The sequence below is a fragment of the Eleginops maclovinus genome, chromosome 19 (assembly GCF_036324505.1).
Source record: "Eleginops maclovinus isolate JMC-PN-2008 ecotype Puerto Natales chromosome 19, JC_Emac_rtc_rv5, whole genome shotgun sequence".
NCBI classification, from domain to species: domain Eukaryota; kingdom Metazoa; phylum Chordata; class Actinopteri; order Perciformes; family Eleginopidae; genus Eleginops; species Eleginops maclovinus.
Window position 1 is genome coordinate 13,626,164 of NC_086367.1, and position 71,201 is coordinate 13,697,364.

The window sequence follows — 71,201 nt, forward strand, 5'->3', positions numbered from 1 at the left end:
ATTTTGTGGACTTTGAAACACCAAATGTGGCACTTTTTTAAAGTGTCTATTAGATGTCGTTATCATATTGTAAATCTGGAAATGGACCAGAAAGGGGGAGAGAGTGGAAGATAGCTAGAAAGGCTAAAGGATTGGATTTGAAACATGTTCATATAACCCAAGTCATCACTAAATCTGAATTGTGATCCCAGAGACCTGGAGTTTTATAAAGTTTGCCAAAGAAAAAACATAGCTGTTTTGTTGCCTAAACAGGTTCTGCATTGCAGGGGCTTTCAAGGATCATTGATGTTGCTGGACATATGTGGGAAAACGCATGAAAAAAGACTTTCCTGTGTTTAAAATGTGTGTGCACATATTTCAATGTCTTGAACCTAATCAGCCTCCTATTCTGTACATCTGTTGTGAGCCTCATAACCACATCTGTAACATGACCTGAGATCTGTTACGGTATGACTGCCAATAAAACTGTTTGAATTTGAAAAGGTACAAGAGATACGATGACTTCATAGAGCATAGTTTTGCAATTTTGTCTCATTTGCTCTGTCAAAGTCACATAAACAGAGAACTCTAATGACTTGTTCAGTGTGTTTCCTAAGAGATGCTAAGCCTTTGTTTTTCTCTCAGGGTCTAGCTGTTTCTTGTAATGAGTGATTATAGGCAGTAAATCATGAATGGACTCTCTCACATTGAAACCTACCAAAACTAAGTTCCCTCAGAAGAAAATGAGATAAAAGCAGTTTGACTTTGCTCTATGATTAGCCAATCATTTGTTACATATTCCTATCAATTAGAAATAAAAGAAAAATTGAACTTATGGGTAACTATCAATAAAATATGTAACTGTATGGTGTTGAATGCCATTCAGCACTGGATAAATCGTGTTTTAGTTCTCAATTTATGTTTCAAAACAACCAACAGGTCAACTTATCATATCAAAGTAACAGTGATTCCCTGTCAGGCCATAACGAGATTACATTATACTAATATAGTGTTTGAATAGCTTTGAGTCAGCAGTCAAGGCGATGCCTTAATAATATGCCAAAAAGTCAAAAGTAATCCCAAGCTAAATTTAAGCTAATTTAAATACTGGTGACATTTTTTTGTTGTCACAACTTCTTTTTAGTCCTCTGAGCTTGGCAATCTAATTCAAGAGATGTTGTGTTCTTGTGGTGGAGCTACTGGCCCATAGCTAAAAAAAACCCACTCTTGTCCACAACATGATCCCCGCTGGTTATCACACCGTCTCGGTAGCCTGCGGGGATTAGGGTGTTGAGGAAATAGTGATCTCACACTCCTGAGATTCAGGTGTCATAAAAGACAGATGGTGACAAATCCATTCCTAACACCAACCAACAGCAAAGAAGAAAACGTTCTGAAATGCTGATCAATTTCTCAGAAAGAGTTTCACAGATGTGAGGGGTTCGTACAGGGGCACGTAAAAACTGCAGCCAAATTTCAAACCAGCAGCTTTACTGATCACAAACTTCACTTCCAGCTCCGAGTGGCCCACTTTAACACAGCGTGCCTCAGATAAAGTAGACTGCAGGCTGATAATGATGGAGCTGAAGAATAATGAGAGAGAAAACGAGGTGACGCAGGAAGACTGCTGAGTGCTGTGTAACTTGAGTGTTTTGTTTAAGCTGTACTCACCAAAGGGCCCTTTACTGATGCTCTTTGGTAATAAAGAAGCGGTCCATCTTGCCCTGTAAAATGAGTCTAAATAGGAAAAAATACGGGTATAAAACACAGTGATTTACTGGTGTGCTTACAGCCTAATGGAAGAAAGAAAATGAAATAGCAGGTTTATTTTATATTTTGCATTTTTGAATAAATACATTAAATTACTTTGTGTGTTTTTGTGAAACAATAATTCATATACGGAGAAGATGTTTAAACAAATGTGGATGTTTTAAAACAACCTGATCATGGTTTTAAACTTGTTAGCTTCTCCTCACTGTTGTTGAGTATTCTGGTTGTGGCTTAGATTTAATTTGATATTAAGCTCCTGCTTTAGCCTCAACAGACCTTAAACTAGTATCTCCTGTTTACCAGACTGACACACTGACAAACTGCTTAATGTTCAATAGAAACCCCTATGTTCGCAGACAGCCCTTGAACTAATTGCTCTAATTAAAACAGGACAAATAAGCTCACTGACCTGTTAGTCTCTGCAATTTGCAAAGACAGCTCAATTAAAACATCAATTGAAAGCCATGCAGGCGCTTCACTGCCTCAATTAGGGTTGTGACCACACCAGTGTGGCTTAAGCTGAGCCAAAATACATAATACATTTGAATTTAAAAGGAGAATTTTATTTGTATTTTTATGTGCAATACTTTGTTTTCTGACTAAAACATGTGAAACTAATGACATCATCTTCACCCTCATGTACGTTGGTTTTAGTGCTGATTGGAAAATGTTGACATGGTAATGCTTAATTAAAACTTTGAGCATGTTAGCATGCTGACGTTAGCATTTAGCTCTAAGCGCCGCTGTACCTAAGTAGGCTAAAGCATGGCGTGTAGCTTGTGCGTAATGATGAACATTTGTAAGAACTGTGAAAACATTTAAGTAACAATTAGTCAAATACAACAACCCCAAAAGGGAGACATGGAAAGAGTGGTTTTAGGTCACACCGAGTGAGCATTTCTACAAGAGCATCACATTAAAGCATATCTTTTTTTAAGAATATAGAACGGCCACAAGGCCTGCAAACAGAGGGACAGTTTAGCATTTGTGCTCTGGTGTGATGCAACAGACTCTAAATACCACAGAAAATATGTAGGCTAACATCAATACCCAACCCGCCGCATCATAAAAACATCAGGAAGATTATTTTGTGGCATTGTGTACGTGATGTTTACTTATGGGACACTTGTGATTTATCAATGGTCATAAAACTGAAGTCAGTCATGAGTCTTAACGACTGACATCAAACCGATTAAAGTAAAAAAGAATGTTTCACACTGCGTAAAGCTGAGAGGATGGTTTGTGTTTGAAAACAGACTGCACAGTTGAAATATGTCCAAGGAATAAGACTTTGTACGGCAAACAACGTCTATTTGTATGTCCCTCTTATGTACGTTATCATGTTTAGTCATTGATACAAGCCAGACTGTTCCTTGTAAAGTTGTAGTGAAGTCCTATTGACGGCATCATGGGATCGTTGAGACAGAATTCACTATTGGATGGCAAACAAATTCTATGCAAATAAGGGAGTCACCCACATCTATATGACAAAAGGAAAGTCGGTGGGATGTCAGATTTAGGCAATATGTAAACTAAACTGAACTTTCAAAATGAAATGCTATGGTACCCTGAAAGTCAATGGGACAAAATAAATAACAAAAGGCTGTTAATGACCAAATGACTATGTGACCGCAGAGTAATCCCTTTCACGTTCTCATTCATACAGTCTAAAATCATGTTGTGCTCCTGAACACGCTACCAAGGCTTCGTAGCTCCTCACACAAAACAGAGTACTTAAGGACTGGCCGTTTGAACCGGACAATCCCTCGTTGTTTGTTAAATGTGTGAGTTAAAGTATACTTTCAGCAACAAGGGAGCCAAAAGAGTGCAGTGTACCTAATTCAGAAATGCTGACCGTCTGTTTTCTATGCATTAAAGAAAATGACGAGGTGATGAAAATGATAACGACAGCTCTGTAAAAAAAGGAAGAAAGAGTGACCTGTTTGTCCTTCAACTCGCCCACTTCTCACTCCTCTCCGGGGTTTGGCTCTTGAACAGATCAGAAGCAGCAAAATCTTTTCAAAGACACTGCTGTTTCTCCTGAGTCAACACAAACTTTACTGTGTGTGTGTGTGTGTGTGTGTGTGTGTGTGTGTGTGTGTGTGTGTGTGTGTGTGTGTGTGTGTGTGTGTGTGTGTGTGTGTGTGTGTGTGTGTGTGTGTGTGTGTGTGTGTGTGTGTTGTTCTATTTTATGCTTTCAGGAGCTGTTTTGAAGTGGTCTTTTTATGAAATTACAAAAGTACACATGTTGGTCATGTGAGATCAAACTGTCTTCAATATAGTTTATTCCATTGTTTTTCCTTCCTTAATCTCTTATTACATCCACCAGTGTTAAATCAGGAGTAGTCATTTTTTTATTAAACTGGATTTTTGCTTCACAGGTTTCTCCTCCATTGCTGTTTTTCTTTTTCCATAATTTTCCGAAAGCTAAAGAGCTGCATACACAGGGTTTGCTTTAATAACCACATGTCACAGAAATATTGTAATTCCAAGTCAAACGCTCATAAACAGCCAGGAGCGGGGATTACTACTCACTGAACTGGGTGTTTTTCAACTTAAAAGTGATCTTTGAAGTAAACAAAGCATAAACAGAAAGGAAATTGTTCAATAAAAGCATTTTCAAAGGAGGAAAACATTGTAAGTATAACCCCATAGCTTTGGAGAGAGCTTCATCAAGTTCCACCAGCTCTTTTAAAGTGATCTTTCAATAAGGTCTTACTGAAAACTGTTCATCTATACTAACAGATTATATAATAGATTTTTTTCTTGTTGACACATTTTCCCCAATGTTTAAATGCAACAGATGTTACAACTTTTAATATAAGGTGTCTTAGTAGTGTCACAATAACCGGCACCAAATTAGCATCACTCACAACAACTTGTATTCTCTTTCTGTGTTACATTGTCAGTGTTGTGCAAGTTTCATTCATCTTTTAAAATGTCTTTAATCTCTTTACTAACAACTCAAGGCAAAAGTTATTAGCTATGACTGATTACCCTACTTAAATAAATCAGCTCACAGGTGTCTTTTAACAACTCAAAAGTCACAAGCGTCACATTTTATGTTTGCATCTAATAAATGAAAACTAGACCATATGGTTTAAGCAGCATTTTTGGAGGAGTTTGCTAACAATGAACATTCAGTCATGCAGAAGTCCCCCCTAAAAATTGAAATTATAGGAGACCCACCAGATGATTTCCTAAAAGGTAGCTAATACTAACATACATCTGAAAGATTTACATGGACTCACATATCAAGCATTATCTAAATTTGCCTGTATTTAGTAAAAATGATTCTAACTTATATATACACTAAAACCTGTTTTGCAAATGATTACCTGACCTTCTCTGAAAGTTAGCTTTCGTATACAGAAATCATCCTATGAAATCGATATAAATGTAATTCTGCTGAGAGTTGAATTGTGTGTCCCCCTTGCCAAAAAGACATCAGTTCATCACAGTGGTCCATGGAATTTGTTAATTTTGGCATCCTGGACCTGGAACACATGCAGATCGGAAGTTGGACATTTCAACTGGGAAATACCGATATCCGAGTTGTCTGGAACATAGCAGGAATACACGTGGGGATTGATATCAACCCTGCATGTTACTCAACCAAACCAAGCCAACCTACAACCATCAAAGTGACAGCGTGTTACAGGGATTAATACGTTTAAGGTAATCACTCGATAGAGCCACTTGAAGGAATTGATCATTTGACCTTTTCTTAACTGCTAGCTTTGTCGAGGATTTTGCATTTAGTCATACGCAAAGTACGCAGAATACAAAGACCAGAATTGATTTATTAAACATAAAGCTAGATAAAAAAAAAAGTAAACACAGAACTGAGGGAGCAGGCCAAATTCATACCAATAGACAAAGGAAAAGCAGGAAATAAAACATATTTGCACGAGAAACACTGGCATAAAATTCACGAGGTAACCGGCCAAATGACCCACACCAGGAAACATGGGTGACAAACCGAACAGTTGGAAACACAGGTTTAAATGCATATAGATACAAGACACAGCTAAAGCAGGTATAGGCAAAACACAACGGCAGCAGGATGATTAGACACAGGTGGAGCAAATCAGGGCGGTGCAAACAATCACAAAAAAAGGCGGGAAAACACACAAAGACAGGAAGTGAAACAAGACATTACACAAGGAGGGTGTTCTTACCAAATTGAACAGGAAACAGAAAGAACCTTACCCATGATCATGACTTGTTTCAGCCATTAACTTAATATCACACCTTTGTTTAAAATTGGGCTTTCTCCAAAAGTGCTGGAGTCTGTACTTAACACACAATAACTTAAAAAGTGTTCTGTTCTCCATGTTCACAGTATTTGCATCACCATACATAGGAGAGGGAAAAAATTCCTGGGAATGTATACTGTGCCTACTATGGCTGGTTAATCCGCCAGAACAAGCCATAGAAACATCCAGCAACGAAAAGCCATGGCTCGCTGCGTCAGCTTCATGTCAGGAGGTAGGGGGAGGAAAACAGAGGATTTCAGTCCACGAGGAAACAAAGAATTTCACCAGCTCCTCTTGGCACATGGTTGCACTCAAAGGGGATACATTAGAAGAATGTCGACCACATTTTTTACATAGGCCAGACAGTAATACTACAGCTAGGTTTAATAATGACTGTGCAACTCTCTTTTATCAGTGTTCCAATGTCTAATGTGTGTCGGAGGATGATGGATGAACACGGTGATAAATAAGCACAGTGCAGTTCTTCTTCAGGTCCATCGCTCCACTCAGAGTCTGGAGATCACTTGCTTAGAGGTTATTTATGATCCCTTTGCATCTGGCAAAACAAACAATGAAGAATGTGAAAGCAATATGAGACATTACTGTTGAGAGGAGCTCAAGCCAAACATTTTTGCACCTGCATTTATCAGTATCTCCTCTTTTCCTTAAATGACCCAGTGATTATTATTTGAAACTCAAGTCCAATTTAGTTCCATGGGCCGATAATAAATATCTGTGGGCTAGGCCGAATACAATGTTAAAGGGAATATTTAAAGAGATACATTTGGAAAAACTGTTCAACAAATTCCAATATTACACCAAACTTCGATATTGGCTGTGTGAGGCTGTTTGCTTGCAAATACAGTATATGCTAACGAAACTTGCTAACAGGCCAAGAACTATTTGTTGAGATAAATAAATATGAACTTCATGGTTGTGCTAGTGTTTGAGGGAGCTAGTAGGATTCTTCATCTGGAAAACATGAATGTCTTTACATATTTTCATGGGCATCCATCAGATAGTTATTGAGCTATTTCAATAAAACCAAAGTGGTGTACCAAATATCTGACATTCAACGGTCTGTTATCGTTTTTCATTCTGTTTACCACATTCCCTTCACAACATACACACAGTTCAGAGTTATGACTGAAGTCAAGAGCATTTTACTGAGAAAACTGTGACAGTTATCTATAGGGATGGAAATGAAACGGTCCTCATAGCCAGGAACGTCATGGATGTTTGCACGTATGGAATGTCAACACACACACACACACACACACACACACACACACACACACACACACACACACACACACACACACACACACACACACACACACACACACACACACACACACAGACACACACACAGTCACCATTGCTAATGTGGCTGGACCTGCCAGCTGGATGTGAATGTGTAACAGAGAAAAAGCCGAGGCAGAAAAGGATGACTGCCTTTATGAAACACATGAAAATGTTCTGAAATCAAATTATGATAATGGATCCCATCACACCAAATGAGTTGAACAGCTGGATCGGGGCAGGGAAGTTCAATGCCAGATTTCCCTGCTGCAGCCGAGCTGGAGAGCCGATCGCAGCATAAACATAATGCCTTTTTGTGTGTTTTGTTATACGTCGATACATATGCTAACCAAATGTGTTAAAATAAAGCCGATGGATGAAAAACCCTTCAGAATGGATGGTTTTCATTGGCAGAAATGTCTTAAAGTAGTACGTTTAAAGAAGAACTTCATCAATCACAAATCCCAAAATCACAATTGCAAATGTTCTTCTCTTACTGTAGTGCTATTAATAATAATTTTTCATCAATACATAGAAATCATGAACTGGTTACTTAACTGGTTACACACAAACACACACACACACACACACACACACACACACACACACACACACACACACACACACACACACACACACACACACACACACAGCCCAGGGCTTGATTGGGTCATTAACTGTGTCGATTAAATCCTTCAAAATTATCATCCTGCACATCGTGTACACAATCAATATATGTCTGTTGTGTGTGTGTGTGTGTGTGTGTGTGTGTGTGTGTGTGTGTGTGTGTGTGTGTGTGTGTGTGTGTGTGTGTGTGTGTGTGTGTGTGTGTGTGTGTGTGTATGTGTCACATCACACTTAGGGTCTTTAATGGTGCTTAACACAAAGCTCTTATTTAAAGTGAACATTTAGTATTGATGGTTTTAATGTGTTTATAAGCACACATGCACGCAGGCATGCACACACACACACACACACACACACACACACACACACGCTATGCACTAATTAACGAGTGTGTGTGTTAACTCCTGTTTGTAGGTTAATGGCTCTAATAGAAAAAGCCTCACTTACATTTCCAGGGCATTTCTTTTCTTTTCTCTGTCTAAAAACCTCAGGGGAAAGGTCACAGCAGCTGCAACAACTTATTGTGGACCATTTGTCCGTGTTGTTTCATAGTATGCTCGCTGTCTGTTTCACATTTGAAAGAAAAAGACACATCAAAGTACAGTAACTAGCAACATTATGCAACAACAAAGCCAAACCACCCAAGCGTATCATTCATGAAACGGGGATCTGTTAATTTGTAATTTGTGTTGGCATCAAGATCGAAAGTGCCTACTTTTTGTTTTTCTGTTGCTTTTGCTGAGAAGTAATTTATAGTGAAGTAAAAACAAATACATGTTAATGCAGCAAAATCCCTCGGCTGATATTAAGCAGCTGTGTAAACATGAGAATGTATGGCATTCAGTTTATCTGTGTGTGAATTGAGTTGTCCTGCAGCCTTTAAAGGGTTCACAAAACTTCATGTACGCAGGCATATTGAATCCAAGCTAGACTCTGTCAAGACACTATCATAAACCGTGCAGAGTTATGAGTGTATTCAGAGATGAATCCACACGCTGCATGGATGAATTTAATTTAAGAGAATAAAATAAAAGCATTTGAGGTGTTACAGAGGTTACACAAGGACAAATGACTGTCATTGTTTCAGGCTGCCGCTCAATCTGCACTTATTTAATGCTGTCAAAAATGTAATAACTGATCAAAGGATTACAATGTTATGTAAAGCTGCAATAATCATTGTTTTTTTATTACCAATTGATCAAATGACAAGAAAATTCAGTGTTTAATTATGCTGCGTTAGCTGCCAGTTCTAGCTTATGAACTCCACGCGTTCCAAGTCTAGACGGCAAACTTAAACAAGAACGTAAAACTGATGTTTCTTTACTGTGTCCACACAGATCCTTTTAGCAGGGCAGCCTTCATATATTTATTTTTTTTTTGGGGGGGGGGGGGGGAAATTCTTTAACATTTTCATTAATAACTTTTGCAAAGAGTAGATAACTTAAAACGTTTTTGTTTTTTTTACACTAACAGCTTCCTAATTACATTAGCTTAAATGCATACTGGTTATATATGATAGTATGTATTTTTTTAAATTAAATACAGGCAAATAAACCTTAAATTGCCAGTCAAGTAGGGAGGTGCACATTTCAAGTTGTCTGGATTGCAGCCTTACAACCACACAGTTCACCATACAGATCCATCACAGTTTACTGCCCCCAAATTCAACTTTTACCTAGTGTTCGTTTTTGTAGATGTTTTGTTGTTCTATTATTTGTTTAAAGTTTTTGATGCCTCAGAATTTATCTCAAAATGTTCTTGCCAGGGTGCATTCATAACATGCTATTGCAAGCATGCTATGAATTGGTTATTTACACATCAGGGAGGCATGAATCAATATGAAGATTTATAAGTTGTGTTTGTGTCCTCATCATAATGTAAGATCAGTTTGATGCTGGGCAGTGAAATGGGATTATTTTTATGGGTTTGCCTCTAAAGGTATAGTTGCAGGTGCACATGTGCAACACACAAAGGTGCACTATTTCCAGCACACGCTGACAGATACATATTTGGGTTCATAATCTGTACCTGACAAATAAGAAACACTGAAGTTACATAACCCCAAACTTAAATCCAGAGTGCTCTGTGAAATACTTCTGTATTTTATCTCTCTGCTTCTTCAACTGTTAGATACACAAACACACATACACACCTATACACACACACACACACACACACACACACACACACAAACACACACACACACACACACACACACACACACACACACACACACACACACACACACACACACACACACACACACACACACACACACACACACACACACACACACACACACACACACACAGATAGAGAAAGCTAAAGTGGAGAATTCCCACTTGGTCTTCAGCAAAAAAAAGAAAACGTATTTCTTTTCAAATGAGTTTCTCTTCAATCGACACATCTTTGGCCTGGCTCAGGAGGTTAACCCTCTTGTTATCTAGGCTTTTAATATTTAATACTCCACAAACTACAGAGAAAGATGAGACAGTGGACAAGAAAGAAAGAGATGCAAGAAGCAAACCTGACTCAAACACGTTGTGGCAGCGAGAATGTGCTGTGTGAACATGGACCCAGCAGATACAGACACTGGTAATCATTTTGTGTGGTTTGTTTTACACTTTTTAATGACTCGCCCAGGGAGAACAGGCATTTCCGAAGTCTGACACACACATAGGCTCTGCTACACGAGTTTCTCAACATTAAGATTAATGTATTCAGTGTCTTCTTTTTCTTTTTCAAGCTCTGAAATCAGCGAGGCATGGTGGTAGGCAATAATCTATACTCATTTATAAATCTTTGGTGTGTTACGCATCACACATACAAATCAACGTGCATCAGCAGAGTCAAATGATGGCATGCTGGGCTGAGTATTGATGCACATAACACCCCCTGTTGTGTTAATAACTGTGCAATACATATCTGGCTGCTAAACTTTTATTTTTGTGTATTTTGTAAATTGTGAGACTGTTGTATATATATTCTTTGGGTATATTGGGTGTAAAATTAAGCTGTCTTTGACTCTTTCTGCTGTAGTAATGAAAATGTCCCCTCTGTGGGACGATTAAAGGTATTCTGATTCTGATACCCCTTTCACACCAGCTGCTTTGTGAAAACATTAGCATTTCCAGCCGCTTTGCCCCTTACTCTCTCTCTCTCTCTTCATGTTTTTTATTTCTGCAATGAGAGCTGCTGTGGCCTGAAGGCAGGCTTTGTTTGCGGGACATCGTGAGAGCAACATGTCCCCCCTCTAATATAATCAGTTTCAGTGAATTACAACAGCGCCTAATGACATTAGGACCTGGTGACACTCATTTAGTCCATTAAGTCCCCACATGTCTCTAACTTTGGAAAGTGGGAGCCAAGAAAATGACAGCTGTCCAAACAGCATCTCTTCCTGGTGAGACAGGAGAATTACATTCAGGATTTCTAAGGACTTCTGAGCATAAAAAAACTGTCAAATTCTTCAAAGAGTATCCCTTATCTGGACTTGAGGCACTGACAGGATCTTAAAATAGGATAATCTGTCTCATGGGTGTTTTTAAGGAGTTGAGTTCAACTTTGCCATATTCAAATTTAACATATTTGTCCGATATGCAAATCCTAAAGCTCGGAGAAAGATGAATGTTTGTTAAACATCTGAGCCAAAAAGTTTAAGAGAACTAAAAAGAGATTTTGTGGCGGTCTGACAAAATCAGAAGCAGAAGCCAAATCAATTGCTGTCATTTATTCATACCTGTGTCTCGCCTCTTCTGATAACATACAATGTTTGCTTTCAATGTAGTGCCTCGGCCTCCATACCTTTGAAAATGTTCTACATTAGATGCTTTAGCTAAGGATATGGAGCAGCTCTCCACAGCAGTTAGAGCTGAAATCTCCTTCAAAGCTCACTTGTTGTGACATCAATAGCTTGAAAACACTAAAGGGTGTTGTATTTTATTAATACACACACATACTTATTCCATTTGTGCAGCTGAGGCATAAAAATGGACAACACAGTGATTATATAACAATGGCACACTGTCTTCATCTAATAACTCTTAGGCAGGGGCTCTTCAATTCAAATATGTGCTTTTTATTCTCACAGAAACCTCATTAGCCACGTCCTGCAGGAATGAACATCAGACGCTCTTAGCACTGCAATCACTTCAAACCACTGTTGTCTTTGACACTTCATATCCATGGTTCCAAACTTCTCTGGGAGCCGCACTGCTGTACTACATTTTTTATGGTACAACTCCTCTCATATTTTACAAATGAAAGGACTTGATGAAAGGACAGCAGCAGAATGAGGCATCAAATGACAATCATCAGTTTTCTATTCACGGTTTGTACGTCTTGTTTAGGAATCGTATGCACATTATCATTTATTATAATTATTGGTGCTTTAATGTGTGGATCGCATGGTTGCAGATGATAAAGATGGAGTTAATTACTTTATAAAGAACCTATAATAAATGATGCATCATACATTCTACAATTCATTTGAATCCGCGAATGAATTTGTACGTAATTTATCGCGTCCAAGTTTTAGCGTAAAAGCAAAAAAGTAGCCGATGGAAATGGAAATACTAAAGTACAAGTTGCTGCAAATTATACAGCTTTTGAGTATTCGGCCCGTACTTGAAATTACATAAAATATAATCAATCTGATGTAAGTAAACTGTTTCACTGTAACAGGAGATATGGGTCAAACAGACACTTGTAGATCAGTATAATGATACCTTCACACTATTAGTTGTTTTACTCATTTGTAAACTGTTTTGATTTAGGTTTGACTTTTCCATCCAGTTATTGTCTCTGATTTTGGTTCCTTAGGAGAATTTTGATGCAAGATTTTATCACAGGAGTAATTACCCAGGGTGTTGATGCCTTCCTGCTGTGGCAAATAAATAAAAAGAAAGCACCCACTATTTGCTAACTATTCATCACCTTTATTTAAAGGTATAACCTCAGAGGTATTCGTTTAAGTGGATCCAGATTATTTTTCTTTTTAAGTGGCTGAGTAAAGCACCAGCAGCGGGTGTTGAAATACTGTTCTCCAGTATTCCACCTTCTATGGTAAATCTCCTAAAAAGTTTTATTTTCATGCAGGAGATTGATCGAGACTCCTTGGTCATGCTCGCTGCTGGAGGCACGACTTTTGTGGGAAACATCTGAGGGTAATATGGAGGTGGGAATGAGAGGACAATCATTTAAAAATGTGTTGTTTTTTTTCCAAAAACGTCAAACTTTTCCAGGCAAAACACCCAATAACTTTTTTAATTTCTCCTTCATTAAATGTGCACCAAACTAAGGCCTCTCTCGAACAATCAAATGCGAAACAGAAATGATATAAGATCCCACTTCACTGTTCTGACAGCAACTGTAAGTCAAACATAAAGTCATTTCAAAGTTCACTGAAAAGTTTGTTTGTTTTTTCCAGGAGAAAAATATCAGAGGAGGCATACAAATACAGATTAATGTCTCTTCCTTTATCAAATCAAATGTGTGTACTCATGGTATTCAAATGAAGAGGTTCATAGAGAAATCTATGTAATCGTCTTAGAAAAAACTATGCTTACCAATAAATTAACCATTAAAGCTATCAAATACATGTTTTATCCAAGCAAAAAAGCAGCTCTAGTTTTGAATGCAGTAGATTTTATAATTGAGAGTATAGCTTTCCTGTAGATTCTCTATTTAACTTTTAAATCACATTGGGTAATTTGATTATTAAAGGATGTTCCTTACTTTTGTAATGGAACAATGCTATGGGTTTCCCCATGAATGAGAGCAAATGCAGGCCAGATGTGAAACCCACAGGAGAAGCCCTTGTTTTCACCAGCTAATCACATGCCAAGGAATTTCAATAGACTTTCTTTTGTCTTAAAAATACAAACACAACCAGGACAATGTGGTTTATCAGAGACCTCCAAACAAAAGAATGAACAAACAACATGACATCAAGCTGACAGTGCTAGACCTCTGGTATGTTAATGTCAACGTTTGGACGATAGTGAAAATGAAAATAACCACACCACAACCTGAATGTTGCTTTTACCTCCCTGGATCATAAAACTTCCTGCTCATTATGGGAGCTGGACTGCACCAGCTCCACAGATGAAAACAAGGTCAATAAATGTAAAAATGTAATCCATTGTGAGATGTAACTGTTCTCAGTCCAAAAACGGTTCCTAATTTAAAGCTGAGCAGGTTTAAAGAGATGTGAAGATTTCTACAGCTGCATTAAAACCACGCTGAGATGTTTTGCTAAAAAGCATTTAAAGAGCTACATTTTCAAAAGTCAAGGTTATTGCACGGAAATTATTTTGCGAGGATTACTTGGTGTTATTTTTGTTATCGTACTAGAATCAGTGACATAACTTTTAATGGGTGAAAACATTCCCAAAGAATGTGGACCTTCTGCCAAGCTGCAATCAGCTTTGGTTCTGTGCAAACCATGAAGGGTTTCACTTCTGAATCGGGCCCTGACGGGAGACTAGATGGATGATATTTTGTATTCCAAACTGCAGAAGGGAATTACGCATTATAAAAGGAAGAACGATGAAAAAACAGGGTTTGATAAAGTATTGTTCATCAGAAGTGGTGGGAACAGTCTCTAACCACAGAGGACTAATACAAATAAAATAAGAACAGATTTGTAATTATGTACATGTGAACTAATGCATTAAAATAACCCAATTGAAACAGTTGTGAACTGGGTTTTCCACCTTTTTCAGATTATGTCAGCCTGTTAATTGGCCGAAAGCATCAACAACGCATAGTATTCATGTCAGATAAAGGCCAATTTGAATGACCATCATCAGTAAACCCTAATAACAAGACTGCCTGGTAAATAAATTCAGTTTATTTATCAGTATATTTATAATATGCATCAGTAGGCTGATGAAAATAGATTCACCTCCTCAGGTTATATCTAAAATAACCAAATCCAGGTGGAATAACATACACACCAGTGAAGAAAAGAGTGTTCTCAGGATGCGAGGAGTTGTTAAAGTTATGCACTGGTACTTGTTATATCAGCAAGCACAAACAGTGGAACGCTAAGCACACACACTGAAAAAAACATCAGCCCCTTATGGGAGCAGCTTCAAGGGAAATCAAATGTGAAGTATCTGCGATGTGAGTGTGATTGATCAGTGACACGGAGAAGAATCTGTCTCCTCGTACCCCGAGAGACCCCGTCTGGATGTTGGAGGGTATTTAACCCCATTTCAACTCGTTTATACCAATGAAAACCACATGTTCACTGCTCCATTTTAATCAATATGATTGCATTGGTGGTGCGACATTGCTATGGGCTGTGATTGTGATTAAAGAATAAAAAAACATTACACAAACTGGAAATAATGTTTTATTAGACAATTTCAGGCACTTGTAAAGAAGAACATTTGTCTTTACTCTGAGATGCCAAGAATCGCTCTGGTCTGTTTTTCAAGATCATTAGACACACACTGACTGGAAAAGTGCTAATGTCTCAAAATAAAATCCCTCCTGTTAGCTAACAGGAAAGTTATTAGGGGAGAAAATGAAAACCCGATCCTCGCTGCATCTGCACTTCATTTTTAGCTTTTATATTTAACCTTTAGTTTGACTTGACTTGGTTCAGGTCGGTTCAAGTATCCTCAGATAACACGAAAAACTTTAACAGTACATTTCAAAAGATGGTCTCTAAAATATAGTCTTAGATTGTAAACATCTAACCTTTTCATGTGTGTAGCAGGTTCAAGTAGGCCACATCTACCCCAGATTATGTTTTCTATAAGAAAATAGGCCACAGAAAATGATACGGTTGACTTCTTGCCTCTTGAATGTCTCACTCTTTCTCCTTTCTTTCCAAGAATCTTCTAGTGTTCTAGTCCCTCCTTCGTTTTCCTGTCAGTACCACACTGTCCCTTCTCTGGATCTGTTTTTGGCCCACTACTATTGTACTTTTTCACTGCCTGCTGCTTTCAGTCACCTTTGTCTTCACTACCGTCCTGCAGTTTCACGATGCTCTCCAAACGTTTTGCTCTCATGGGAGGCAACTGCTCGAACATATCGAAGCCAAACTCTGAGTTCTGTTGTGGCAGACGGAAGAGCAGCAAGTGCTTCCTCAGAACCTGGAAATGAGACAAAGAGAGTGAAAAGGTCGTGAGGAGAGCAGCAGAGGTGGTGGCTGCAAGAAAGTAAGTGAAAATATTGAGGAGAAGAACTATTGATACAGCTGTAAACCAAGAACAATTAACTACTTGTTGCAATTGAGGGTGGATAACAATTTAGTTAGCAAGGAAGAAAAGAGGTCTTACCAGTTAGCTAAAGCAGAAGTGGAAATGTATCCCTAAGTACAAGTTCTAATACCGCACAGTAAAACTACTCAGTCCTGCATTCAAAACCATATTTGAGTCAAATTAGAGCACTTAAATCTACAGAAATGCACTATATTCGAAACCTTAAAGGGAATCAATAAATAGTTGAAATAGATAGCTTCAATGTAAGGATAAGTGTTGAATTATATAAAAGTAATGCATCATGGGTTCAAATTGCAAAATACCGTCGACCTGACTGGTAGCAGGATGAATTCAAACTGGATCAAACCAAACTCAACATTATCAGTTTAGCTTTGTGATCAAATACAATATTCACCCATGTAGTAGACACAGTTTTGTTAAATTACATCTAGTTTTAGATACATTCCAAAAAACAAATATCTGTAGAAAAACTAAATGATGTCAGTAAATTGTTCATTATGATCTGGAAGGGCTTCAGGTAAGAAAACACAGACTGTTTCTACATGATATCTCTGCAGGACTTAAAGCGACACGCAGATCATTAACAGGTACTTGGATGGTTGTGATTAGGAGGAAAAACAAGAGGAATGTAGAGAAAAGGGTCGGTACACTCAATAAACACCTCGCAGCTTTTTTAACATGAGAGACTGCCAAAAAGAGAAATCAGTTGATTGCAAAGAAAAAAGAAGAAACTGTACCTCATCTGTCAGGTAGTAGATTTTTCTCAGCATGCTCTGTCTTGCAGCTTCAACTTCCTGTAAAAGAGACGAAGGGATTAATAGATGAAAGGCTTCATTGATGTACTCCCTGACGCACGTCTCTTGTGTTTACTTGACACCTGCATGCATGTTTGCTTTCAGCTGAACGTCACTGAATGTGTTTCTTTTTCTAGTGTGCTGTTTACGTCCACTTCTCACCTCTTAGATAAAACTTGCATACCATGACTTATATCAACATTTAGTAATATTTGGGTGCCAATTTGAATTACTGAGGCCAACTCAGAGGCGGCTCCTTTGACAGTCTATCTAACACAAGACAAATAGAATCTGCTAGCTCATTTTCTCTTGTGCGTAAATGGGCTTGAATCCCTATAAAGCATTTAACACTTCCCAATAATCTAACTTCCAGATGCAGATGCAGCATGGTCTGGATCTGCTAAAACATAAATATGTTGCAGTTTGGCCCAGGTATCACTGTGATTGATTTTTTTTTTTTTAAATAACCAAAAACATAACCTAGACTAACTGCAGTTTGAGAGCCAGATCTCCAGGGCCAACGGTGCATTCAAAGGCTCCTCAAAAGCCTGTTTCTAATGAGCTTTGAGCTTCATGTGTGGAGACAACTTAGACGCTACAAAAAAAACATGTCCTATATGCATTGCTCAGAAAGTTAAACAATTCAGTAATAATTAGTTCCGAATTGTACATTTTTCCAGTCAGGAACTTATTTTCTGGTTATTTTAACATTCATAAAAGCGGCAGAAATGCCCTTGCACACAATGGTTAATGAATGTGAAATAACTGGTCTATCTGCTGCTTTATTTGGATCTTTTCCCATATGTAAGGGTTTTTTTCAACCGCCAGTGATCCGGCCTTCTAGTAGTGTTTCCACTATTCAGTTTACAGATCAACAAGCAGACTTTATCTGGGGTGGCCTGTTTGCTATACACTGCTCTACCTGTGCTGCAGCATCCTGAGAGAAAATGAAGGAGTTGACGTGTGACAAGGTAACCACGTATAAGACCGGACACCAGCGGGGCTTCAGGGTCCCCGTTACCAAAGAGCGGAAGTAGAGGTGGAGTAGAGGGAGGGAGTCTTCAGGGGGGGAGGTGAACCGCTCAATAGGGATGGAGAGCTTCAAATTAAGTCATAGAGAGATAATGAATTGATCAAAATCACTGGTTAAAATAATCATAGAACATTTGTGTTGTCTATCTTAACACACGACAAGGCCTCATCATCATTACTTGTTCCAGAGTGACTCCCAGTGACCTCAGCATTCCCACATGTTCCCCGAACACAGCCAGCCTCATGGTGGTGCTGTACCTCCTCTGGAGAGGTAAGAGCAACCAGCACCCAAAGAGCCGGTCTCCAAAGGACACAGCTTCATACTGGGTCAGAAGGGCCGTGTACAAGTCCTGGAAGGAGGCGAGACCCGGAGGAGGGACGTTCAGGTCCAAAGAGTCCAGCTTGGATCGCCTGTAAATGAAAGACATTTGTTTTAACTTTGTTCTCTGTGCTAAATTTAGTTTTTGAATGGAAAGAGTGTCACACATTTTCAGACCTGGTCAGGAGTCTGAACAGACCCCAGGTCAGTTTCTGCACTGCTCTCTCCAGGAACAGGTCACTGGAACACAGGAACACACAGGAGAGGCGGGCAAGCTTGGCGACGGGAGGGATCACCTGCAACATGACACAGTGTAACGTTGACTAACAGAGATATATTGTTATTAGGGCAAAGAAATCACGATTATATTTGATTAATCAACTCTATCTAAATAAAAATATTCCTAAAAGACTGGAAGTCACCAACTCCTACACGCTTCAGTAACTTCAGTAACTTTAAACGGGATATTGGGCATTGCTTTTTGCATAGTTTGCAAAAATTGGAATAAACAAATACTTTAAATGCATGCATTATACATGCACTGTAATACAGGTATGGGTGCACACAGGTACATGCATTACAGAGACGGGCCAGAGTGAAGAGGCTGCCAGTCTGTCCGGGGCCAGGAAGCACTTTCTGTACCTTCAGTGCATCCTCCCTCCAGACCTCCAGCAGCAGCAGCCACTGCAGACAGTGGGTCACGGCCTGCAGAGCCCACTGAGGGAGTTCTTCCACCGCCAACCCTCCAGCGTCCGACACCCCTGTCCGCTCATACAGGCTGACCAGCGGGAGGTAGGGCCAATCGGAAGGCACGGTGGGACCAGTGAGCTCAGGGAGGAGATGGGAGCTGATCCAGGGATTGCGGCCGAGGAGAGCGTCCCGGGACGTCAGCACGGACGACTCCAGGTAAGCCAGCTGAGTGAGGAAGCAGCCTCGTATGGAGGGCAGCTGCACGCAGGCTTCTCTCAGGAGAGCTCCGACGGTCTGCAGTGAGGGGGAGGAGCTGTGTTGGTTCTCCTCCTGGAGCTTCAGCTCGCCCAGCTCTACGGCTTCAGGTCCTCCGCTGTGGCCCTCACTGGAAAGCGAACAAATTAACATGAAGTGAGTGTACTGTAATAAAGAGGAGGAACTTCCCTTTTGGTGGAACTCTTTCAAAAGTTCTGTCTGTATTCCTACTTATAATATTATATTACAAAGTGTTGTTAAGGAGATGAATTTGATTGGTCATTAACACCAATCAGAATGAGTAGCCCTGTTATAGACAGTAATCTAGTGTTGCTGTTGCGTGGTGTTCACTTTCCAATGATAACCTGCTTGATTAAAATCTCCACTTACATATTTACCCTTTACTTATTTATTATATCCTGATGCCTCTTGTGCTTGTACTTTTATTAGCTTCTGTAACACTGCAAATATCCCCTTAGTCTCATCTTACCTGAAATCATGAATAGGAAAAAAAAGAATCTGCAGTATTTTTTCAAGCAGTGTTAGTGTTCAAACCAAGTAAAACAAATGTAAGCTTACGATATAAAGTCCTTGCTGAAGACTATGTTGGACAGCAGTTCATGTCCCAGATATTCACTGCCTGGTAATAACCACGGCAGCAGAACCAGCGCTACCTGGTGGTACAGCGAGGCGTGCTTGGATACTTCTGGATCAACCGGCACCTGAAAGAAACCAATGTTTTATGAGGTAAAGAAATCTGATTTGTTCCACCTAAACTTGAGACAATACAATCTTACATGGAACACTTTGGAATCAAACAAAGCTGGATTGTGGAGGAAATGCCTACATTAAATTCTGAGCCAGGGCTGCAATGAAAATGAAATTAACTTAGATAAGTGGCAGGACAACTATGCCGACATTATGGGGGATGGTTAAAGTGATAATACATAAACTGGTAAGAAGCATTATATTGTTATTTTTATTAAATTATATTCGACCTTGTGGTAGCGCAAGCATACAGGAAGAAGTGGCATATTAATGGGATATGTAATTTTCCCAATGCATTTGAAGCTGGTGTGTTTGTGTCTTGAAAATATGATCTGATTAATCTGTTCAGCCCAATGATAGAAATGACATTAAGACTACTTCACACTACTGAAGGACTCTTGTGTTTTACAAAACAACCAACCAACTGTTGAGCAATGACTGTAAGCCTCAAAATATTGTGGGATAAACGATTTACAGTAGAGTCTGTAAAGGGGGAAAGGAAATGGCAAAAAATCATATACTATAATACATAAGGGAAGTTCAAGGGGAATGATCCAATTAGAAAGATGATACGCAGACATTATTGGACACCAGCAAGCAATCAACATAAATATTTTAGGAATGTTCCGAGATGACAGGAAGACACAGGCGCTTTTATATATGATATTTGGGAAAGCCCCATTTATCCAACCCATCTGGGGAACAATTATAGAATATTTGAGCATTTAGCGGTGAATTAAGTGACCATTACCCCAGAGACGAAGTCTGTTAGGGGAAGGACCCCAAAAAGATAAATAATCAAGTGGGAAATGTTCAGTAATCATGTCAGGTCGTCTCAGAGGCTGCTAGGGCAATACTTAGACACTGGAAATCACCCAAAGATCCAGAATAAAAAAACACTATGATGAAAACAGCCCATAATAGTAACTAATTCACAGGATGAATAACCGAAAGCAGAATATGGCCCCAGCGTAGGATCCTTATGAAACTTGTATCCCACTGACTGATAATCCTTTAGCATGACTGTTGATGGCTAACAGTAATTATTATTATCATAACTTGAATGGATACTCAATTTAGTCATGCTATTATTATTCAAATTAAAAACAAATGCAATGATTTGTTTAGGTATGTCTTGATTTTTAAAAATACTTTTTGTTATGTAATCTTTTACAATGAATGCATCTGAATTCTTGTATGCAACATTTTACCGATTTGATTCCCCTTTCAATTCCTGATAATGGATACATGTCGAACAATTGGAAATGTTACGTGACAAATATGAAATTTATTTAAATATTTTGAACAAAAACAGAAAGAAAAATTGTTGTGAGGCATTACTATTAAGATCTGAATTACATAAATGACAGACACCACCACAACCTGAAACATTAGCAACTGGAAACAGAAGACAATCGAGCAGAGACTAGAATCCATGTGTCAGATCAACACAAGACTGTTTCTGATCTAAGGTGAAGCCTACCAGTCTGTGTGCCAGCCGGAGCAGCAGGTAGAGGAGGTGGTGTTCATGACGGAGAAGCCAGGCTCCGGTTTGAGACAGAGCGGGCGTAGCCTGACTGCAAATCCGCAGGTAACCAACCACAGGCTCTGACAGGAGGAGACCAGCGAACTAGAGAGAGGGAAAGAAAGTCAAACACAGAACAGTGAAAACATTTAGATTAATTACGTGGGACTTATTCACCACAAGATGGCAGCAAAACACTTTGTGTTGTGTTATTCCAGGGAGAGGGAACTAAACTCCATAGCTCTTCCTGAGATCTCTCCATGTTTTTTTCCTGTTAATTGAGGGAGTTTACTTATCCAAAGCAAGAGATGAAAAAAGGACAGTGGATCTTTTATGCCATTATGTGGTTATATAAATATAATTGACATGACTTGTTCCTGGCTCAGTGATAAAATGACTGCCAAGACGAGGCAAAGAAAGACGTTACTGATGGGTTCCTTGTCTTTGGTTTCAGGGGTGCTTAGCAGTGATATGAAACCTATGTAAAGAAAAATGAATACTATTTTTTTCTCGCCTCATTATTGTTTGTCCCTCATTAAAAAAAGGTTCAAACGTTACCTTGCTGCTAAGGCCTTTGTGGATGCCTGTGATGGTTTCCAGGAGCAGACCCAGGCCTGTGAGGAGAGGCAAGGGGGAGCTGGGAGCAACCGGCCCTGGGCGGTCCCTCCATCCTGGGCAGGCCAAACCGGGGAGGCTGGGGGTCAGCTCTGGGCCCGGAGGATTAGACTGATCATTACACACTACTGAGGAAGACCTGATGTATAAAAAAAGAGGATATAAGAGAATTATAATAGAAAAAGTTGTCAACAAATTAACCTGTTTGAGACAGAGAGAGATATTTTCAATAAAGGGATAATAAACAAGAAATATCAACCAGAGCTATAATGGTTTTGCTCGTCTCACAGTAAATCAGACATACTTTAGGTTCTTCATCAGTCTTTGAACAGCATGATGGGACAGCAGCGGGAGTAGCACCTCGGACGTCAACAGCTCCAGCTCTTGAAGAGTGTCCACTGGCTTGAAACAGCCCTGAGGAAAAGTAAGAAACCCATTTCAGTGAAAACATTTGCATCACATTTTGCAGTTACTGTCATCACATTTTGTTGGTACAGCTTGAGCTATTGATTATTTGTGTTTGATTTGTAATGTATTAACCATTGCTCTGCAAACTTCATCCAGGTTGATAATGATAGATTTCCTACTTCTGAATTCAATGTCCTGTCAATTTTCAGACATTTTCTTGATATAACAAACAGAGAGGCACTGATTTGCAATTTTCATGGCAATGTTTGCTAACTCTGTAAGAAACATAACTTACAGATAACTATTTTTATGTCAAATGTAAAATTCAGTTGTACTCCTACAGTCAAACATGAACTATTAAATGCCCTAAGGCGGCAGTAAGCAGTACCTGTCTGGAGAACTGATGGTAGTAAGCCTCTAGGTAGGTCAGGTAAGCTGGAATCACTGCCAGGCTGCTCTCCTGCTGAAGGGGATTATCAAGGCTCTTCACAAAACCCTTCAGATGTCCCAACAAGGATGCCTGCAACCCTGTAACATGACCCCAAGACACTGGAGGAGGAGGAGGGCACTCTTCTCCCTGAGAGCTAAACAGAAAGCGTACCATGTGGATAAAAGGGATTCAAGATGTGCAAAGATTTATAAAACCTTCTTTAATCCTCATGCGTACCTGACCATACCGGCCTGCAGCTCCTGGTGGCAGCCAGCGGTGTGTGTGACCTGTGTGAGCAGAGAGAGCAGAGCCAGGACCCGCTGGAGCTGCAGAGGCAGCAGAGGGTCGGAGGGGGCCAGGACTTTGTGGAACGACTGTAGCGCATTCGCTAAGCTTGGATACAGATCTCTGTGGAACACAAGGACAGTACAGCCATGAAAACAAGCACTCAGGAACAGAAGACAGGACTAAACAGGTGTCAATCTTCAATTACCACACTACTTCAGAACGCCATCAAAACTTCTTCTTTTACCATATTGTCTTCATTGAGCATCAGAACATTTCCTTGTTTGAGTTTAACCCTCAGCATGAATGTGTTTACTCACATGTATAGTTTGCAGGCCTGGCCATAGCCGGCTGCCACAGCCCACAGCCTGAAAGCCTCAGTGGTGATCCTGAGGGCCTCGGCCGGTTCCAGCAGCAGCTCACTGGGCTCCACACTCAGCAGACAAGGCAGACGCGCCTTCACACCAAAAGAGTTTATCTGGAGAAAGAGGGAAATGTGCGCCAATAATGCTCATGCATGTGGGAATAGTGAAATAGTTCAAAATTGGACATTGGTACTTATTGTGTGATCAGAGGTCACATGAACCAAGAGCAGTATTATTATTTTTCACTCAACACTAATTGTGATTTTTGTTTTCTTGAATTTAACACAGTCACAACTACAAGTAATCCCAGATGTTAGATTTCACACCCATGCACATACTGTACTATGCAAAAATCAAATGACTTGATCAATAGAGAAAGGTGTCCGCATTATTCACACACCACTTGATACTTTCCTATGTGCAAGGCATTAGCAGTATTGACACAGTTATTTCAGTAAGCAAAACAACTACTAAAACAAAGTTATCCTTATAGATAAACAGATAATTATACTGTTCTGCCCTAATAAATTCCACAGCTGCACTTACCAGTCTGGCACAGGCATGTCTTCCAGAGGTAGCTAATACTCGCAACAGCTTCATTGTGCTGGCAAGTGGGAGTCCGTAAACAGACTGAGGAAGAGGAGAAGATGGCGGGGTCCAGGAAGAGGGAAGGAACTCTGACAACACCGTCTCCATCAAGCGAGGACAGTCAAGCAACTGAAAGGGAAATACATTTTACTTGGCAATGTTTGGGTGCTGTGGATGTTTAACTACAGCCAAGGTGGATTGTATTGAAACCATCCTCCTTATACACAATATCTATTTTTCCATTCTATGCATTTAAGTGACTGGTTTCTACCTTGGTGGCAGATGAAGAGGAGTGCCTGGCGATACGAGTCAGGATCTGGAGGACATTCTGGACCACAGGAGGAGATGGTCGGACCACCTCTAGGATGTAACGCAGCCTCGGGAGCAGTTTCATCTTGAGCAGGCCCTGAAACACAGACAGGAATCACAGAAATAATCCTCAAAACCTCCATCTACAGAACGTTTTAACATTTACAATATGTAACACATCTGAAAAAGGCAAAGAAATGCTTACCTTGACAACATCCTGCCTAGCAACATCATGGTCGCTCTTCCTCTCCTCCCTCTCCTTAGCTGTGAACTTCATATTTTCTGGCAGACCTTCATCTTCCTCTTCTTCCTCCTCCTGCGTAGATGGCAGCAGAGGGAAGGAGGCCAGTCCGCGGAACCAGGAAAAGGTGCAGTCCAAACACTCCTGAGAAGGCAAAGTTTAGAAATGAACAAGTAGGACTAGACATTGGACTGGAATACTCCAGTAAAACTTTAACAGACAACAAAAGTCTATCATCTCTTCAAAAAAACGTTTGTTGGATAACTGTTCCGTGAATTTGCACTCTGCACAATCACTTCCTAATCAGACTCAGGTGTGTATTTGCAGAATGAATGATACAATAATATGATAAAGACTAAAGGTTGTTCAATGAGCATTAAAAAAATGTTGTCCTCAAGACCTTATGAAAAATATCTGTCAAAAAACTGACCTAAAATTAGATGTTAACATTACTTTTAACTGCATCAAACACTGTATTGAGTTTTTTTAATGGGTTTTGAATTTGGATATTTTTGTACTTCAGGGTTTGAGTGTCTGTGTTTTGGCTGCATGGTTTTGTCATAGGAGCTAAGGTTAAACTTCTATAATTATCAGGAAAGAAAAGGTCATATCTTTGCCAAATCTATGCCCAATGCATTAACACAGTCCCAATGATAAACATATTTATAATTCAAAAAAGTCAAACTAAGACTTTCAGGATGCCTTACTTCATCCTCTGCACAGACGAGAAGTGCTTTGAGTGCATGCACAGCTGCAGACATCACACCCTCCACACCGTCGTCCAAGGCAAAGCGCAGCAGGAAGAGCAGGCCGGCGTCGAGCAGAGTGGACACCACGCTGTCTTTCAGAACTGACAGGTACTCCCCGGCACGGGCCTACAGAGTAAGAAATGCAGCCACATGAGTAACTACAAAAATGTGCCTCTGCAGAAACACTGTGTTTGTTCGCGTACCTTTGAGAGGATGTTAGCCAGAGTGCTGATGGCCAGACTCCTCTGCTGGATGAGCTGACTCCGAGACAGCAGGAACAGTTCCTGCAGGGAGTAACCTGCCCGCTGCAGAGAAGTCATCAATGTTAGAGTAACATCTTTTAAAAGAAAATACCTGAAGCCTTATCTTTAAAGATGACCTTTGAGATTCATTTGGTTTTTCAGTCTCCCAATACCGTTTCCCTTTTTACAGTTATTAAGGGCTGTCACAGTGAAACTACAACAAAAATAAGCACTCTTGAAAAATGAATTTAATGCTTTTACATGGCAAAATAAATATAAGCAAATCACTAGGGCTGAACTCTTGAATACAAAGGAAAATCATGAATGGACCTCAAGATGTTCTATATATGTTATGAAATACTTTACTTAAACGTATTTCCTACTGACCTCAGGCTCCTCTCCGTGGTGGTGCAGGCCTAAATGAGTGGGCAAATCCTGCATGGGTGGAATCAAAGTCCCTGCAAAGTCAAACCGAGCCTGCATGGCCTGCATCAGGACACAGAATCACAGAATGTGTTGAGTTAATGCAGAAAATCTTATTGAAATACAATGTTTGAGTTTAAATCAATGAAAATGTCACTGGTATTGTAAGAACTATCGCTGCACCTTCTTGGTTCCTTTCCCTCTGGGTGCAGGCATGTCTTTCATCCACTCCAGCTTCTCCGGCTCCAGCTTATCCATGTGGACCCAATTCTTCTGAGGCTTCAGAAGCAGATCCTCCTCTGGATTCACACAAACAGAGGGGGCAGCAGGTCTTAATAATCATGTATGATGTATTATTTGGTACAACTTTCGTCTGTTTTAGTCAGCTCAGTTAATGAGACACTTCCCGCATGTGCTGTTTACAGCTGTAAAAGCAAAGTGATTACTGATGAAATGATCCCCCAAAAAGTCCCCCTGAAGACCTAAACACATGGATACATTTTAAGTAGGGGTGCAGATGTGTTCCAGTAAAAGTTAAAACTGCTTTTATACACAAGTATTAAGTTCATGCTGGGGAGACCACACATGACACAACGGATCAATAAAGACAAAAAACTATCTCTCAATAAAAAGAAGAAAATGTTCACAGTATAAAAAAAAGAAAACCTGCATATACAGTGGGGCAAAAAAGTATTTAGTCAGCCACCAATTGTGCAAGTTCTCCAATTTAAAAAGATGAGAGAGGCCTGTAATTTCTATCATAGGTATACCTCAACTATGAGAGACAAAATGAGAAAAAAAAATCCAGGAAATCACATTGTAGGATTTTTAAAGAATTAATTGGTAAATTCCTCTGTAAAATAAGTATTTGGTCACCTACAAACAAGCAAGATTTCTGGCTCTCACAGACCTGTAACTTCTTCTTTAAGAGGCTCCTCTGTCCTCCACTCGTTACCTGTATTAATGGCACCTTTTTGAACTTGTTATCAGTATAAAAGACACCTGTCCACAACCTCAAACAGTCATACTCCAAACTCCACTATGGCCAAGACCAAAGAGCTGTCAAAGGAGACCAGAGACAAAATTGTAGACCTGCACCAGGCTGGGAAAACTGAATCTGCAATAGGTAAGCAGCTTGGTGTGAAGAAATCAACTGTGGGAGCAATTATTAGAAAATGGAAGACATACAAGACCACTGCTAATCTCCCTCCATCTGGGGCTCCACGCAAGATCTCACCCCGTGGGGTCAAAATGATCACAAGAACGGTGAGCAAAAATCCCAGAACCACACGGGGGGACCTAGTGAATGACCTGCAGAGAGCTGGGACCAAAGTAACAGAGGCTACCATCAGTAACACACTACGCCGCCAGGGACTTAAATCCTGCAGTTCCAGACGTGTCCCCCTGCTTAAGCCAGTACATGTCCAGGCCCGTCTGAAGTTTGCTAGAGGGCATTTGGATGATCCAGAAGAGGATTGGGAGAATGTCATATGGTCAGATGAAACCAAAATAGAACTTTTTGGTAAAAACTCAACTCGTCGTGTTTGGAGGAGAAAGAATGCAGAGTTGCATCCAAAGAACACCATACCTACTGTGAAGCATGGGGGTGGAAACATCATGCTTTGGGGCTGTTTTTCTGCAAAGGGACCAGGACGACTGATCCGTGTAAAGGAAAGAATGAATGGGGCCATGTATCGTGAGATTTTGAGTGAAAACCTCCTTCCATCAGCAAGGGCACTGAAGATGAAGCGTGGCTGGGTCTTTCAGCATGACAATGATCCCAAACACACCGCCAGGGCAACGAAGGAGTGGCTTCGTAAGAAACATCTCAAGGTCCTGGAGTGGCCTAGCTAGTCTCCAGATCTCAACCCCATAGAAAATCCTTGGAGGGAGTTGAAAGTCCGTGTTGCCCAGCGACAGCCCCAAAACATCACTGCTTTAGAGGAGATCTGCATGGAGGAATGGGCCAAAATACCAGCAACAGTGTGTGAAAACCTTGTGAAGACTTACAGAAAACGTTTGACCTCTGTCATTGCCAACAAAGGGTATATAACAAAGTATTGAGATGAACTTTTGTTATTGACCAAATACTTATTTTCCACAATCATTTGAAAATAAATTCATTAAAAATCAGACAATGTGATTTTATGGATTTTTTTTTCTCATTCTGTCTCTCATAGTTGAGGTATACCTATGATAAAAATTACAGGCCTCTCTCATCTTTTTAAATGGGAGAACTTCCACAATTGGTGGCTGACTAAATACTTTTTTGCCCCACTGTATATTATCATTTTTTGCAAGAATAAGGATCTGACAACTAACTCAAATAGGGCTTAATTTAAAAACAGGATGAGGCTGACCAAGATGATAAAAGCTTCATGAGGAACACTGAGCTGGGAGTTTTCTTTCAATGATCTGCAGAAACTTAATTGCAGTGGCTACTTCTGGCTCAGTCCGGCCTTTCTGCTAATCACACAAAGTGAAGTCAAAGACCAGCTTATTGTCAGGGTTTTATACATGCAGCAGAATCATCACACATTAATTACACAATCAGAGAATGGATGCTTGAGGGAAAGTGGAGAGGAAGAGCGGAGAGCATCAGGTGACTGAGATACATCAAGAGGGAGCTGTGATGGTCTAATGACAATGCTACCTTCAGGACTTTTCCTTCAAAATATGCCACTAATTAAATAATACAACAGTCTCGGCATTTCAGATATTCTTGAACTTCGGAAAACATTTGGCCAATGGGCTAAATGGTATTTTTGCAGCCGGTTTGTGAGAACCACGGATCAGTGAAATGTCAGCGAAAAACAGCTTTTGAGCTTTGTGACAATGCATCTTCCCGCTGATCTAAGAGGCTTTTTAAATTGTTTATTTAGCTTAATAAGGAAGAGAACACATAATGGAAAGTTTCACCTTTCGTTTTATCATTAACCTTTAAAATCCCCATATCTGGAGATACCTGGTTTTCACTGAGAGAGAGCGATGAAAATATTCAATATGTAGAGTGAAAAACAACACGGAACAAAAAATAAAAAGTGCAATATTTTCCTCTGAGATACGTAGCTGAGTTTGAAGTTTGAAGCTAAGGTTCTCATTCTAATAGACCACAGTAATTTAAATAGGCGATAAGGAGGATGGATGTAGTAAGAAATATAATATAGCATCGTCATCCACATACTTTATTCATTTGTATCTCCAGCAGCTGCAGGGGATCAGGAACAACTGACCAGATCAAAAGTTTTTGAATCCATCATACCTCTCACAGCAGGTGGTGGTTGTGGTTGCACTTCCTCCTCCTCCTCTCCTTCCATCTCCACTTCCTGGGGTTTCTGAAGCAGCAGAGCAGCACTGGAGGAGTCTGACTCTCTGCTCAGATTTTCAAGAGGAAAATTGTCCTTGCTGCTTTTGCCCTGGGGTTGTTTTTCGGATGTCGAGGCAGAGGACGGGATGCTCTTGGCTTTTCGAGATCTAACAAAGTTCACCAGTGTAGGATCTGGGAAGTGGAAATAATCTTGTTATAAAAGTAGTACCAACAAAAAGAAGAAAAAATAAACTGATGTACTATACTAGATAGGATATAAACTCAACAATGACTTCATCACAACATATGTTTTATTAATTAACCATCATGTGGACAACATCATTGCCTACCAAGCTGAGTTAAAAGTCTCCTCTGCTCCTGTAGTATCTCAGACTTGGACATGGCCTGGAGCTTCGCTTGGTTCTCCCTGTGGATCCTCATCGTCTCTCCTGAGCTATCTGGGACCCCAAGCCCCTGACCAGAGAGCAGGCTGGGAGCTGAAGATGCAGCTGGTTCGGTTGAATAAGAAGGATAGCGAGAGAAATAGAAAGGGAGAAAAATAATGTAAAGAGGCGAGAACATTTTTTTAACGCCAACTATGGCTGTGATATCATAGTATTTGTAGGATTAGATTCCAGTATTGGCCGCGTAGTAATCGCTCCTATTTGTGTGATCAGAACACTTCCAATAAATCTAAAGCACTGCAAGGTATAAAAAGACAATGGATCTTTTTTAAAGATAATTGGTTTCCCATGTTGGTATGCCCATGCCCCAGCCATGTTTGTGTCATTTTGTTTTCTTTATTTCCACTCAACTGACCACCTGAGGATCCCCAGGAGTTATTACATCAAAAAACAACATCACTTTATCATATTAATTACATTCACTTACGATCATCTGTATCCATGCTGGTCTCAGGCTGCAGGTTGTGCTCTCTATGTTCATGTGTGTGTGGAGATTTAGGTTCACAATGTAAAGGTAGCTTTCCCTCCTTGATTCTCTGAGCTGCAATCTGAAGTGCAAAGATACTCCTCTTCCCACCAGCTGAAGATTGTTGCACCTGGTAGTAAGCAGGAATAACATTTAACTGAATAATTAAGATGAATGCAGTACTTCTTTATGTGAAGATATTGTTAGTGTGTTGCCACCTTTATGATTAAATGGTCTCAGATTTTTTTTTTTTAAGAATAGGAATTAATAACTTTTTACCTGAGTGCTGGTTTCTGAGCGGTGCATTACTTTGGGGAAAGCCATGCCTGTAAGTGCTGGTAGAGATATTGGAGTAGAGCGGGTATCTCTCTCCTGAAAACAATTAATAATGTTATGGATTCAGCCAGTAAAACATTATAATATTTAAAAACTGTAAAGCTAAATGTGATATAAGCTAGCTTGGATAGCCAAAAAAATTAGTTAAACAAAGTGACAAACTGGATGTATGTATACCTAAAGATGTCCAACAGGGAAAATAGGCTATTTCATTTAGCATACAGTCACTGATTTAAACTTCACACTCTTATATTTAACAACAGGTACTTACAATGATCCTGGAGAGCACAGCAGTGACGTGAGTGTCATGTCTGTTCAGCGTCTCCCCAGCATCCTCATCCTCAAAAGTGACCCGACCAGCTTTGAAGCGAGACTTCTTGGGAGGGGCTGGCGTCAGAGACGGGAGTTCGTCTGGAAGATCTTAAAGAAACATAAAAGATATTTAAATAATTGTAAAAACACCTATAAGATGCCTTTCGCAAATGTGTAGTTTGTGATATTGGGCAGAATTCTTTTTTCTCATTTTGATTTTAAGAAACATTGTGAATGGGTTTTTTTTCATTCATATTAATGACAAACCTTCTATAGTGACAACATCTCTCTGTCTTTCTTCATCACTCTTCTCATTATGCTCCCCTCCTTCTCCTCCAGAGTAGCCTCTCCTCTTGTCAGGACGGCGGACCACACTGGCGGCAGATTGAGCACCAGAGGCCAGAAACTTCTCCTGCTCTCTGAGGAGGTCTGCCTCAGAGTCAGTTGGCTTGGGACGCCGCAACATCACTCTGAAGGACACAAAAGATGAGTAGTAAGACATGTTTGTGACAAACTCTTATTTCTCTTTCTTCTCATATGTTTGTGTCTCTCCATACTGCTACATGAATCCAACCTCTCCAACATTTGTAATTACCTGACCTGCCCTAAATGTAGGCTTTTTGGTGGAGAAAGCAGACTTTGACAAGAGTATAGTAGGATACAGGAGTGATAGGTGGTGATGATTTAGGGGCCCAAGGCTGGTGGGTGCCCACAAAATAACTGTGTTACGCCCCTTTTGATAGATAAATAGACATTTTAATTCCATTCTGGTCCATTGAACACCATTGTTACAATATGTATTTAGAAAATATAGTCAATTCAATATTAACTTATCTCTCATATACTTTTGGGTAGTAGCGTGAGTAGATGGCTTAAGCGTGGTTAACCATAACTCACGTTATCTAGGAGTGTAACAATTACAGAAAGCGACCAACTTTAACAACTTAACCAAATCAATCACTTATATCTCACATTAGCTCACTAGCTACTCGTTTAATGTTGCCTTATCGTTTTCACGTGTAGGTTAGTGTACATCTGCACGCACCGGGGGTGAACGTAACGTAACATTTAACGTTCGCTTGAAATCTCAAACCTCGCTCAGATAAAGCTTAAATTATCAATTTCAACAGTAAATATTATTAATTTAAATATTGCAGTCTTTGTTGCTTTAAATATATCATATTTGTGTGAGCTAACCTTCAGTTGAGTGCTGGTTCCGTGGTGATACACAACTGTCGTTAGACCAACACGGAAGATATTTAATGTGACACCACGCTGCACCTTCAAAACAAAAGCTCCACCAGGATATACAGGAAGGAAAGCAAAGCGATCTCGACATTTTTTCCTATATACCTCCTTCTCGTAAATATCCTAAGGTCATTTTGTGCCTTATAAAGCATTTTTGGTGAATATTTCAACGAATCATCGCTTTTTTGTGTGGTGAAGAGCGTAGGGTTTGCCACATCCTTCCTCTCTCCTCCGGGATACTGGACAACGCTCATGCATCTGGATGAACATCGTGCAGTAATGTCTCATTTTTATTAGGAAATTTAAACTGGCCACTGACAACAAGCCTCGCCGTCTGCATCATGGTCAACCTTTGCTGCCTTTGCTGCGGTGAAATCCCTCAACCCCGCCCCCCTCTGTCCAGCCAGGCGGGTCCACCTCGGGATCCCCGCTCCGTGCAGCAGCAGCAGCCCGCTGGCTCCGGCCCAGACGCCGTGGAGCTGAAGGGGGCGCAGAAAGGGGGAGCAAGACAGCTAGAGCAAGTGAAGAAAAAGGAGTGAGTTTATAATCTGTCTGTGACATGCCAAAAAGTGCAGCATGCTCTCCTCCGATCCGGACTCTGCGGAGGACACGGCGGTCAACAATGCTCCCAATGAGGCTGAGGAAGAGGAGCAGGAGGATGAGCAGGACTCATCGGCAGAGAGTGATGTCCCAGAGGAGGTAGGTTTAGACATGTCTCACGTTCAATTTGGAATAAAAGCCTTAAAAACATCAGCTAAGAATAGTTCTGATTACTTTTACTAATTAAAATCCATTCTGAATCATAAACATTGCTGTTGTGCATTACAAATAAGCCCAATAGTATATGCAGGTTCATTAAGCTTATTGTACAAAATTCCTAAAAGAAATTGCACATTTTGATTTAAATCCTATGCATTATGATTTATGTGCCCTCTGGAAACATAAATCCTTTATTGACATCCTCTCAGTGCAATGTTTCCACCTGCAGCCAAAAAGCCTCTCTGCTCGTCAAAAGAATCCATTGGGACACTAGAATCCAGTGATATGGAAAGATACTATCTTAATGCATGCATTTTATTCCTACAGAAAATCCTAAATATTTTTTTAACAAAGTCATATCCATGATTTTAAGTGGTGATCTTTAAATGCATGTCTGTGTTTGCTTCTTCATGCCCTAAGTCTTTACTTTCATGGAGTTATTACTTTGATTTCATCTGGGGGACTTGCTCTGTGCAGCCAGCCATGCACAGATAGTAAGAGAGCATGAGTTGTCTTACATCAGATCCAGTGTCCATGTAACTGCTAAATCCTACTTTTTTTTTACTGCAGATTAGATTAAAGTAGCATTCAATTTGGTTACAAACAACTTGTGTCTTTTTCGCAAATGTATCATCTTCCTGCATTTTAGTTAAGTTAGTTTAATTTTAAATGGAAGGGTGAGTTTTGCACTTAAAAACATGATATAACAACATCATCCAACAGTGTGACAATCTGTACGGTCTGTATTCAGGAAGCCTGGACTACTGGAAAGTCCACCCCCCTGGTACTCAAGAAGTGCATCCCTGTTTGCTGCATAAATAACTGAGGTGGAACCAGCAAAGTGACATCCCCACCCCTGTGTCAGCGCAGTAATGGATGGGCTGGTTGTCAGCATAAATTGCTTCACTCCATAAAACACCAGAGGTTGCCTACAAGAACACAGGATATCATGAGGACCATAGCCACCACTAGAATAAAAAATATATCATAAAGTCGTTTCAAGAAGAAAAGAAATGTGAAGGTGGAATCACATTTATTTTGAATCCCCAAACTAGCTTCCTTGCAGATTCACACATTAAATGTTGCAATGGTTTGATCTCTGTAATCATAAAAGGTTACGCTAAAGCTTGTTTAACAGTTAGTGTTACAGATCAAATAGCTTTAGGCCAGTTTGCCTAATGGGACAATTAAACTTGTGGTCAGTATTGCAAGTGTGAGCAGTTTCTGTTTCTCTGCCCTGAGCTATCCACCAAATACTCAGCAGAGTAAAGTAATACAATGTTTGAATGAAAATGTTCAAAAAGATGACTAATGCAGCAGAAGGCCCCGAGATAGTTCAAAATACAAATAGTTAAGGAAAGTACAAGTAAATAAATTTGAGCCAAAATTAAATTAAAATATATATAATACTGAGTCAAAACTGTGATGGACATTTTTCACTATTCCTGACATTAATTGATGAATCAGTAAACAACCAGTAGATCGATAATGGAAATGGCATTTAGTTGCCGGACTAATTTTCTACCATGGGTTTTCCTTTCGAACGGGTTTATGATGATGTTGTATAATATATACAAGTGTTTCCCTGAGATATTAATGTGACAAATTTGGTAGTACATCTCTCCCTCAGGCAATATCAATTCAATTAATTTCAGAGATAGATGTGTGAAAACCCCTTAGTGAATGTTTATTTATGTCAACTGCTTTGACTCACAGCCTCAAAGGGACACCACGTAGTTGAGTGAACTCCACTGCGCTTTCTTTAGTTGGATTTACTTTCTGCTTAGGTATGGAAAAGCCTGGCCAGTCCAACCACGTTCATTTGCATTACTACTGTTTTTTATCGCCAAGTTTCATGGCCTCATTGCTGTAAGTGCATTTTCCTCATTACTCTTTTTCTCTCTGCAGCAGCGTCCAGTGAAGCAGTCCCTCGGTGCTTGTGTGTGCCGGGAGTCCCATTGGCGCTGCCTGCTGCTCTCTCTGCTCATGTACAGCTGCCTGGGCGCCGTGGCCTGGTGCCAGCTGACCCGGGTCACCAAAATCAGCTTCAACTCCGCCCTCACCTCCTCCTTCTCTGCCTCCTTCACCTCCTCCCTGCGGGGCGCCTCTGGGATGGGTGTTAGCGGAAACTCGATGATCTACCACGACAGCCCCTGCTCTGACGGCTACATCTACATCCCTCTGGCCTTCCTGCTCATGCTCTACGTCTTATACATGGTGGAGTGCTGGCACTGCAGAGCAAGGAGCGAGCTGCAGAGTAAAGCAGACGTAGACACAGTGTACGAGCGTGTGCTACGCATGAGACAGGCCCAACCTTGCATTTGGTGGAAAGCCATTAGCTACCACTTTGTCCGTCGGACCCGTCAAGTAACTCGATATCGCAATGGAGATGCCTACACCACCACACAGGTGTACCACGAGAGGGTGAACACACATGTGGCCGAGGGGGAGTTTGACTTCGGCCGCTGCGGGATGAAAGATGTATCACGTGACCTCAGGGGATTGGAGGGACATCCAGCGACTCGCCTGCACTTCACAAAATGTTTCAGCTTCACAGAGGCCGGGCCAGAAAACGATTACCTCAACCAGAGAGCAAGGTTCTTCTCTGAAATCGAGGGTTTGGACGATTACATGGAGGCTAGGGAGGGCATGCAGTTGAAGAATGTGGACTTCAGAGAAAACCTGATAGCCTATGTGGACCCTGACAGGTTGCCTTGGTACAGCTCGCAGATGGCCTTCTGGCTGGCAGCTCTGCTCATGTTGTCATGGCCTCTGAGAGTGCTGATAGAGTACCGCACTTCTTATGTGCACTACCGCATAGAGAAACTATTCGGGTTAGAGTACAGCCCGTCTCCTCTCGATGAAGACAGGCCTAATACTGGGTGTGTTATTCCCAGAGTAGACACACTGGACAGCACTGAGATGGAGTGGCACATACGCTGTAACCGGCAGGTGATCCCTAGCTACTCTGAGGCCATGCTGATAAACATGAGCACTGCCGACTCTAACTCCTTACCAGACACTGAATGCACCTCCTCCTCAAACTGCTTCCTCCTCGAGAGCAGCCAGACTGCTCAGAGTTACGGCGCCCTGCAAAGCCAGGAGGACTGCGAGCAATGCAGGGAGCCGACAGGAGCAGGGGATGGTGGAGGCGATGGAGGAGGTGATGGAGGCAGGAGGAGGACCCTCACCAGCTCCAGCTGCTCCTCCATCTTCTCTTGCCGGGGAGCACTGCTACATTCCCACCTCTCCTCGGACACCTCCCGCTTCTCTCTCTGCCGCATGTACGGCTCCCACCGCACCATAGCTCTGTGGAGGAGCCGCAGCAGCACCCTGACTGACCCGTGCTGCGTGGACGAGCAGTGCTGTAGGTCCGACTCCAGCCAGCTGGCACTCAGTGACAGTCCGCCAACCTATAGGGATGCCCGCTTCTTCCCTGTGCTGATCGTGCACCGGTCTGAAGGCTGTGGCGGCGAGGACGGGAGGGAAGTGAGGCGATATTACATACGGAGAGGGTCTTCCTGTGTAGAGACGGATCTGTGAAGGACATTTGGACACTTGATTGATGAGCCAAGAATGGATTCACATCATTATGTTGATGGTGTTGGTCAGTGTTTGCTCCATAGACAGAATGACATTTACGATTTATGAAGCTTTTTCAAAAAATTACAAATATATGAAGTAAAAAAGGTTGAAGATGATAGTTTAGATTCTTAGTTGTGGGGTTATATGATGGACTAATTCACACAGAGTGTATTGATTCACTAAATGGGGTCGGCACAGACTAGCATCCCGAAAGTTAAGCAATTTAGCCACCTGTTGTGTTAGGACCAGTATCAAAACATATTTCAACCACCTTAAATAATCTATACAGTACTTTTTACCCCTTTCCTTTCTGGCAGACTGCCCTTTCTTACAGGTAACTGAAACTGTTATCTTTTCTCTCTTCAAAGCCACCAGTCGATATAGTCTATGCTGGCATAGACTACATAGAATATAATATACATTTTTATATACAGTAGTAACTGTCGGTCTGCCTCTCTTATTGGGAGACTTAACTAAATCTAAATTGACCAAAGTTACACAATAATACAAATTATTAACTAGTCGAGGCAGTGGTAGCCCAGCAACTCCTGTCTTGTGCCATGTTAAAGTACTGTTTCTGTCAATGAAGTTTAGTGGCCTTGAAGAGAGCATGGACGACGGCTTCTTCACCTGAAAGGTCACTCAGGTAAAGGGCGGAAACTACTCTAAATGTAATGTACACTTAAACTGAAATTGATGTTCTCAGGTGGCCCTGATTTTTCAAACTTTACCTCTTAAAACCCCACTGCAACTAATATAAACTATCCTTCTAAATACAGACTTCTATTTTTTAACACAGTCACAATACCCTCTTTATAGCAGCTACACTCTGTCAACTATGGTGTGTATCATGACACACATTTAAATCTGACTAAATGGTAAACACAAGACTGATACATGAAAACTGCACGACCGCTACATCCCCTTATATTTCTGAAAAAAACACATGATGCAAATCTACACCACTTTATACATTGCATTTTTATGTGTGAGATGTGTGCAACTTAGAAGCATATCTCAGGCTAGAAGAAGAAAGAAAGGTTGCATGTTGTTACTAATGTATTGTGTTTTTTTGTTGATTAATGGTGAAACCAAAGACATAAATATTCTGTTTTGTTTTTTCAAAGATATTATTGCTTTCGTTGACGAGTGAGAACATGAAGAGAATGTCAATATGTAAGCAATAAAATATTCATCCAAAATGATTGTATGTTCATCAGTTTACTGCATCCTGTGAAAACGTGGAAAAAAGATGAAAATAGTACGATGAGTCATCTAACAAGACTGGATTGTGGGGTTTAAATTCACTTTGATTAAATCCCTAATTTAAATGACTGCATGTGGCACGTTTTTTTATTTAAATTAAAACACATCCTTGTGTGTGTTGATACCAAAGATGATTTAGTTTTCTCGTGTGATTATGTTGGTGGTGTGAGGTTATGTGAGGTGACAATGTCAGACACTCTCAGACGCAACTACAACTACAAGGAAATAAACACTGACATTCAGACAAACCGTAACTTTCCATTGTTGTTTCTAGACAGAGGGTTGTTGGTATAAATAAACCATTTATGAAATCAAAAGTTTTAAAGCATGTTGTTATAGTGGCATCTGGGCAACATTCAGGAGGTAAATAAAAAATAGGCCAGATGAAGAGAGGAAAGAAGAATTATTTTAAAAATTGTGAATAACAATAATACAATGTTTTACAAACTTGTGTACCTTTGTCTCAAATTCCCCCTTTTCTAGTTAGGCAGTTTGTCACGATTCTCTGGGCTTGACCTCTTTTTATGTTCACGATTTCTAAATATATATAAACATATTTGCCAACTTTAGACGAACCCATAAGTAAATATGAAACAAAAACTGTGGGTTTTTTTTTACATATCAGGCCACCAGACCAAGCTAATTGACGAATGTTACAATAATGACAGTATATTAAACTACTGTTTCCAAATATCAATACTAATCCACGTATAGGATAGCCATGGGATTTTAATGAAAAATCTAAATTTGCAAGTAACTACTATGACTTGCTACTTTTGATTATCTTAAATATGTGACAAATACAAAAACAAGTGTCATTCATTTAAATATACCCAGAGACATTGGTCTGAACACTGACATATATTTTTATCTATTTGTTATTTTTGTTATAATTATAGTAGTAGTCGTCGTTATTTTCTTCATATAATTGTTAAAACTAACACAACAAGTAAAGCCCTTAAAATGTAGTAAAGGTACATGGTAGCATAACATGTAAATACACATGTTAGTACAATAACTCAACATTGTACACTACAGTGCATGAGTAAATAAAGCCTATAGTCCCTTTTGTCCATTAAAAACACGTCTGTCTTCACGTCTGTTCCCTTTCCTGCTAACCGATCCCGCGCTGAGTTTAACTGGCTATTCCGTGACGTCACTTCCGGCGCGCGCCTGATCATGCTAACGGTAGCTAACCAGCAGCGAACTGACAACCGACGAATATCCTGGAGCTTTTACTCTCAGTCAAGATACCGACACGCTCCCGGTAGCTGCCCGGTAAAGCCTCAAAGAGTCCCCGCTGTATGACGAGTCTTCACAGGCGTCCAGGAGCAGTTGCTGCGCAGTAGAGACGCCTGTACCGGTGGTTGTTGACATCCGTGAAGAAGTCTATCTAAGCTCTATGACGTTACTTTTTTCGCGGAAGTTTCTGTTTTTCTCCAGCATGCATTTAAAACATCTACTCTGACTCGGCATTAGGCCGGACCTTTAAGTATTTGTTTTTTTATTAAGCCCTCGGTTACGATGAAGCTGCAGTGTGACGTGGAAGTGGTGAATCGGATGCTCCCCTCGTTTGGGATGAGGAACCGAGGGAAGGGGATCAGAGCGGTGCTGTCCATCGGGAAACATGTGGACAAGACGAGTCAACGCAGCAACATCTACATGATGATCTGCACAGCTAAGGACAGAGCAGGCTCCAAGTACAAGGTCAGTGTCTGCTGTTGTTGTTCGCTTTAACTGTACGGCTGCTGGCAGAGATGGAAGAAGTACTCAGGCGTTGTAATGTGTCAAAGTAGAATTACCAGTGTAGGAATGCTCTGTTACAGGTAAAAGTCCTGCGTCAGTATAACCATCGAATATACTTAAAGTAACAAAGTACTCATTATGCAAATTGACCCATTTCCGAATAATATAAATGACATGTTTTGATTATAATTATTGATGCATTAGTGTTATAAAAGCTGGTAAAGGTGGAATTAGTTTGAATAACTTTGTATGCTGCAGGGTAGGTTGTGAATTTAACTCAAGGTGTAACTAAAGTCTTATTTAAGTGTTATTTCACTTCATGAAACAGAATCTGCAAAGTATCTTAAGATACTACGTAAATGTAGTGGAGAAAAATTAAATGATTTACCTTTGATTTGTAGTGGGGTAGAAGTGCAACGTAGCAACTAGGCCTAATTCAAATCCTAGTAGTTACTTTACACACCTGGCTGCTGGTTTTTAAACGTTACAACTACAGATCTATTCATATTGTGTGTGTGTGTGTGTGTGTGTGTGTGTGTGTGTGTGTGTGTGTGTGTGTGTGTGTGTGTGTGTGTGTGTGTGTTTGTTGGCCTAGGTTTTTTTTATTCACCTTTAATTCAAGGTCATTTAATCATCACTCAAAGGGCATATCATGCGAGCTTAAGTATGAAAACAGTAGGTTAACCTCACCTAACAATACCCAGCATACACATACACAACTACAGGAGTTTCAAAAGTACCAAAACAAAAGCTGCTTGTTAAATATTTTGTGAATTTCTATGTTGTGTATTAAATTATGGTTTCTTTTACATGTACTCTTATAAAGTTGTGTTATTTTTAGGGTCTGTTTATGTAGTCCATCCACCCAGGAAGGAGACTGAAACCCCTTCCCAGTATGCATTTGACAGAACGTTTTGATAGGGCACAACAGCAAACAAGCAATGCACATAAAAAAGCACATTACACGTCAGTAATACTGGAATTAGGGTTGCAAAATTAAGGGAATTTTCAAAGATGGAAACTTTCCTTGGGAATTAATGGGAATTATGGGAATAAACTTGGAATTTTCTAAATGTAAGGTTTGCTCTTCATAGGGAACTTAAATATAGTTGCGGGAAAGTATATTTTAGCATAATCTTGACTAAAACAAACAGATGCCGTCCAAGTATATCCATGCCATTCCTCAATCACATGCACAGAGCACACTGCTTACTGCATGGCTATTGAGACCACACCCCCTAAAGGCACTGTGCATTCCTCCATCACATGCACATATGATTTCTAGAAGACTAGACCACACTATTGAGCCCAAAGCACAAGACTGTTAAAGCCACACATTTGAGCCTGTGGACTTATTTGTCTGTAAGGTTTGATGATATTATGGGGTAATATATTTATTTTATGTTTAAATTGCAAATATCGCATACAAATGTATTCATCTACTTGATAGCTAGCTGATAACTTAAATGCTAAATAAGCCATAGCTAGCATCACTTCATTTACCAACTATGAGGCACTCTTATAAAGATGCTAGCTACCTCACATGTGTTGCTGTTTTTATCTGTCTCCTGCAAGATGTTTCGAAGATCATTCCAGTTGTTTAGCTAGCCTAACTATATATCTTTTCATGCCATTGCATCAATTCCCAGTTAGTTCCCATTAATTCCCATTATTCCCATGGAAAGTTTTTAATATGAAATATTTCCAAAATTCCCCAGCTTAACTTCCAATGGAAATTTGGACACAATTAAACATTACATTAGTAACACATTGCATCATCTGTAATTATATTTTTTGTTTTCAATTAACTCAACTCAGCGGTAAATACAATATATTGCCTGTTTACCATCAGGTTCAAAGCTTTCAGTAGTTGTCTGCACTTGCTGAGATAGTGAAATGCTCTCTTGTTGTTGTGTCATGTTTTTTCTATCACTGACATTTGCCAACTTTCTCTTGCAGCTGAAAAACAACATAGAGAAGTTCTTCACCTGGTTTGTGGAGGAAGGCAAAGCCACTGTGAGAATAAAGGAACCTGCTGTGGACATTTGTTTGAGCAAAGTACGCCATCTAACATGTTGTAACTACATTTTAAAGGTTGTTACAAGTGAGGACCAGGGGTTGTTTTTCGCCTAGAGCAAGATTTTCAGGTTTTGGTTGAAACAACTACACCAGAGCCAAACTGTCTACTCGCTCATTTATCAACTAGACAGACACATTGGGTTGTTGTGACTGGGTTTTTGATTCAGCCTCATTGTTCTCAGTCGCTGTAAAGCCCTCTTGGCTGTTTTGAGGTCAATGGTGACCTTTCACCTAGATTCTTCTAACATAGTTCAACCTGTCCCGTTGAATGAAGAGCACACACCCGGAAACAGACTAATGCCACTTTGGCAGGTAAACAGTAGAAACTGCAAGTTCACAAAAACTGTTGAAAATGATTTAATTACTTGATAAATCAGACATAAATGTTCAAATTTATAGCTGTAGCACCCAAATATGTGGCCATTTAAAAAAAAAAAAAAGTCACCTAACCTGATCAGCATTAAACCCAATAAGTTTGACCAATACTGTAATAACATGTCCTAGCTGCTTTCATAATCATATCAATTATGTATCCCATTTATTGGGAATTTTAATTAAAGGTTGACTTGAGATAAAAAAGAAAACATTTAAGGATTTCAAATGCCTCAAAAAGCCTAGAGTATACATTTCCAGACATGAAATAAGTGTCAAATGTTAGTATTTTAGCAAGCCTACATGACACTCACAATTGTATACATTATGTTAAAAGGGAATTTAGTTTAGCAGACATAATGTTCATTCAAACTAAGTGTGTCAAGATGGATTATAGGAAAATAGGTCAGGTATTTTAAAGAATCCGGTCATACAAGTCTACCTGAGATACTGTGGGTTTGCTGTGTGTCTCACCTACAAATCCACATGTTTGTTAATTTATTTATTTGCAGGCTGATGCAAACAGCTTAAAGAACTTCCTCTCAGCTGCTCGTCTGGCGGACAGAGGAAGTGACGCCAGCAGCCTTCCTCTCTCCACGCTCACTCCTGTTCGTGCCAGAGATGTGGAGCAACCCAAGAAGAAGCTCAGCATCATCTCCAAGAAGGACTACCCCCTCACTTCCAGCTTCCCCTACTCTCTGGAGCAGCTGCAGGTCTCCTACTGCAAACTGTCCCGCGTGGACATGCGGATGCTGTCCCTTAAAGGTAGAGTGAGACGATCTGGCCACACAATATATTCCAAAATATATTTCCCAAAAATATATTTATGCCTATTTAGTTGAGTTGTGGTATTTGTGTTTATTTTTGCAGCTCTCCGGAAGCTAGACCTCAGTAACAACCACATCAAGAAACTACCTGCCACTATTGGTGACCTTGGTTGCCTCTCGGAGCTCATCCTCCACAACAACCACCTGGAAGCCTTCAGCGAGGCGCTCTGCCTGTCAACACTGCAGCGGACCCTGCAGCTCCTGGACCTCAGCCAGAACCGACTGCGCTCCCTCCCCGCTCAGTTCTGCCAGCTCAAAGAACTAGTGAACCTCAAACTGGACGACAACGAGCTCATCTGTCTGCCGTTCCACGTAGGCCGACTCTCCTCGTTGAGGTTCCTGTCGGCGGCGCATAACCAGCTAGCTGTATTGCCCAATGACTTCCGTAAACTGAGCCTGGAAAACCTGGACCTGTTTGGCAATCCCTTTGTCCAACCAAACCCTCTGGACCACACAATGAAACTTACGTTCCCCCTTCCACTACAAGAGTTGGCTACCAGAGCTATTGCCAACCTCAGGTGAGAATTGAACATAATTCAATATATCATACACATTAGGGCCACAGTAGATTTAGAAGATTTAAAGATCTATGTTTGTATGTTAAAAAAGGGGTTAGGGGAAGAGGTATTATTTAGCAAAAAAACTCTTGACATTCCTGTGTATTCTCGGCAATTAGTCACATATTTACTGGAAGGAAATGTGAGTATATTGCTAGGTTACATTTATGAGAAAGAAAACGTTAAAAATCATTAAAATAACAATCAAAATGTATTAAAAATAACAACTTGTGTGCTTCATTTTGCAAGGTTCCAACTTTACTTTACAACCATCATTTCCCCTGGTAGACACCCCAAACCAACACAACAACTAAGACTGTAACACCCCTGTTGTGGAATACCATTTATGTGTACCGTATTTTCCGGACTATAAGGCGCACTTAAAAGCCTTAAATTTTCTCAAAAAACAACAGTGCGTCTTATAATCCAGTGCGCCTTATATATGGATTACGGTAATTCTGGTTGTGCTTACTGACCTCGAAGTGATTTTGTGTGGTACACAGCTCTCACGGCGCTCTGTCAAAATGTTTTAGTACGACTTTGGTAAACTACAAATCCGCACCGCTTGCAGCATTACGGCTACCGTAGTCAGGAGCGTCGTGGAGTTGCACCAAATGGCACCCGTCAAGAGACACGCTTACGACGCGGACTTCAAACTCGAGGCTATCAGTCACGCAGTAGAACATGGGAATAGAGCAGCTGGGAGAGAATTCAACATTAATGAATCAATGATACGTATTTTACGTGTTATAACTGAACTTATTACTGACTTATCTGACTGTTTTGTTTCTGTTATATAATTAATAATTATATAATATGTATCCGTTTTACGGCATGTAGAAAAGGAGTGTGTAGGAGAGCGACAGCGGGTGGGCGTGTGTGTGCGGAAGAAGTAATTTTGGGAAAGTGAAGATGTTGCCAGGTTGGCTGCGTTGTCGGCGAAGACAATAAAAAAGGATTACTCCAGCTCCGCTGTTTCCCCCTCCTCTTTGCTCAGAGTGTCACATACCCAGCTGCTCTTCACTACGGTATAGAGTATAACAACGCTGGAGGTAACAACATTTCGCTTAATGCGCCTTATAGTCCGGTGCGCCTTATATATGAAAACATTTCAAAAATAGACCATTCATTGACAGTGCGCCTTATAATCCAGTGCGCCCTATAGTCCGGAAAATACGGTAATATATAATATATATACCATAAATACAGTGGTATGCAAAAGTTTGGGCACCCCTTAGGAAAACCACTGCATCAGTTTGTCACTTGCTGAGCTTTTGAAGCAGCAACTTCATTTTAACATATGTTATACCTTATGGTAACAGAAACATCTCAGTAGTGAAATAACTTTTATTGGTCAAACAGAAACATGTTTATGTGCATTCAAACAAAAATAGGCATGTGCATAAATTTGGGCACCCCTAAGAAATAATTCCATTAATATTTAGTATTGCCTCCTTTTGCTGCAATAACGGCCTGTAGACGCCTCCTGTAGCCACAGACAAGTCCCTTAAGCCTGGCAGGTGGTATTTTGGCCCATTCTTCCACACAAAACGTCTCCAGTTCAGTCAGGTTTCTTGGCCTCCGTGCATGGACAGCCTTCTTCAAATAAATCCATACATTTTCAATGATGTTAAGGTCTGGGGACTGGGATGGCCATTCCAGAACATTGTACCTGTGCTTCTGCATGAATTCCTTGGTGGATTTTGATCGGTGCTTAGGATCATTGTCCTGCTGAAAAATCCAACCCCGGCGTAGCTTCAACTTTGTGACTGACTCTAGAACATTCTTGTCAAGAATCTCCTGGTACTGTAAGGAATTCATGTGGCCCTCAACTTTAACAAGTTTTCCAGTACCTGTGCTAGCCACACAGCCCCATAACATGATAGATCCTCCACCAAATTTTACAGTGGGCAACAAGTTCTTTTCATTGAATGCAGTGTGTTTTTTTCGCCATGCATACCTGTTCATGTTATGACCAAATAACTCAATCTTGGTCTCATCTGACCACAGTATTTTGTTCCAAAATGCTTCTGGCTTGTCCAGATGTGCTTTTGCATACCTCATGCGACTCTTCTTGTGATTAACACTCAGGAAAGGCTTTTTGCACATCACCCTTCCAATGAGCTCTTCCTGGTGCAAAGTACGCTGGATTGTGGAACGGTGAACAACTACACCATCAGCAGCCAGATGTTGTTGTAGTTCTCTGGAGGTGGTCTGTGGCTTCTCTGTGACCATTTTCACCATCCTTCGCCTGTGCCTTTCCCCTATTTTTGTCGGCCTACCACATCTTTCCTTCACACGGACTGTTCCTGTGGCCTTCCATTTCACAACTACGTTTCTGACTGTGGAGACAGACAGTTTAAACCTGTCAGATAATTTTTTGTACCCTTCTCCTAATTTATAATGTTGGATTATCTTAGCTTTCAGGTCAGTGGAGAGTTGTTTTGAGGTCCCCATCTTGCCACTCCCTAAGAAAGAACCTAGGCCAGGCACAGCCAGCTATTACCTATGTTAAATAGCCTTTTTCATGATTGGTTCCACCTGTCTTTGTAATTGAAGGTCTAATGAGCTAATCAAAGCAATTTTGTGCAGCAACCTGTCAGCTATAAATCCGTACAGGTGTTGAAATGAATGCTATTTATAAGGGTGCCCAAACTTTTGCACATCCCATTTTTTGCATTTTATTTTATTATAATAAAACTATGTAATGCTACCCTAAGAATTTTGGTCTGGAAAACACTAAAACGTCTACATCTTTGTAGGAAAACAAATGTTGTTGCTGTGATCTTCTATTATAAAGGAAAAGCAAATTGTCATGAAATCTCAGAGGGGTGCCCAAACTTTTGCATACCACTGTAGCTGTGCAATATATATGAAGTTCCCCCTTTAATACTATCTGGTTGCTATATTTCAAAACTGTAACTGGTATTGGAGGTGTATTTTATAATATATATTTCTTAATTATTACTAAGCTATATTTGGCTCTTTACTTGCTGTAACCAACATACCATTTCCCCTCTGTGGGACAAGTAAAGGTATTCTGATTCTGAATAACCTCATGAAAAAAAAGTCTTGTCAATCAACCGCTTGATCTTAATCTCTTACTTTTTTTTGTGTAAAGGTACCTCTACCATCTCTGAAATGTTAAGTTTCCATTTTTTTTTAAACTTATATCAAACTCCTAACTGTCTTTGTTTTTTACTCACCCCGCAGGTTACCATACGGACCACACCTCATCCCAGCCCACCTCTGTCGGGACCTCGAGGTAGCCAAGACTTGCTATTGTGGCCGCATCTGCCTCAATTACTACATCAAGACGGCGGTCAGCATGAACCTGCACCAAGTGTCTCACACGGTGGTCCTGGTGGACGACATGGGGGGCACAGATGCTCCGGTGCAGCAGCACTTCTGCTCCCTATCCTGCTACTCTGAGTTTTTAGACAAGTCCCTCCAGAGAGGAGTCAGATGATGAAGAACAAACTCTTTGTTTTTGGAGAAGAAACACACCAATACTGCTGTGGATTTAGCATTTGAGACCCTGCTGGAGGATACAGTGTTCTTGTTTAGCCTTTAAGTGAATTATGACTCTGTTTAGCTTTTTAAAAGTGCTTCAAGAGGGTTATAACACTAACACTCTATTATAATGCAGTTCCAGCCTACCTGCTCCATCTGTAACTGAGAGGCACTGATTTTATATAATGACAGTGGGCAGCAGCACTTACACAAAGTGACAGTTTAAGTGTCATCTTTTTTATTTTCTATCTGCCCGTTAAAGCAAACTGCAGACTCTCTTTCTTGACCTACTTCTTCTACTAGGCAGAGGAATAAAGAAATTTAGATGACTTATATTTTTTACCTGAACACAGTGCCTCAGGGTCAGTGTGTGTTTTGGCCGTGTGGAGTTGGTTTTACTGTTTATAACGACCCACAATTCTTATATAAATGTGAATTTAATAAAATAAAAGTAATAACTTTTGGTCCAAATCAGTTTTGTTCTGGGAAGAGAGGAATTTGTCATACATTTAACTACTGTACAGAAAGGTCAGGTATTGAAAATATGAAAACATTTTATTTTTCGACACTGCAGAAAAAATACTGGCATTACAAACTCCTATGAAGCTTTGCACACACTCCTTAGTCCAGCTCAAACATCAGGGAGTTTTGGAAGATGAACCCAGCAGATGTGGAGTGATCACTGATGACCTTTTCATTCCCATCTTCATCAATCTCCCTCAATATCGCAGTTGGTGTCTTTCTTGCTGGCCCTAGTGTCCGGAAGATTTGTTCCATCGGCAGGTCGTCTTCATCCATGCTCTTCCTCGATTCCTCAGGGAAGGCGGACACACCGTTGTCTGAACCTCCTCTGCTTGAATTGTTTGCTTCCTCTGCTGCAGGCATCTCACTGGACTCCTGGGAAATGTTGCAGCCCTTTATTTTGTTTTGAGCTTTAGCGTCTAAGAAGATTTGGGATTCCTCACTGGATCTCTGAAGTAGGAATGAAGAATCTTCCACCTACAGAAAGAAACAGAACAAATATAAAACTATATAAGCAGCTTAGTTTGATCACACAAACTTTTTTACTTTTAGGTCAACATGAATGTTTAGGATGAGTCAGGATTCATCTCACCTCATTTCCATGTTCATTCTCATTTTTATTTTCAGTCTCCTCGTTGATGTCTGAAGTCTTCAGTTTAGTTGGTGACTCCAAACAAGATTCCGGATTTACTTCTCCCTGTATTCCTATGGAACTTGAATGTTCAGCAGGGATTAAAACAATGTGGTTTTCTGTTTCAGGTGAGGCCACAAGCGTCTCCTCCACAGGCAATGCGTTTCCTCCTTCAGCAGAAACATCAACACTGTCGCCCTGAAAACTTGTAAAACCAGGATCCTTTTTATCTCCATGTGGCTCCTTTTTCTCTAGGTTAAACTCTCCAACTTCGATTAGACTTTTTTGCTTTTGCTCTTTGAATTTCTCCTCAGCCACACCTTTTTGGCCTTTTTCTTCCGATTCCTTGCATTTTGCCTCCTCCACACTGATTTCCTCTTTAGTATTTTCTCCTCCCCTCTTCTGCTTTCTCCATGTTTCCTTCTCTCCTTCAGATTCCTGGCCTTTGTTCATCTGCTCCTTTCCTATGTCCTGACCTTGACCCCTCTCTTCTTCAACTGTCTCCTCCCTTATATGCTTTCTCAAATCCTCCTCAATGCATTTTTGATCATCCCCTTCCTCTTCCAACTCATTTTTCTTCTCCTGCCTCTCATCATCACTAACACTAGTCTGAGCATGCCCTAGAGCAAAATCAAAAGCTTCATTAGAAGGAAGGACAGGCAGTGTAACTGTGAGCTGTCCTTTCTGTTTGTTGAACTTAGCTTCTCCTTTATCTTCATCCACAGCATAAGCTAAGGGCAGCTCCAGCCTATAGGATGGTTTCTTGGACTCCAGCAGCAGCAGCCGACACTCTTTCACCTCAAGGCTGGCCTCTGTGGCCGCTTTCAGAAGGGGCATGTTGATCGTAACCACTATCTCTTTGGGCCTGGGGCTTTGGGCAGAGTCTCGAGAATATCTGAAGTCCTGTATATCCGTAAACGATCGATATTTAACTGTGTAGTTCGGCTTGGTTGGCTCTTTGGCTTTCTGAGGCGGGATGCTTTTCGGTGTATCCTCAATTATGTTTTTTGAAGGAGGTGATTTTGTGGGCTTGGTTTGCAGGAAAGGTCTCTTGTTATCTGGGTATGGGAATGCAAGAGGGTCAGGCTCCTCTGAGGGCTTGCTCATTTTATATCCAGGTATGGGTTTTCGGATGACACAGGGCTGCATGGTGCCTTTGTATTTAGATTTTATCTCCCTCACGTTGTTTTTATCCAGAGTCACTTTAAAATGATCCTGAATTCCCTGGATGGCTGTGCTGTCAACCATATTTGTAAATCCTCTGTCTCTGCTGGCAATGTGGAGAGTGTCAGGATGGAAAATGACATCAAAGATCACGATCTTGTTCCCCTTTGGATCTGTGTCCTCTCTCCCTGGGTGTAGACTGTGAGGCAGGGTCCAGTGCTGTCCCCTGCGCCCCTCCTCAGACACCCCCCATTTATGATCAGGTTTCCCAACTTTGTCATTGCTGCAGATGTTGATAAAACACTTTTGCTTGCCGTTCACACTCGTCTTGAGAGCCCTGGATGGTTTCGGATGGATGAATTCAATCGTGTTTCCTCTCTCCTGTTCCAGAAGTTTGATCTCTTCTTCATACCTTTTCTTATTTTCAGGGTCTGATAACTCATGGGCGTAATCGAGGAGCATCTCCTTGAATTTCTCGTCTTTGAAAGCTTTTGACAGTCTGTCGATTTCATCCACAGTCATTTTCAGTTCTTTCAGCTTATCTCCAGCCGCCATGCTGACGGTTACGAGGAGAGATGTTGACGTAGGTGAAAAAGTCACCGACAACACAGCTTTCTCAAACTAAACTTCTAAAAAAACAAATCGGTAGCTAAATTTAAATAGTTTTACAAACTATTCTCGCCAATATCCGAAGGTTGTTGTTGCTTTAGGTCAATTTCCATGTATTCAATCTCCTGTTGTTCCTATAGTTGGCAACATACGGTCCTAGTTGTGTTGATGTATCCATAGCAACACGAAAGGTGCTACCGGGAAACGCTTCCGCGAGGAACCTTTGTTATGGTGGCTGTAGCCTGCATGGTGACACTTTCACACAATAACTGAAATAATTGGATGATAATTGCATGTACCATATTTGTAATGCAACTTGAAAACAATACTTAGTATTAAAAAGAAAAACATTATTTTGCAAGATGATTTCACTAAATTTAGATAACTACACTGGTACAGAAAATTAAAATGAAAAGATCCACCAGCAGATGTCAGTGTAGGGCAGCGCTCAGGCTGCATTCATGCATTGAGGAAGTGTGTGTGTGTGCCTGATTGGGAGAGGTGTGTTTTTACTGGGGTATGGGACCACAGTGCTTATGAATGAGTAGGTAGCAGCAGAGAGAAACGCGTTCTGCTCGATAGCAGCATGCTAACGTTGTTATTGTTATTGTTTACTTTATAACTTTTCCACTGATTTTCCAAATTTCTTTCTAACTCTGCATTTTGGCCCTAATGATGGGAGAAAATTACCAATTGTATCCCTTCATTTGTACTGTTATGCATAAATATTTACTAAAACACATCCGTTGACATGTTACTATTACTATAAAACTGTCAACCACAGAATTATATTTTAAATTACAAATATTACATTATTTGACATTATTTATCAAACGCGTCACAGTACAAAGCTCGGCTTAGCCTCTTGGTGAGCCAAATATAAATGGGAATTTTAAACACTAAATATTTCTTTGAGTATTGTTGGAGGGAACCTGAGAAATAGTTTCATTGTTGATAACGTTTAACTGTAATTGCCATGCTTACACTATACTTAAAATGTGGACAAGTAGCCCCTAAACACAAGAACATGAGTAGTTTGCTAAATTATACCAGACTTGAGAGATTTTAAGTCAACAAAACCCTGGTGTATTATGCAACAGCCCCACCAGTTCCTAGCCCACACGTGATAGTGCTGAATGGACTCAAATGATCAGTAATTTACCTCAAAAACAAGTAAAACATATGTCTGTCTTGTCTGCTGACTCATCAACACACTAGCACTGAGTTAAAACACACAATGTCCCCAGATGATCCCACCACTTCATTCAGCCAGTGGACCAAAAGAGGATTGTGGTGGGGGAGTTGCAGTGTGACGCACACAGGATGTGGGAAGGTCCTACTCACTGCATTTCTGCATGAGACCACTGTAAAAGATTGCTGACTATAACTTCTGTAGACCCCACATTCATTTTTTCCAGGATACGATATTGGAAAAGGTCACAAAATCAACAAAGATTGACTCATTTAATCTTTTTCTTTTATAACAAATATGTATTAAATAATATGAAAAGTTAGACAGGGAGATATAATTAAGGTACAATCAAAGTACTGATAGTTAATATTCATATTTACATTGTTTATCATGTTTTCCCAAATATGACAAATAAATGCATTTCATAGTACAACAAACAATACATTCACTTAGACATATACAGTATGTATATCTATCAGTATCAACACAGACACAGAGAAAGTGTGGCTGGAGAGCTAGAGAAAATGAAATGAGTAAGACAAAATTCATACAAGGCTTTGGCAAGAGTGCATTAATATCATAGTAAACAAAGAATCCTTTAAAGAAAATTGTACAAATGAGCAGTAGAGAGAAAAAAAGAGTCCAGTGCATGTTTTTTCTATCATTCCCATGAGTAAAACAGCAGCAGCCTTGTGTGCTTGGCTGCTCCCTGCATGTGTCCCTGTGGTATCTTGGTAGTAAGTAGGATGATTATAGTCTACTTTGTGCCGGCAGGTACCAGCATGCTGATTGTGGCAAGGCCGGGTTTTGAGGCAGGCGTTTTGCCAGTGGCCATCTTGTTCAGGCTACGAACATCAGCCTGCCAGGAGGGAATTTTCTTGGTGGTCATGTGGCGGCGGGCGTGTTTGGTGAGGTGATCACTGCGCATGAATCGCCGGTCGCATACGGGACACACAAACTTTTTCTCCCCGGTGTGTGTTCGCCGGTGGCGGGAGAGCTCGTCAGAGCGCGCAAACCTCTTATCACAGCCTTCCCAGCTGCAGCTGAAAGGCTTCTCACCTAAGGGGGGGGCAACAGGGAGAGCAGGGAGTCAGCAAATGAGTCAGATAAAAGTCATAAAATCTTGAGAAACTTGATAGAACAATGAGCTCACTCTTAAGAATAACATGGCCAAGAAAGTTTAACAAACAGGATGCAACACTCATCTGTGGTCGCTTTTTATTCAACATCCTCAGTTACAACCAAGACCTCTATATGAAGTTAACCTCCCCTGTTTATTGGCGGTCTGAAAAGGATTATTATCCATGTACCAATGAAGGATTTTTAACCCACAATCCTTGATGCTTTTGAGACTGCCAACAAACATTGACCTCCACTAAAATTAGCTGGACAATCATTATTCCTCCTGACTCTTACTCCACCACTTGCCCTATCCTTGATCCAGTGCCTTTTTTTTCTCTCACCTGTATGTGTTCTTAGGTGAGCCTTGAGGTGTGAGCTCTTAAAGTAGGTCTTTCTGCAGCCCGGGAAGTTGCAGACGTAGTTTCTCCTGCGGGAAAAGTCCATCTTTGTGGCTGCCGTACTCCCGCTGGGCCCAGTTGGCACGTACACAGGGGCAGGGGCCAGAGGAAGCAGCTTGGTGTTGCCCAGGGTCATGACAGTCTGAGGGCAGTGAGGGGCCTGAGAGACAGAGGATTGAGGGAGGACCAGCATCACCGTGCCCTGGGGCACTGCTGAGCCCACGATGAGGGACTGCTGGACGGGGGCTCCGTTAGCTAAAGTGCGCTGGGGGAGGATTGGTGTGGTGGTGGTCCGAATCCCAGAATGGGACGTTTGAACCGCACCGGGGATGAAGGCTGAGATTATACCCGATTGGCTGCTGACAGGGAACATCTGGCATATGATTTGAGGGTTGTGGATTGAGGGCGGTGACAGGGTCGTGGGAGCGAGGGGGCCGTTATGCATATGCATATTGACAGGAGTGGGGGTGGAGACACTGTTCAAACAGAGTTTTGAGAGACTGGCGTGTTGCTCCCTTCCTGAGGCGGATAATGTGGGTGTGATAGGAGCAGGAAGAGATGGAGGTGTGGTTATCTGCTCAGTTTTTGAAATGAGTTGCTGCTGGAAGAACGTCGCAGCCATTATTGTGTCTCTTGTTTTCTTTGGATCGGGGGCCACTGGAATGTGGTGTTGGAATGGGGTGCTGTCTGCGGTGTGGCGGATGACGCTTGTCACCATGGCTCTGCAGGGCTGTGGCTGAGGGAGGAGGGAGGGGCTCTTTTCAGCAATGGGTGCCAGGACAGGTTGGTGGAGGCCGGAGCTACAGTGCTGTGAGGACACAGCAGTGCATGCCTCGACAAAGCTGGGGCTATGGGGGGGTGTCATACACTGGAGAGGGAAGGGAGAGAAAAACAAGAAAATGATCATTCTGGGCCCTCAAGAGCTATAAAGCTTTTTATCATCCTGTCACTCAGAGGAGGGGCTACTACATGACCAGCCTCATGTCATAAACCTGTTATATTTATGCACTAATATCAAAAAGTCGTAGGGTTTAACCAAAACCATAACCTGGTTTTCTTCATAATATATTGAAATTTTTGAGAAAACCTGTACATTTAATTGTTTCCATTCACTATAGTCTGTAATTTAACGATTTATGTGTGAGAAAATGTACAAAGATCATGTGGAACTCTTAAACGGAGCAGCAGCTTCAGTGAATGTTGAAGTCACATGCTTCATGTATGTCATCATTTACTTGCCAGCTATATTACATTTGCACTTTGTAGCCTTTAGATTTGTAGGCAATACAATAACTTTTCCACATACTCCAAAGATAAGATTTGTATGTCTTTTTTTTGTTGTTTTAGAAGTAAATGCACATAACAATGGGTGGATGAAAATGCACTCTATCAACTCTCTGGGAATGTCAAACATTAGTATTCTAAATGTCTCCCATCTCTGTGTGATTTCAGCACCTGCATTTACTACAAATGGGAAAACCTGTTTTTGCCAAACTAACATATTATTTTCCCACGGTTTGACACCCGTACATCAGGATGAGTAACTTACCAGGGAGGAGAGGGACACAAAGTCTTTTGGGGGCTCTGGAAGTTCCGGCGGCATAAGGGAGTCACAGGAGTCCGAAGCCGGTGTGAGGGGTCTAGGCTTGCAGGGGTTTGGCCTGCTGCTGCCAAGGAAGTGACTCTGGCCCCAAGAACTCATACACACCAGTGCCTCAGCTGCCTCCAGGTCCGTGTACTCCAGGACAGAATGTTCGCTGTCATGCCTCCTTCTCTTTGCATAGGACCCGCAGTGATCCATGTACTCAGCCTGAAAATAACAAATAAATAAACTTCAGACAAAGGGAGTGAAACTAAAAGTACTTCAGTATCACCACATCACTGGGTCAACAGGGTAAGTCACAACTGCACGAATCCCCTTATATTTGATCATGGCAGAAAATTCAAACAAAGGAAAGCCCCCTCTTCTCCTCCCATTCTGGTCAACAGAATGGGGGGGAAATGTGTATTTACAGTTATCATCGTCACTGTTTCCCAAACTAAAATTCCCAGATAAACTGCACGATACTGCCAATTGAAGAGAGGGGGAGTTGGTGACTACACCCCAGCCCAGCATGCACTGCCTCTGGCTCAGTGCCAGGACGCCTCCCCTCGCCAAATATAGACCAAACAGTGACGTGCTGCCGAGATGAGCCATGTGAAATCCCCATAAAGCTGTTCGCATCAGGAAGTAGGTGTATTAAGTTATTACTTTTCATATTCATTTTTACAGTAAACAAAAATATTACTCATCCGTTACAAAAGCAAAATCGGATTAAACGATTTCGCAACATTGACAAGCTTCCGTATTTGTTTAAGTTACATGTAATATTATCATATAAACGTAGATTATTACTTTAAAACTAAATTGATGAATAAATATGTATTCAAAACAAGTGTTTATATTTTAATTGAATATTGCTGATTGGGACGTTGACTTGACACAAATATGATAAAATGTAATTGTACAGATACATTGAAATCAGCTGACGACTTAGCCTTAGTACTCAAATATCAAATCCCTCAGTGAACAAGTGTTGTTACTGTACTGCAAATGTAACATTAAGTATAGTAAACAAATAAAATATATTAATAATAATCTTACCCCGTTTGAGTCCATCTCTGTAAATCTTCGCGCTGGCATTGAGGAATAAAATGTCTAAATATCACTTTTTTGTTGTCAAAGCCCGTAGAGAACAAAGAGACGGCGCTTGCCAGTGCTGCTGTCTGCACTGGGGAAGGGTTGAGGTCGTTTTTTTCTCTGACTGGCTCGCTTTTCTCTCAGCTGTGTGTGTAAAACATGGGGAGGAGAAAAAAAAGGAAAACAAATCTCACAACACGCACCGGCGGGTGGCAACACTCGGCCAATCACAATTAAGTGTGTGCGGAGCTCCAGCCAATTAGAGAGCAGAGAACGCGTGAACAGTGCATGCTCGCAGGACGGTTGGAGGAAATAGGGTGCGTGGCCGTTGGTGGGCGTGGCCTGTAGAGTCAGCAGTGTCAGGGTAAACCCGATGAACTGCCGCACGCTAAACTGGGCGAAAGGTCGATCCAGTCTATGCTGCGTTCATGGGTTGTGGAACAACGTGGTGGATAATACATCATGGCTTATGCAACTTCTTATAAATCATACAAACAAAGAAAATTAATATATAAGCAGTGGTGTAAAGTAACTAAGTACATTTACTCAAATACTGTACTTAAGTTTGAGCTACTTGTACTTAACTTTAGTATTTACATGTTGTGATACGTTTTACTTCTGATCCACTACAATTCAGCTGTTAATAGTGAATAGTTTTACTCCAATACATTTATTTAATACATTTAGTTACTTTGCATATATGGATTAATGATGTGTATCATGTATATTATCAACACTTAAATAAGACTTAAGTTACATCTAAAGTAAAATTCACAAGCTTTCCTGTTCTATACAAAGTGATTAAAAATAGCTTCACGTTTAGCTACAAGCTTTGATAACACATTAATGCGTCAATAATTATAATCAAGACTTATAATACACATTTTTGTGAAATGGGAAAATGTGCACAATGCATACTTTTAGGCAAATCTATTGTAAAATAAGAAAAAAACTGCCAAATAACATACAGTTTTAGTAAGTGCTTCTGCAGATATGGGGAGCCATTTAGTAATTGTTCGTTCTGTAGTAAGACCTGCAAGGGATGTTTTAGTTTTTATGGCCCAAGCATTGTTTTTCTATATTGCATTCTCAAGGTAAAATGTACCATTTTAAAAAAAAATAGTTTTTCATGAATTCAAAACTAAGGATCTTATGTTGCTTGGATGTTAAGTTTGATAAGAGTTGATAGAAGATCTACATTTCCAGTCGGTATTACATTTTTAATGCCATGTCTTGATCAGATGTTGCAAAACCGCTTGATTTTAAATCAGTGGTCTATTTGGGTTTATGTCAAATAATCGTCAAAAAGCGTATTTGAGCACCTGGAAAAGCGCTATACACAGTGGATGAAATAACTATTTGATCCTCTGCCAATTTAGTTAGTTTAACCGCTTGCAAAGAAATGAACAGTCTGTATTTCTTATGGTAGGTTTATTTTAACAGTGAGAAACAGAATATAAAAAATCCAGAAATTTACATTAAAAAAAAGATATAAATGAATACGCATTTAATTGGGGGAAATGCGTATTTGATCACCTTGCAAAACATGCCTTAGGGGAGGGAGGTTATCAGCCAATATTTTACGATACATGGCCCCCTCCATCATCCCCTCTATAGGATGAATCACCCTGTCCCCTTAGCAGAGAAAGCCCCCGTCAGCGTATTGTTTCCACCTCCATGCTTGATGCTGGGGATGGTGTTCTTCGGCTAATAGTCGGCATTTATCGTCCTCCAAACACAACATTTCGAATTGATGCCAAAGATCTTGATTTTGGTCTCATCTGACCTCATCACCTTCTCATAAGCCTTCTCTGAATCATTCAGAAGATCACTGGCAGACTTCAGATGGCCTGTACATGTGCCTTCTTGAGCAGGGGTGCTGCCGGATTTTCATCCATTACGGGTGTTACCAATAGTTTTCTTGCATGGTGACTGTGGTCCCAGCTGACTTGAAATCATTAACAAGTCCCTCCTTTGCAGTTCTTGGCTGACCCCTCACCTCTTTCATGATCATTGATGCCCCAAGAGGCGAGATTTTAGATGGTGGAACCCCAGATTAGGGGCGATTGATGGTCATTTTGTGCCTCTTCCATTTTCTAATAATCAACCAGTTGGCTCTTTCTCAGCAAGCTGCTTGCTGGTGGTCTTGTACCCTATTCCAGCCTTGTGCTGGTCTACAATCTTGTCCCTGATGTCCTTAGACATTAGTTCCACCATGATCACAAGACCGTTCGTTTCCTGGTAAGTTGGTAAACTAACTAAATTGACAGGGGATCAAATACTAATTTTCTCCACTGTACATACCATGTATTATTATGATTTTTAAGTTTGTGATGCTAAACTGTATTATTTTTAAGGTTTAAGTCTACAGTAGCTGAAATAAAAAAGCAAAGGTATGATTCAAGATGACTAAATCATCTAAACGATCTTTTTATGAATGTAGTTTAGAGTTTTAACTTGGCAAACAACTGTTGAAGCAAGGACTCCGTGGATACTCATAATAAACACTTGATGTGTTAGCCTAAAAGAGATAACCATATTTCCATTGACTTAACTTAATTTTTTCCACATACCAAACGAAACCTATATTGTTCAAGCTTCATTGTCTACTTGAAAGCCATGCAAGAAGAATACATTGTTTAACCACCCTTCCCACAGTACTTGAATGCATCACCAATGTCCAGATGAAGTGCAGGTTTCTGTATTGTTTTTAGAGCTGTTTTTGCAACTTTCTTGCATACAAAGAACATCAACTAGAGATTGAGGGTCATAACATTCACATTTCAGTGAGTTAAATGCTCTGTGTAATCAATGTTAGTACTGCAGCACTTGGCCATGTAACCAGTGTAACATTGCATCATTATCCCTGTTCAAAATGACATGCACCCATGTTTTTTGTGGACTCACAGGTAACACATTATCATCCATTAAGTATATTCTAAATGATACACACTGTACTTAAGGCAAAATGTACCTGGTTTATCCCACTATTGGTCACAATCTTGACACTTGCTTGGTCTGTGGGTGTTGTCACCCCTTAGGGAATGTCTTAGGTGAAGTCAAGCAAAGTTCCCCTTTATATAGCATACAATATTAGATTTTTGTTTTATGTTATTATTTTTACATTTTCAGACAATATATTTGTCATTAGAGTCTACACATGTAGGTCTACTGAACTGATGAAATTATGAACATTTTGTCCTGGGTGCAATGCAAAACAATGTTTTAGTGATACTAAATACAGTATATTCTAGCATATGTTGGGCTATGGTCTAGTGTCTGAACATTTCTGAGCTCATTCACACAAGTACATGTAAGAGCCGAGGGATCAAATTGGTGTTGACCTAAATATGCTGTTATATCACCAACTGCATTTTAACAAAGAAAAAACTCAGAAGTCCCAGTGAACTTCTAGAAGCCATGATATAAATAAAAAGGCTCCGCTCATGAGTTTGGACGTATCAACAATTCAATACAAACAAGATGCTTTTGTAAAAACAATAGTAGTTCTCTTAATTTTCATGAGACTCAGACCATTGCCATACTTTGTAATTTGTTTCTGATTTATCCTTCTAATATACAAACAAAGCTCATATGATTACTGTGTGAAATTAGTGGATTGGTGTTTGTCTGCAGCTTGCCTGCAGCAAAAGGGAGTGTAGCAGGTGTGTTGCCCCGGCCCTGGCAGTGTCTGGCTGTTAACGGAGGCCGTGCCTCAGTGTGACTCACATAAGTATGACCTCAGGGAGCAATGAGGGCTTGAAGCTGCAGTGCCAGCAGTTAGCGAGAGGAGAGGGGAAGGGAGGAGTTACAGGGAAACCGAGTTAGCACGCCGGCATGACAGGCAGCCAGGGCCTGAGCACAGCAGCCTGTTTGTGATATACGTGGGGCAGGCCGCTTCAACTTAGTTAGGGAATCTGGAGGAAAGGTTACACTGGCCCTATCTGGGCCTCCACATGCACACCTCCCCTGTCCGGACAACTCCCCCTATTCAGGAACTCCAGGAGCGGACTCAAAAAGGGGGAGCTGCCCCAGCAGGGATAAATATATTACCCAGGGGCTACATTTCACTAACAGAGACCCTGGGACAGGCAGCTATAGGCTGTGTCATCTAGACAAGAGTGATATTTCCACATAGTGTATTCACTCTAAATGTAAAATTAGACTGCCGTTGAAGGTTTGATCATAATAAACACGTAACTTTTTATATGTTGTCATGAATTGATTTTTATATGAAAATATACTTAAAATAATGAGAAGAGAAAAATGACATTGTAAGTTCTTAAATTCACATTATTTTAAATGCTTTACTTTAATGTAAGAGCACACCCTTCTTATCTAAATTAATGATTAAGCATAAACTCACATCAAGGACTGCAAATGCATCGCATGTTTGCAAAGATGTTGATGAAATGTTATAAAAGGTTGGTCAAGGTGGTAATACTTCAATGGAAGTGTTTTATGTTAAATATTACTTATATAAACTATACAAGCTTTAAGACATGGTATTCATTATAAAAAAGACTCTCTTTCATGATATATACTTTAATAACCCTTGATTCATCTCACTTAGACCTATGGTATATTATCCAAACTGTAAATCATGATTTTACTGAAAATGTTTATACCTCATACCTTAGTGATGAAGAAGAGATTATTTGGTTGTGAAACTGTGCACTTTTCAAAGGGTTTCCTTTTTTTGAGTGCAAAGCCACACTTGATTTGTCAAATTACTGTTTAAAATAATTTAGTTGCCTAGGACATGCTTTATGCCTCTGAAATGCACTTTTTAGTATAACTTTAACGGTTTTGCAATGATATTGTAATCAAAGATGCCACAAATATCCAGAATGCTTTGTGAGCTCGGTTGTGGAAAACACTTGTGAGTCAGTTGCTCCTCCCCACCATCACTACAAGCTGGCATCTGGGTGAAAGGACACACCAAGCAAACAGGTCCCAGGCTGCAGAAAACTAAGAAGGATCTTTCCTCACTTCTTACTGCTCCTTTTTTGTTACTTTGTTACTTTAATTGAACAAACTTTTACATAATATAATTGATACTTCTAAGATGAACATAATAGAAAAACAATTTTGCTGCTCTGTGGCAAAAGAGGCATTAAACCACCAAAGTACTAAATGAGAAGTCATAGTATTTGTTGAAGTGCTCTTTCTGAAAAGATAAAGTGGTGTTTACTTTCCTGAATGTTCTATGTTAAACTATTATTTTGGCATTTAATGGAGGCTATCAAAGAGTCACAGCTATGTGTAATGCGGTTTGAGTATGCCTGCAGGAAAAAATGCATGATGAACATTAAAACTAAAATATTCTTAAAATGGAATTCCTTTCATTACTTTAATTTTAAACCAATTCCATCGTCCAACAACTAAATGTTAACACATTTTAATATGGCTTCAAAAATAAACAAAATTACCATACTAATAACCAAAAATCTGTGTTTACAACATCATTGCCTACCATATAGGCAAAGCACTAAAAAGAGATTATGCAATCAAAAGGTAAATATCAAAATTATGGACCCACAGAAAACTGGATTGCTCATGGCAACTAATACACAACATTTGAATGCTGCAAAAGCTATGTTGAGAAAAACAATATCCTTGTAGACAATCAGTGGAGGTTTCATAAGAATAAGAAGAGACCCTTGGATTCTTACACATGAAAAATCTTCGGTTAGGTATTTGTCAAGAAACACATACACAGTATGTGTTATTTCCCATTAAATAAATAAATAAATAAATTATAATTTAAATAATTTAATTATTTTTTCTTGATGAAGTACAGCAATTAAGAAGGTAAAATGCAGTAAATGAAAGTAGCAACACAAATAATGTAGTTTTAATATTTGTTTTTATTTATAACTCTAGTATTGAATGTTGGTTCTAGATTAAAACCACATGTGTCAGAAAAACCCAACATAAAATTCAATTTCAACTTCAGGCTAAGGGAGTGTTTACATGTAATTAGGATTACAAATGTATATTACAAAACATAATGAATTATCCCTGGACAAATATGATAGTTTGTATAATATGATATATATAGTAAATATTGCCTGACAACAAACCACACACAGCTTGTTTTTCAGGCTGTATAACCAACACTGCACTGATGTGTGGCCCCATCCTCCCATCTCCTGCCCATTAGAAAAGGAGCGACTGCAGAGATTCCTCTACAAGCACCTGGCTCATGATTGGTCGGAATGGGTTTCTAAAGCCAATCTGTTGCTATGAGACACTGGCTCCTGTGCTGCCAGCTTTCTGTTGTCCTGGCAACATGAGGAACAGGAGGCAGGGTTGAGGGCTCCCTGGAGACGGTCTGGGCATGTGTGGTGCCTGATGATGAAGGCTTGGAAATCTGGGATATTATTAAATAATACACTTTGAATAATGTTCTGTCTGGTTGTCTGGCTGCAGGGGAAATTGGCTTCTTCTGCAAGGGTTTATCAAACAACGCTCAATGAAAGAAGAACATGATCAAATTTGCAGACATTTTTATATTGCACATTTCATGGTCGGGCGGCCCCTCCACTTAATGAATTAATTAAACAAAATCAAAACTGGAGCTCAACCAGTAACAAGAGGGGATTTTAAAATATCTATAGAAAAAATATCTTTGCCCAATCAGCCTTTTCCAATCAGACAGCATATACCGGGAACACAATACCCACAGAACTATTGAACATAACATCTCAAACAGTGGTTACTGGACAATCAAACATGCTGTCATAAACTGGAGAAAGGGTCATATCCTTGTTTTTATACTGTCTGTGCATATTAGCTCTTATCTTTGCTTATGCATGTGCTTTTGTGACTGTTGTGTGTTAATTTGTTAAGTATATAAGAGCTTTTAATTGGGCATATGTGCTTTATATGTGCTGCAATCGTGCCTCAATCGTATTGTGCGTTCATCATCAGATCAGGGGAACTGAGGAACACCAGTTAAAATCCCACCTTGACCGCCACTGGGGCATTGGGGGCGGCAGTGGCTCAGTCTGTAGGGACCTCGGCTTTGAACCGAAGGGTGGCCGGTTCACGTGCTGAGCAGAACAAAAAATAATACGGAGTGTGGGCTGGTACTGGAGAGGTGTCACTTCACCTCCTGGGCCCTGCCGAGGTGCCCTTGAGCAAGGCACAGAACCCCCAACTGCTCCCTGGCGCCAGCGAGACTGGCAGCCTTCGCTGTGGCAACTCTCCAGATGCATGTGCATGCGTGCAACCTACAAAAAAACAACAACTCTATTGTGTATAAATTGTGTGTGTACTAAAAATGCATATGCATGTTTGCACCTACGTGTGTGTGGTTAATGTATGTATGCATGTAAAACACAGAGTGAATTTCCCCCCTAGGAAATAAGGCATGTATTACATGTCTGATGTATGTAATATGGAGTTTAAAGCGATTTTAACACTTTGAAAAAGCACAAAAATAAATTAAATTAATTATTATTATTATTATTATTATTATTATTATTATTATTATTATTATTACTATTACTATTATTATTATTATTACTATTATTATTATTATTATTATTAATAATAATAATAATAATAATAATAGTAATTGTTCATATGTGTATTCTTTCGATGTTTTTGTAAACACAACCAAACTTTGAATATGTTTTTAATTTGTTTTATTTTTAACGATTCGAAAATGCTGGAGGAAACCAGGGCTAACAGAGAAAACCAAGTAACAAAGGGAGTATATACTTTCTCCATACAGTACAAATATCAAGGAAGGCAACCGAACCCTAAAGATTGTTGCAAGACTACAGTATGAAATACTGATGAGACATTTTCTTTTTTTTTCAAGTAATGATTTGAAATGCAGGAAGAAATCCGGGGCTCCGGAAAAAACCTCAAGTAACAAAGGGAGTAATATATCCATACGGTACAGAAAATAATAAGGAAGGGAATCGAACCGTGAAGATTGTTGCAAAACTACAGTATGAAATACTGATGAGCCATATTTTCTTTTTTTCAAGTAATGATTTGAAATGCAGGAAGAATTCCGGGGCTCCCGGACAAAACCTCGAGTAACAAAGGGAGTAATATATCCATACGGTACAGAAAATAATAAGGAAGGGAATCGAACCGTGAAGATTGTTGCAAGACTACAGTATGAAATACTGATGAGCCATATTTTCTTTTTTTCGAGTAATGATTTGAAATGCAGGAAGTAATCTGGGAGTCCTGGAAAAAACCTCAAGTAACAAAGGGAGTAATATATCCATACGGTACAGAAAATAATAAGGAAGGGAATCGAACCGTGAAGATTGTTGCAAGACTACAGTATGAAATACTGATGAGCCATATTTTCTTTTTTTCAAGTAATGATTTGAAATGCAGGAAGAAATCCGGGGCTCCCGGACAAAACCTCGAGTAACAAAGGGAGTAATATATCCATACGGTACAGAAAATAATAAGGAAGGGAATCGAACCGTGAAGATTGTTGCAAGACTACAGTATGAAATACTGATGAGCCATATTTTCTTTTTTTCGAGTAATGATTTGAAATGCAGGAAGTAATCTGGGAGTCCTGGAAAAAACCTCAAGTAACAAAGGGAGTAATATATCCATACGGTACAGAAAATAATAAGGAAGGGAATCGAACCGTGAAGATTGTTGCAAGACTACAGTATGAAATACTGATGAGCCATATTTTCTTTTTTTCGAGTAATGATTTGAAATGCAGGAAGTAATCTGGGAGTCCTGGAAAAAACCTCAAGTAACAAAGGGAGTAACTGACTAAAAGACTAAAATATTGAGTACTTAAAAGATTCTTTTTCTTTTTTGAAGCACTTGGTTACAGCAACTTCGGAAAAAAAACTGGCAACTGCAGACTTTGTTGGTGGTGCCCTGATGGGGGCCTTCACATGGATTTTTAGGATCTCCAGCAAAGCATTGTCTATAAATGTATTACCTAACTCCATATGATGCAGTATGTATTTCATATTGCCTTGAGCCCTTACAAATTCTTTGATAGTGCCCTTGATGATTATTTTCAGTTGTTCCTCGTCTTTGATTCTACTGACTGCAGATAATGGGATGATGTTTTTATGTTGTGACTTTTCACACAGACGTTTGACGATCTCATTGATGACTCGTGTCTCCTTGGTATCGTTTTTTACGATGAAATCAACTTCTTTAAAACACCTCCTGAGAAGCAGAGTGATTAGGTTCTTGGTCATCTCCTCTGTTGAAAGAGATGTGGGATCCTTTGACACTGCCGGAACCCCCTTAATGGATTTTCCAGAGCATGTTGACTTGTTGTTACAAGGTTCCTCTGGAGTAGATATCCCAACTGAAGTAGAGGGTGTTGAATTCTGACTAGGGATAAGTTCATGGGATTCCTGCTTTATAATGCTGTTTCCTTCTGAGGCTTGATTACGCATCTTGGTGATTAAGTCACTAATGTCAGTTACTGCCCCATATACTTGGTCGCTTTGTAGTGTTTTTATTGATTGGTCCTTCTCCAACCAGAATAGCACTTGCTGCAAGAACTTCCTCACTGCATCCTCTGTCATGACATAAAGGACTTCAGGAGAAAAAAAGTGTGTCTGAATAGAATTCAAATTTGTTGTGCTCAATGAGATTACTGAGTCAGAGAGACATCTTCCTGTTTGGACCAGAGGAATCTGATAGCTTCGGCAAGGCATCAGATGGTCGTACAATTTTTCTGTCAGTTCCTTTGAGAACTTCTTGATCTCGTCATTGGGAAATGCAATGTTTCGGTTTGCATCGTTATTTGGCAAGTTGAATTTATTAAACAAGCTCTCAATATCATTTTTGATCATCTCAACATGTAAAGAAGAGGACTGCTTCTTACACACATTGATCATTGGTGTCTTGCCAGTGAGACAGCTAGCTTCAGATTTGGGCCTCTGAGTCTCGTTAATCATTCCTGGGAAATTGAATTCATCATCTTTAGCTTGCATAAGTGGAGCGGAATGTGAAGGCTGAGTCAGTTTCACAAGGAAATCAGCCTCTTTTTTCCTCACCACAATCTCCAGCTCTTTCTTCATTTTGTCAAATTGTTTTTCGGCGAAATTGAGAAAGAGGACTTCGCGAACTTTCTGTTTGTTGTTGGCCATATTAAATAAAGATGTGGTCTGTGATCTATAAAAGTATTCCACCTCTTCAAGTATTATCCCCGTGTTTAACTCAGGCTGTGGAGAGTTACTTTTTTCTCTGCAAAATGAAGAATTTCCATTGTCCATGTTTTGGAGGTCGGAAATTATATTGATGACAATTTCAGCCGCTACTAAATGAGCATCCACAGATGTGTTGATGCCCTCTTTTTCCACTTTTGCCGTTTTGGACCATTTGACAAGGATGTCACTCACAGTTTCAGTTGCTGAGAGGACAGAGATCTGAGATTTTTCGCTTTGAGACGATCCGCATCTCACTTGTTCATCTTTAAAGGTCACTGGTGGACTTTCCGCGATTTTGTGTGACGCAATCTCAGTGCTTCCTAAGCGCCAACATAGACGCTGACACTGGGAGTTCATCTTACTTAAATATTTTTTCAGACATTCAGTAGCATGAAATACCATTGCACAAAGAGTTGTTGTGTTGGACATGGAGCCACTTACAAAAAGAGCAGGCTCTGAAGGCCACACAGAGCTGTTAATGGCCACAGATAAAACGCAGTCTACCTTATCCGCAACCTCGTTTTCAACCATTGCTGTAAGCCTTTCTGCACTCACACAGTCCGCCTGTGGGAGGTAAAGAGCCGCAGCAAAGCTACTATGGAGAGAGTCTCCAAGGCATATTTTTAAGTTCTCCAAAGATTCAGGTTTTTCACAAGGGATTGACTTTTAAGAATGTGCTCTATGTTGGCTTTAGCAAGTGACTGGATTATTTCAATCAACATATCAGCTAGTATAGCCTTTGAGATTGAGTCGCAGGTCTTGTCAGATATCAGACACCACTGTGATGAAGAAATTTGATCAAAATATTTGTTGACTATGGGCAAAAGATCCCTAGTGTGACATGGTATTTTTCTATAACCATCGCAGATTGTTGTTGATCCATTATAAAGACTATATATATATATATATATATATATATATATAGAAAGAGAGAGAATATATATTGTAGCTGTCTGGTTTTGTTTGAAATATCAGAAATGTCCTGTATGGTTTAGAATTCAGACCAAAGACCAAAGACCAGACCAAAGATCAAAGACCAAAGATCGAAGACCAAAGATCAAAGTCACGATGACATCACGATGACGTCAGAGTGCGCGTCAATATGTTCCAACTCGCGCATGCGTATATTGACACATTCGTGGAAATTCTAAAATCGAACCAAAATAGTCTCAATCGAACTGTCTGTCTAGAACGTAAACAAATAGCATTATTGTATGTTTACAGATAAAGCATCTGGGCTTTATTGTCAATACAGTTAGACAGGAAATACTAAACAACGTAGCACGTTGATATCAACCTCGTAGTGCAATAAATGATTTTAATAACCTCTTCACACACCCCTTTATATGAGAGGAAACCCGTAGAATACAATCTGCGGACCACCAGTGCGCACATGAAGTACCGGCATTATAATAAACTCAGACAGCAGTTCACCCGTTCAGATTTGCGGTTATACGTTCAGTTGTTTGTTGTTTTGCTTTTTTGTTTAAAAAAATCTAACGGGCACGTTCTCTGCTCATTATGCTGTCACAATTCATGTTTGGTCATTTACCCAGCTGTATTTCAGTGTATGTTTGGGTTGTGAATGAGGGAACATGCAAAGAGACCATCTAAACATTTATAAAAAATATTAGCCTACAATATGAATCTAATATCATTGTTCTTAGTTTAAATACTTTTTAAAAACTCTGTGAGATTTCATGTTTACCACAGGAAATGGGAAAAGAGTAGTAGATTTGCCAAATGGACCTACTAAGAGGCAAAAGGTTGAATAAAAAACAAGTATGATTTTCTCAATTCAATATGCCGAAAGCAGACTCTGATTAGAACATTACGTTTGAATGCATTCAGGGAGAAAAACACATTCATTTGACATTCATACAAGCCTATCAAAGTTCTGCAAGTGTCCTTAAGGATCAGGTAAGTGGCATCGTTTACTGTTTGTCTACAGTAGTCTATCAGTGCTTTTTCAAAAATGATCAGCAATGCTGTTTTAAGCAGGGACAATAAAAACACATTTTACTGCTATTTCTGGTCCACATGTGGTGATTGAATAACTTCACAGCAGGAGAGACATCGAAAGTGTGGTTTATAAATAATAAGAAAGGTATGAATCATACAAAGACACAATGGTATATACACACTCAAACAGCTAATTTATTTCCCCTGTAGATTTACATTTGAAGTTGCTGTTATTACAAAAATAAAATAAAACATATGATCTGCTTATTTGAGTACTTCTGTAAATGTTTGTTGTTGTAAGAACTGTGAAAGTATTTACGTCACTTTTGTACTTCTTTTCGACTATCTTTCAAGTGCAATAATATAGCTTTAACCTAACTTAATTTTCTGACATCTACCAGATAGGCTACTAAAGAATTGACTATAAGTTTAAGCCCTTTTTTACACAAAAATATTGTATTATTGTTCTTGTAATTATTTTATCTTCAAACAACCATGCAAATAAATCACCACACATCTGGTTGTACCTTATTTATATCATAAAGCATTTTATTATTATTATTAATAATAATAATAATAATAATAATAATAATAATAATAATAATAATAATAATAATAATAATAATAATAATAATAATAATAATAATAATAATAAAGGAACACTTTTTGTCCTGAAGAAAAGAAAACTAGTAGGCAGATAACCAGAAATCAGTAGGGATTCCATCCTTCTATTCTGTTGATGTAACATTTTAATAGATATTATCATGGGAAACAAATGGAGACCATATGTTGTGAGCCCAGCCAGTTTCCTGTCTTGCTCATTCGTCTATAAACAGAACAGGAACAGCATCTTGACAACTGTGGGTTTATTCAAGGACATATCAGAAAAGAAAGAGAGAGACAGTAAAGGAGAATCGGACCAGATGGCTTTGCTCTATAGGTTAACAGGGCAGCATGGCAACGTTGGTGGGGTCGGTGGCCTGATCCATCAAGAGCTGTGGCTTTTTTTAAATACCTGACTTTTGAAATTAATGCAGCACAAAGACAACATGATTTAAGTGTCAGATCAAATCCATAATCACTGGATAGATAGACTTGTAAACCACTTTTTCTGACAGCTCCATTTCATTGGTCCTTTATCGCCATCGTCGTCCAATCAGATTTCAGTGAGGGTGAGTTTGTACATGTTGCCCATCTCTTCATGGTGATCTAGAAGGTGTCTTTGTTGGAGTAGTGTTGGATGATGTTGTCGTCCATGTGCACTAGGATCCTATTATCAAACACATATGGATGTTAGTGACCACTTAATTAGTTTAAAGATAACTAAAGTGTCAAAACTGGTTCCTTTAAATGATATCTTATGCCTTATGTCCTTTTTATTTGCAGTGGCCTGTTGGTTAAATTATAACTAAAAGGTTCTCCGGGCCATTCGGTTTCTGCACACCTGAACCTGTACAGAGTGTCCTGTGCAGTCATGAGTTCAACATCTTGGAGTTGTAATAAAAATGATTTTTATCCTTGGTTATTATTTTTGCTGCTGTGCTGCAAAAAGAAAGAAAGATGTATAGAAACATATATAGGCTAGCCTTTTAGGGGGTAATTTACTCTCATATGTTACTTCATATAATTATACTTGTGGCTCTATGAGGTTTCACTTTTATCACCAACAACTGTGTCAACTTCACAGTGGGGCTTTAAGACAAAGTCAGTAGACCACCAGACCTGGTCTACTGAACATAAATGTCTGCATCAAGACATCATGGCAATCCATCTCAAAGGTTCAGATATTTCTAGAACAGAGGGATGGACTGGCTGATTGACATTACATTTTTTTTTAGAGCCACATCACTAGTGTGGCTAAAATCAAATAGGCTACTTTAACCAAAGGGTGAGTGCAGGAATAAATGGCCAGGTTTCCGACAGAGCAGCTTCTCTGCAGCAGGCTGTCATGGCCGTTTCCTGTGAACGGGTTTAGGTTTGATGCCCAGACATCTGTTCCTGTGGACAGAAACAGAAAGCACTGGCAGAGGCACGGTTAATATCTGTTGCAGCTCAACACCTCAGCCACAGACAGACCTACTATAACTCAAACCATTTACATATTACAAGTCTGTTGCAAGATAGGCTGCTTTTAATATGTGTTTCAAAAGGTATAAAATATGTAAAACGATCAAAAAGGTAGAAAAAGTCTCAACAAACAGCAGAAGGTATCCTAGAGAGCCTTTATTGGGCACTTTGTGCATTAAATCCTTTACAAAAAAACAACAACAATAAAAACGTGTTAATAACTTTTTGTCCCTTGACATGTAATGTTAATGTAACTTCATATAAAAAGCAAATAAACATTATATTAATAGGTATAATAGAAATTTGGATATATAAAAAAAAAACGAGGACCCACATCCATTCTCTTAATAAATATATACACAATAAGTACTGAGATACAAAAGGAGAGGTCATATCAATCAGTTTTTTCAGTGGTTATTTACAACAATATTTCCTTTTTTTAAAACTAATATGAATTTATTTTTGGCAATAGAGGAGATGTTCTTCTGAATGTGTCTAAACCTTAATATCATATTGCACTTCCAGAACAGCCTGACTGCACTACACATTTATTGACCTATTTCATCAACATTCAGAAACCTACTCTACAGGGAAGCTTTTTAGCATTGTTATTCATGTATTAAATGACAATTTAATACTCACATAAAGGCCATTTTTATATCGACCTGATGAAAAATCAGTAAGTAATTTCATTCACAAACATGTATCCTACACTAAAGAAAGAATCACGATCATTTACAATATTCTACCCTAATTGTATGACGCTTGAAGATCATTTTACACACTGAATACTGCCATGTTGTTTAGTATTAATACACTGAACCACTGGGGCTTTATCAACAATTTGCTGTCTTCATTTTGTGCGCAAAATACCAAACTTTACAGATTGTAATCATCAGTGCTATGGCTTTAGGAAGGGAAGGACGAGTCGTTTCTCTTCATAAAAAGAAACACTGCTGCTTACATAGCATGAGGTATAGCAGCAACACAAATGCTCTGCACAAACATTTACAAAATTAGGCACAAATCTTTGAGGTGCAACCTACTGAATACAAAATAAATGTGTATACAATAAAACCTGTCCTCACTTGTTGTGTCATATGCACAGAAAAAGGTTTTAAAAATGAATCAAAATGTATAACTTACACATCTAATCAACGTTGCGATCCATCAAGAGCTGTGGCTTTTTAAAAATACCTGACTGTTCAAATTAATGCAGCACAAAGACAACATGATTTAAGTGTCAGATTAAGTCCATAATCACTGGGTAGATTGACGTGTAAACCACTTCTTCTGACAGCTCCATTTCATTGGTCCTTTATCGCCAACGTCATCCAATCAGATTTCAGTGAGGGTGAGTTTATACATGTCGCCCATCTCCTCCATGGTGATCTGGAAGGTGTCTTCGTTGGAGTAGTGTTGGATGATGTTGTCGTCCATGTGCACTAGGATCCTATTATCAAACACATATGGCCGTTAGTGACCTATTCATTAGTTTAAAGATAACTAAAGTGTAAAATACGGTTCTTTTAAATGATATCTTATGCCTCATGTCTTTTTTATTTGCAGATCATTTAAATGTCTTGCTTGCTCTGCAACCCTGAACCCTTTGTCTTACTATTTTTTTATT

At 39.9% G+C, this 71,201-nt stretch overlaps 6 protein-coding genes across 8 annotated transcripts in view; 2 read left to right on the forward strand and 4 right to left on the reverse strand.

Annotated features, from left to right (window-relative positions):
• Positions 1–15,284: 15,284 nt before the first annotated feature.
• On the reverse strand, positions 15,285–32,341 carry rpap1 (RNA polymerase II associated protein 1). Its single transcript, XM_063908045.1, has 27 exons — positions 32,295–32,341; positions 31,365–31,567; positions 31,057–31,205; positions 30,729–30,821; positions 30,411–30,579; positions 29,870–30,028; positions 29,475–29,711; positions 26,396–26,511; positions 26,177–26,275; positions 25,751–25,852; positions 25,506–25,673; positions 24,763–24,942; positions 24,520–24,654; positions 24,207–24,377; positions 23,616–23,773; positions 23,248–23,418; positions 22,969–23,164; positions 22,477–22,586; positions 22,116–22,311; positions 21,516–21,662; positions 19,844–19,986; positions 18,962–19,394; positions 18,497–18,615; positions 18,180–18,411; positions 17,891–18,067; positions 16,912–16,968; positions 15,285–16,045 (listed from the first exon to the last, which is right to left on the reverse strand). The coding sequence occupies exons 2-27, from the start codon at positions 31,561–31,563 to the stop codon at positions 15,896–15,898; spliced, it is 4,266 nt and encodes a 1,421-aa protein (XP_063764115.1). The 5' UTR covers positions 31,564–31,567; positions 32,295–32,341; the 3' UTR covers positions 15,285–15,895.
• Positions 32,342–32,392: 51 nt separating this feature from the next.
• On the forward strand, positions 32,393–38,030 carry si:dkey-13p1.4 (transmembrane protein 151B). The gene is made up of 2 exons (XM_063908266.1): positions 32,393–33,044; positions 35,013–38,030. Exons 1-2 carry the CDS (start codon positions 32,922–32,924, stop codon positions 36,645–36,647), a joined length of 1,758 nt encoding a protein of 585 aa, XP_063764336.1. The 5' UTR covers positions 32,393–32,921; the 3' UTR covers positions 36,648–38,030.
• Positions 38,031–39,064: 1,034 nt separating this feature from the next.
• On the forward strand, positions 39,065–47,520 carry lrr1 (leucine rich repeat protein 1). The gene is made up of 5 exons (XM_063909687.1): positions 39,065–39,662; positions 41,661–41,759; positions 42,665–42,917; positions 43,023–43,497; positions 46,750–47,520. Exons 1-5 carry the CDS (start codon positions 39,480–39,482, stop codon positions 47,003–47,005), a joined length of 1,266 nt encoding a protein of 421 aa, XP_063765757.1. The 5' UTR covers positions 39,065–39,479; the 3' UTR covers positions 47,006–47,520.
• A 65-nt stretch (positions 47,521–47,585) lies between these two features.
• On the reverse strand, positions 47,586–50,104 carry dnaaf2 (dynein axonemal assembly factor 2). Its single transcript, XM_063909318.1, has 2 exons — positions 48,164–50,104; positions 47,586–48,048 (listed from the first exon to the last, which is right to left on the reverse strand). The coding sequence occupies exons 1-2, from the start codon at positions 49,919–49,921 to the stop codon at positions 47,671–47,673; spliced, it is 2,136 nt and encodes a 711-aa protein (XP_063765388.1). The 5' UTR covers positions 49,922–50,104; the 3' UTR covers positions 47,586–47,670.
• A 1,326-nt stretch (positions 50,105–51,430) lies between these two features.
• LOC134881866 (Krueppel-like factor 11) lies at positions 51,431–55,526 on the reverse strand. Its single transcript, XM_063909457.1, has 4 exons — positions 55,332–55,526; positions 54,237–54,497; positions 52,631–53,555; positions 51,431–52,226 (listed from the first exon to the last, which is right to left on the reverse strand). Exons 1-4 carry the CDS (start codon positions 55,368–55,370, stop codon positions 51,925–51,927), a joined length of 1,527 nt encoding a protein of 508 aa, XP_063765527.1. The 5' UTR covers positions 55,371–55,526; the 3' UTR covers positions 51,431–51,924.
• Positions 55,527–69,712: 14,186 nt separating this feature from the next.
• grhl1 (grainyhead-like transcription factor 1) overlaps positions 69,713–71,201 on the reverse strand; it is a 15,861-nt gene continuing 14,372 nt past the window's right edge. For all 3 annotated transcript variants that reach the window (XM_063908698.1, XM_063908696.1, XM_063908699.1), the window contains exon 16: positions 69,713–71,024. In XM_063908698.1, the coding sequence (XP_063764768.1) occupies positions 70,910–71,024 (115 nt within the window). In that variant the 3' untranslated portion in view covers positions 69,713–70,909. The remainder of the gene's footprint in view (positions 71,025–71,201) is intronic.

Coding starts and splice junctions, on each gene's coding strand:
- rpap1 (XM_063908045.1), bottom strand. CDS start 31,563: ATGTTGCGGCGTCCCAAGCCAACTGACTCTGAGGCAGACCTCCTCAGA. Junction 24,943..25,505: donor TCGTCTGTGCAGAGGATGAA/GTAAGGCATCCT, acceptor TTGCCTTCTCAG/GAGTGTTTGGACTGCACCTT. Junction 22,587..22,968: donor ACCATCAGTTCTCCAGACAG/GTACTGCTTACT, acceptor ACTTTTCCTCAG/GGCTGTTTCAAGCCAGTGGA.
- si:dkey-13p1.4 (XM_063908266.1), top strand. CDS start 32,922: ATGCTCTCCTCCGATCCGGACTCTGCGGAGGACACGGCGGTCAACAAT. Junction 33,045..35,012: donor AGAGTGATGTCCCAGAGGAG/GTAGGTTTAGAC, acceptor TTCTCTCTGCAG/CAGCGTCCAGTGAAGCAGTC.
- lrr1 (XM_063909687.1), top strand. CDS start 39,480: ATGAAGCTGCAGTGTGACGTGGAAGTGGTGAATCGGATGCTCCCCTCG. Junction 41,760..42,664: donor TGGACATTTGTTTGAGCAAA/GTACGCCATCTA, acceptor ATTTATTTGCAG/GCTGATGCAAACAGCTTAAA. Junction 43,498..46,749: donor AGAGCTATTGCCAACCTCAG/GTGAGAATTGAA, acceptor CTCACCCCGCAG/GTTACCATACGGACCACACC.
- dnaaf2 (XM_063909318.1), bottom strand. CDS start 49,921: ATGGCGGCTGGAGATAAGCTGAAAGAACTGAAAATGACTGTGGATGAA. Junction 48,049..48,163: donor AGAATGAACATGGAAATGAG/GTGAGATGAATC, acceptor TTCTTTCTGTAG/GTGGAAGATTCTTCATTCCT.
- LOC134881866 (XM_063909457.1), bottom strand. CDS start 55,370: ATGCCAGCGCGAAGATTTACAGAGATGGACTCAAACGGG. Junction 54,498..55,331: donor CAGAGATGGACTCAAACGGG/GTAAGATTATTA, acceptor TGTTATTTTCAG/GCTGAGTACATGGATCACTG. Junction 53,556..54,236: donor TTGTGTCCCTCTCCTCCCTG/GTAAGTTACTCA, acceptor TTCCCTCTCCAG/TGTATGACACCCCCCCATAG.